The sequence below is a fragment of the Cupressus sempervirens genome, chromosome 6 (genome assembly GCF_028749045.1).
Source record: "Cupressus sempervirens isolate cs-2001-9-10 chromosome 6, ASM2874904v1, whole genome shotgun sequence".
In the NCBI taxonomy this organism is placed as follows: domain Eukaryota; kingdom Viridiplantae; phylum Streptophyta; class Pinopsida; order Cupressales; family Cupressaceae; genus Cupressus; species Cupressus sempervirens.
This window is the reverse complement of record NC_143123.1, coordinates 686,285,642-686,357,730: the sequence shown is the minus strand read 5'-3', so window position 1 is coordinate 686,357,730 and position 72,089 is coordinate 686,285,642. Positions and strand designations below refer to the sequence as shown.

General features: G+C 35.6%; 1 pseudogene; it reads right to left on the bottom strand.

Annotated features, from left to right (window-relative positions):
* Positions 1–58,980: 58,980 nt before the first annotated feature.
* LOC149554060 (WAT1-related protein At2g37460-like) lies at positions 58,981–71,389 on the bottom strand (annotated as a pseudogene).
* Positions 71,390–72,089: the final 700 nt, after the last annotated feature.

Genomic DNA, 72,089 nt, shown 5'->3' with positions numbered 1-72,089 from the left:
CATACAAAAGATAATGCAGTCGATTCCAAATATGAATTGTCCATATTGATATCATTATTGATAAAAGCATCTTAATTTTTTTGATCTTCCCCCAACTCCTTGTAATTCACTACATGTTTCAAAATTTGATATATTATCAAGACATGGTTCAAAATGTGAAGTTAGGTCTAATTATCCTAAAGGGTTCTTTCCTTGTTGCAATTCCTAGAAGAGTGATTTACCTTATGTTCCTTGAACAACTGTTGTTTGTATAAAGTGATGTGTGTTTAGAAAACATGTGATTCAAATAAAGATGACACATCACACTTTGATTTGCTACTCTTTATCTGATAATCTACCACAATCGTATGTCAATTTTAAAACATTTGAATAAATTAAGGTTCTAAGATTATTGAGTATAGGAAACTAGTCACTTAAAAGGAAAACAGTAATATCATTTGACTTGCAATATCATAATTTGACTTGATGTGGAATATATCTCCTACTTATCAATTGATGAGCTAAAAGGGGCTCTATAATGAATTATTTACAAGGCACAACACATAGCAAGCTAAGTAGGCTTAACCTTTAGGGAAACTCCACAATTAAATGCACTTGACCTAGAGTAATAATGGAATGAATATTCTTCTAGGAAGTTCCAATGCTTCACCTTTGCAACCACCACCTAGATAAAATGAGTGCTAAGTGTACCTTTCATTCTCATGAGAGATGGATTATTGTCAACCATTACTCATGAAACATGAATCAATGAGTTTAACTTGATTCAAACTATACTTCAATCATGATAGCAATATTTTTTTTTTTACTTTTGTTGAAAATATCTCCCACGAAGTATGAAAGAAATAAATTTTATAAGGTTTATCAAAATAAAGGTAAACTGCCTCAATGACTACATAGATCAAAATTCATGGTCAATAAAGAAATTTCATATTCATTTATAAAATGTTGTGATTTTATGTGAGCATCTTCACAAGATTTTTAATCTTGAGTCCAAACTTCATGTATGCATTTCTTGTTTAAGATCATACCATTTGATCCTCAAAAACTAAAGTAAAATCATTAGCTTGGACTTTACAAAGACTAAACATTTTGTGAGTGAAGAAACATAATTATAATACTAATAAGTATCACTGTAAGTCTCAATTCCCAAAGATCAAATGTAGTTTCTAGTCAAGCAAGTTGATCTTAGGCTAGTTGTAACTTACATTTAAGGAATCTCTAAAGGTACTCTAGTAGGACAATATAGTAGCAATACTTTTGAGTGAAATGAACTTCTAAGAAACTTTGACCTTTACTTATTTTTGCAATGGTCTAACCTATATACCAACTGATTGAAAAATAGAAATCATCCCAATGGGATCCTAGGCTAAAAAGATCTAAAGCATCAAAGAGGTTCTTTTTTCTGCATCAAGCTTAATTATGCTTGTTGCCTTGCAACATCAAGAACAAAGATGGATTCATTCTTATCAAGAAATTGTGCAATTTCTTGACTCCTAGGATGAATTTTTTGATTTTGATATTGGTGTACTACTTGCATCCTAAATTCTGTCATTTAAATTTTCCTTTCAAGTGTGGTGATTGTAATATTTGTTGAAAGGTCTAAACACAAAATGTCTCATAATATTGGTGTAGGTTTGGAATATACATACAGTTACGATCTATTTAAATTTACATGTCCAAATAAAATTGGCTATGAAACCAAAAATAATCACATGGTATCATTTTGCCAAAGAAATGCATTGAGCATCAGATAATGTTATCATACATGATGACATCAAGTTATGAGGGAAAATTTAGAATATTTTTTGCAAAAATGAATTTTGAGACAAATACTAAAATAGGAAATGCAATTTGTATAACCTTTGCTTACTACTTATAGCATAAAACTCACAGATTACCCAAAAGCACCTAGGTCAATAATGGGGCTTGTCACACTCACTACTGTCACATTTAATGTCATGTTGTGGTTATCTAAAAAATTACGGCATAATGAAGAGGCTAAAACTGCTAGAAGGGAAATGTCCATGAATTTTTTACTACATTGCTTGTGGTGTATGAAAAAATTTTGGGAACATGTAACATCCCCTTTTGGGATATAACCAATTTTGCTTTAAAGGATAACAAACCCAAAGGCACAACTTATTTGCAAGAATATTCTTTCACTCATTTATACATTAGTTATTAAATTTAGGAGAAGAGTCAATCATTGAACAAAATATAATGAATATTTCTATTTGTAAGCATGCATACTAGAGCTTCAACCATATTAGAAACTTGAGGGGAAAACACCATAGGATGTCGGGAGACTATCCTCGACAATTAAGCCCAATAGCATCAAACAAGAAACTAATTCAATCTAACCCCTTAGCCCACAAGCAACCAACTCAATGGGGACCCACACACAACCAAATCAATCAATGCTTACCTAATGGATAGGGCTCGTATTCCTGCATCCCTATTGTGTTTCCTTCTCCTTTTCTGATAAGACTATTGTATTACATCTAATGAGTCATTATGAGTTATAACTCCTTGGTGGATTGTCAAGTTAATCAAATAAATAAATCATTAATTCATATAAGAGATTAAGTAATGGCCTTAATTATTTCACACACCAATTATTCTTCTAAACACAAATTGCTACTTTATTATGAATGCAAGTTATATCTATAAATATGTGATTAAGTGCAAGTTCATAGGTGTCTCAATGAAAAATTACTATTTAATGCATATCCTAAGTAGGCTTAGGTAAAGTGTGATTAGTGAATATTTAATTACACCAAAAAGCTTGATAAAAATTTACAAGGAAGCTATCCAAAATCATTCCTTAGGAAATGTTATTAATTGATAAGATATCAATTTTATTTTAAGAAAAGAGATCCAAATTTGATTTCCAATCCACTTACATCACATTGCTAGAATTTTCTCTTAAGTACTCTTCAAATATTGTGTTCCCCATCTATGTTTTCTTGTTCCTACTAGAAACTACTTCTATTAGAATCTATTGTATCCTTAATAATGCTATTGTCCATGAAGGATGGAATTCTTTAGGACCTACAGATAATGAATCTTATATCTTATTGTAGTCTTTGAGTTCAAGTCTATAGTCATAAAAATGGCTATGATATTCACATCACGCTTGGATCTTAGGGTTTGCAAAATATTACTTCTTTTTCAAATTCTTTAGTTTGATTACTTTTCATGTTTGATAATTAATAATCACATATTTAATTTTTAAATCATTTTTATTAACTAAGCAAAGTTTCTCTCATACTCAACTTTAAGAAAATCATTTTCATCTCCTAACATATATATATGAATGAATTCTTATAATATAAATTTTCTCACATAAAAAATTTGAAAAAAAAAAAAAAAAAAACTACTCATTTATGACCACTAATTAATAAATGACTAAGTTTTGTAAGTCTAAAGATTTAGGTCTAAATTTCTTATATGAGATTTCTTAAAACAGTTTTTTCCAAGAATCTATTGAAGGGAAAAGAGTTTCTTTCAATTGAACTTTGAACTTTTGACCAAGATTTTTGACCTTTGAACTTGTATTGAACTTCTAACTTCCAAACAATTGCGTAAAATAAAAATTCAGTTCAATTGCTTCTTGAACTTTTATTTTATGTGTTAGGAACCTGTGTGTTCCTTCTGTTTATTTTGTTAGAGTAGTGTTGTTGGACGCATATGCTTTGTAAGTCGTCCCGTGAGTATATTTTATTATCCCACATGCATAGGTAGTATTACTTTTCTAGATTGTACTCAGTATATAAGAATAGGTTGAGGCCCTTGATGGGCACGGACGAATTTATTGTATTGAGCTTGCTCAAAGGAGGTTACCCCCTCAAAGTGGCCTGCGATCAGTAGATTCATTCTGAGTTCTGCTATCACTTTGTATTCTGTTATTTCGAGCATTCTCACGATATTGCTATAAGGAGGTTCATCACATCTGGTATCAGAGCACTCTCTTGGGCTCGCTGGGTGGAAATTACATCAAATTTTTTTTCTGTCGTGGCCTTCAGGTTCCTCTCACTTCTAATCTCTTGTTATTGCAATAACTCTTTTCAGTTGTTCTGTCGTAGCTTCCTTGTTTGCTTTCTGTTTCTGCTCATACTTCCACAGAACGTCTGCAATATCATTTCGCATACTTCCTTCCTTGGCGACCCAACCCCAAATTTTACATATCAAAGCCCTAAATCCCTCATTTATCTAATTTTAGGGTTTGCCCTATCTTTTTCACCTCTCATCCAATCGCCACCAAACTGAGCCACAAGATTCAATTCCTCATTTTGCTCCCTTATCCCTCTTGGACTGTTCGCCTCATTTCGCCTCCCTACCCTTGAAACCCTCATTTTTTTGTTTCCCTTGTCCCCAGATAGTCTCCCACCACCCGTCGAACACCCATTTCCTATCTGAGTTTTACCCAAATCCAAGTTTGCCGTAACTAAAAAAGTTTTTGTTTCTCATCTTCTACCCATTCCAAAAAAAAAAAAAAAAAAAAAAAAAAAAAAAAAAAAAAACCTTGCTTTATGGTTGTTACGCGTACAGGAGCAAAAATCATGGAAGAAGAAATGGCATCCCTCAAAACCAAACTTCAAGATCTGGATGACAAAATTCTGGGTCTTAACTTTCAGCAGTCAGCCATGAGCCGAAACCATTCAGGAGATACTGGGTCCTCTTCTGGCAATTTCTGCGGACCAAAGCTTGATTTTCCACGCTTCGATGGTTCTGATCCGACTGGATGGATCTATAGGGCAGAGCAGTATTTCAGCTTGCATAATACTTTGGATAACCACAAAGTCCCCCTTGCATCTTTTCATTTGGAACATGAAGCTCTTCAATGGTTCCGTTGGTACATCAAGGCTAATGTAGGCCCAACGTGGAGAGAATTGTGCACCCTCATTTTGGAACGCTTTGGCCCTAGTTCCTTTGATGATTTCACAGGAGCACTCACTAAACTGCGTCAAACAGGCACTGTAAGAGAATACCAGACAGAGTTTGAAAAATTAGCTAATCACACAGAGGGCTTGTCTGATGAATTCTTCCGTAGTTGTTTTGTCAGTGGTCTGAAGGATGCACTTCGCTCAGAAGTCAAAATGTTTCGACCTACTACAATGATGGAAGCCCTTGGGTTGGCTAAGTTAGCGGAAGACAAGATTAGTGCTCTACAACGCTCCAGATCTAATTTTGTTCCATTCAGAAATACAGGTTCTCACAACCCTCCAGTCATACCAGCTCCCAGAACTAATCCGATCAAGCACTTGTCTGAAACAGAGATGCGAGTCAGGCGAGACAAAGGGCTTTGTTATAATTGTGATGAGAAATGGTCTCGGGGCCATAGATGTGTTCAGCAAAAGCTCTATCTCTTGGATGTGGATTCTCCACCGGAACTGGAAGAATATGTAGATGCTCAGGAAACAGTGGATGATGAGGTTGAGCCTCACCAGCCTGAACCTCCTTCACCAGAAGCTCCACCAGAGATATCTGTCCATGCTTTGGCAGGAGTCACTACTCCACAAACCATGTGGGTCCAGGGTTTCTTCAAGAAGATCCCTCTTACTATACTCATTGATTCTGGTAGCACTCATAACTTCATTGATCCACGAATAGCCAAATAGGCTGATTGCTTTATCCATCCCTGCTCTAGCTTTGAAGTCATGATTGCCAATGGGGGCACTTTACCTTGTAAAGGGAAATGTCGCAATGTGCGTCTCTCTATTGGCGATTATAACATGCGCTCTGACATGTTTGCCTTACCCTTAGGTGGCTGTGATGTGGTTTTGGGTGCCCAATGGTTACGCACTCTTGGCCCCATTCTCTGGGATTTTGCTGAACTTTGGATGCAGTTTTCAGCCGAGGGGCACCAACACACTTTGAAAGGCTTACAACCAGGGTCTCTCAGCATCATCAGTTCACACCATATGGAAAAACTTCTTAAGAAGAATTTACATGGTGTCATCGCTCAGCTCCATTCCATTCAGATGCAGCCATCAGCAGTCTCTAGCACTCCTGCCGATCTCCAACACATTTTGGACAAGTATTCTGGTGTATTTGCTGAACCTGTGGGATTACCTCCTTCTCGTCCAGAGGACCACCGTATTCAGCTCCTTCCTGGTAGTGTTCCGCCCAACATCAGGCCCTACCGCTACCCATTTCATCAGAAGACCGAAATCGAGATACTTGTCCGTGACTTACTGAAGCAAGGTATTATTCGTCCTAGTACCAGTTCCTTTTCTTCTCCAGTTCTGCTTGTTCGCAAAAAAGATGGGTCATGGCGACTCTGCATTGATTTTCGAGCACTTAATCATCTCACTATAAAGGACAAGTTTCCCATTCCAGTTGTTGATGAACTTCTTGATGAACTTCATGGGGCTCATTTTTTCTCCAAGTTAGATCTTCATTCTGGGTATCATCAAATTCGGGTTAATGAGGAGGATATACCTAAAACTGCCTTCCGCACACATGATGGTCACTATGAATTTTTAGTCATGCCCTTTGGCCTCACGAATGCTCCTTCAACATTTCAGGCAGTGATGAATAACATATTTCGACCATATCTCCGGAAATTCATTCTGGTCTTCTTTGATGATATCCTCATATATAGCAAAACTTGGGCTGAGCATCTCCATCATCTGGAGCTTGTCTTGCAACTTCTCTCTGATCATCAACTCTGTGCAAAACTATCTAAATGTGTGTTTGGCCAGGAGGAAGTGGAGTATCTCGGGCATATTGTTGCACACCATGGAGTGCGAGTGGATCCTACAAAAATAGATGCCATGAAAACTTGGCCGCATCCTAAAACTCTCAAGAGCCTTCGGGGTTTTTTGGGGTTGACTGGCTACTACCGCAAGTTTGTCAAAGATTACGGGAAAATTGCAGCACCATTGACAGCTCTGTTAAAAAAGGATGCCTTCTCCTGGACCCCTGTTGCTGAGACTGCATTTGAACAACTGAAATAGGCTATGTGCAGTACACCTGTTCTCGCGATGCCAGATTTTTCCAAACCCTTCACTATTGAGAGTGATGCTTGCGGCAATGGATTGGGTGCTGTTCTCCTGCAAGATGACCATCCTATTGCGTTCACTAGCAAAGCCCTCTCTGGTAAGAATCTAGCCCTCTCTACTTATGAAAAAGAAATTATGGCTATTTTGCATGCTGTACAGAAGTGGCGGCCATACCTCTTAGGGAGTCATTTTTGCATCAGAACCGATCACCAAAGTCTGAAATACTTCCTGGAACAACGGATATCCTCTCCTACACAATAGAAATGGGTCAGCAAACTCATGGGGTATGATTATGAGATCACCTACAAGAAGGGTAAGGAGAATATTGTGGCAGATGCTCTTTCTCGCACATTTGATAATCAAGCTTCCCTTTCCGCTATTTCTATGCCCATTCCCAATTGGTTAGCGTCTGTTCAGCAGGGCTATGACAGTGACTCTTCTTTATCTCAAATCATTCACCAGCTAGCCAATAATCCTTCTGCTATACCACATTACTCTTGGGATGGTGCTTCTCTTCGATACAAGGGTCGGCTAGTGCTTCCTCAGAACCCAGCTCTACATCAGGCTATTTTTTATGAACTCCATGCTTCTCCTTCAGCAGGGCACTTAGGCTTCCTCAAAACTTATGAGCGAGCAAGGAGAAACTTCTTTTGGAAAGGGATGAAACAGACGATTCAATAGATGGTGGCTAAATGTGATACTTGCCAACGCCACAAGGGTGAAACGACCCTCCTTCCTGGCTTGCTCGAACCATTGCCCATCCCTACACGGATTTGGACTGATATTTCTATGGATTTCATTGAAGGGCTTCCTAAATCCGGTGGCAAGACAGTGATCTTGGTTGTGGTTGATCGTCTCTTGAAATATAGTCATTTTTGTGCCCTCAGCCACCCCTATACTGCCTCCTCTGTTGCACAAATCTTCATGGACCAGATATTTCGTCTTCATGGACTCCCTTCTTCCATTGTCTCTGATCGTGATGCAACTTTTACCAGTCATTTTTGGACTGAACTGTTTCAGAAAACTGGCACCAAACTGAAGATGAGTTCGGGCTATCACCCACAAACTGATGGTCAAACTGAAATTGTCAATAAATGCTTGGAAACTTATCTTCGTTGCTTCACTTCCGAACAGCAACATCAGTGGGCCAAGTGGCTCCCTTTAGCTGAATGGTGGTACAATACCTCTTACCACACTGCCTCTAAAATGACTCCATATGAAGCAGTCTATGGTCAGGCACCTCCAGTGCTCCTTCCCTACACTCCCAACAGCTCACCAGTCCAAGCAGTTGACATAGTTCTCCACAGCAGGGATCAGATTCTTCATACCTTACAGGATAATCTTCACATGGCCCATAATCGGATGAAACAGCAAGCAGATCAACACCGTTCTGAGCGCTCATTTCAAGTTGGGGATATGGTTTTTCTTCGTCTACAGCCATACAAACAATCCTCCCTCAAGCTGAAAGGGCGTCATAAGCTGGCCCCAAAATTTTATGGGCCTTATAAGGTTCTGCAGAAGATTGGTTCAGTTGCTTATAAACTGGAACTTCCTCCTTCTTCCCGCATTCATCCAGTCTTTCATGTTTCTTGTCTAAAGAAAGTTCTGGGTACCACTGTCAGAGCACAAACTACTCTCCCTAAAATGGATACGGAAGGATCCATTATCCTGGAGCCGGTGGCAATCATTGACCAGCGCACTCGCCAGCTTCGCTCTCGCTCCATCTCTGAGGTCTTGATTCAGTGGCATGGCATGCAACCAGAGGATGCTACTTGGGAACCCCTTCTTCAGATTCAACAACAATTTCCACACCTTAAGCTTTGAGGACAAAGCTTTTTTCTAAGGGAGACGGGATGTTAGGAACCTGTGTGTTCCTTCTGTTTATTTTGTTAGAGTAGTGTTGTTGGACGCATATGCTTTGTAAGTCGTCCCGTGAGTATATTTTATTATCCCACATGCATAGGTAGTATTACTTTTCTAGATCGTACTCAGTATATAAGAATAGGTTGAGGCCCTTGATGGGCACGGACGAATTTATTGTATTGAGCTTGCTCAAAGGAGGTTACCCCCTCGAAGTGGCCTGCGATCAGTAGATTCATTCTGAGTTCTGCTATCACTTTGTATTCTGTTATTTCGAGCATTCTCACGATATTGCTATAAGGAGGTTCATCACATTATGCAATTGATTTTAAAAAAAGGTTAGAAGTATTGTATTAAAGAAGGAGGTGGGTTATTAAATCTCTTAGAGATTTGCAATTTTAGTCATATTACTCTAACCGATGCAATCAAATGTATAAGTGGCATGTTGACCTTGAACATTTGATCTCTATCCTTTACCTTATCATAATTAATCTCTATGATATATATGATTAATAATCAATGAATTAATAATCAGCAATTGTATATATGTATTTAATAACAGTCATATTATTAAATACATATACATGAACAATTATATTGAAATAAATAATAATCATATTATTGCTCAAGTACATCAATAATAAATATCTATATATTATGGTGTATTGTAGCATATATAATCAATCATTATTGTGATAATGATATCATTGAGTAAGGGTAATCAAACAGTTGTTAATGGTAACAAATGATAAGTTCATAATGACATGTCTCACATAGAGACCTTTCTCTATGTGAGATGTGGCTTTGCATTACCTTATTTATTGAAGTCATCCCAATACTTAGAAAAGTACACAAATCATTTTAAGTGCAGAGCAAAACAAGTATACAACCATTCAACTAATTATATCTCAACAACATTAAATTCACAACAGATCAATATTGATAAACTTATCTTGGTGAGATTATTATTAATTGAAAACAATGGTGATTGAAGGTTATAGAGTTGTATAAGGTTCGATCATTGGTAATATATACATCTGCACATCTGGACATTTTGGATTAAGTGTTTGAGCTTGGATTACTCTTGGATTGACATATGAGCATTTTATTGCCTTAGGGGTTTCGATTTTCAATCTTATTCATTTCTTGACCATTAAAGATGCCAAATATGGTAGACAATAACATGCAGTAACAACATCCAACCAATTTAGCTCCAAATTCTAATCTTGAAAAATTTTGTTTGTGCTCTATGTTGACATGACCATGTACATGTTTTTCTATTGAATTGTTGCTTAAATAAAGCTCTAATTTTAATATGAATACATTGCTTCTTTATTTGAATATCTTGATCAAACAACTTATCTAGTCTTCAAATAAATCAATCTAGGAAAACATCAGATTTCATTTTGATTAGAAGGGAAAGGATATTATCAAGTACCTTGATAGTTTATAATATAGTAATATTGTTTTTGTTTTTATCATGTTTTGCACTAAAAAAAATTTGGACTTCACAAAAGCTCTATACAGAGCCCAGACATGGGCTTGACATCATAGGTAATCATCATCATTTACATTATTCATTTTTTTCTCTACTCGTTAATAAAAGACATTTATTATATATTCATCATACTTTTTCTTGGTGAAATATCCACAAGGAGATTGACCAAAATAAGCCCATTTACAATATAATGGCTGAGATATTGAAGGTTTGGAGGCAGTCACCATATTCAACAAGGAAACCCGCATTATCACAGGGTGCCTTTAGTAAAATATCATGGAATTCAGGTTATTTTAGCTTGAAGAGAAGATTATTTATTATATTTATTGTTATTAGGATGTCAATGTAACAAATTAAATAACCTATTAACTATTCATATTGAGGTTCACTTATCATCTAAATTATTTTATCTAACTATATTACAACTAATGAAAGAACATCCAACTATGCATACATTCAATAATGCATAACTTGAATATCTTTGAAGTCAGTGGATAGTGATATGATAGAGGCTTCATACATTACACTTAGTTGGATTTTGTAGGCATATTTCTAGAAATGGGAGGACAATAAACTAGAAAGATTATTGTGCAATTATTAACAAGACAACCAATTATTAATGGCATAACATCATTTTGATGAAACCCTTACCAAATACATGCTTTGAGCAAAAATTACTTATCGATTTGATGAAACTTTCCAAATACATTATGTGATAAGAAAAGTTGTAGATTTCTACCACTTAGCAATGGCAACTCGAAACCTTTCAATTGTCTATAATGGAAATTTGAAACCTAACAAACATCTGCAATGGAAACTAAAATTTGTCAAACATCTGCAATGGCAACTTGATCAACCTGCAAACCATACAAGAAATGCGAATGTAAACAACAAAGGCACCTAAGGCAGCTCAAAATATAATAAACAACAAAGGCATGAAAGGAAACTCGATGGAAAATGGTTGCTTCTTACCTAAAATGGCACCTATGCTTGATGCAATTATTCCTTATCACACATTAGTTCACTAATCGATCTCTCTCGACAATCAACTATTTATTGCATTAATAAGTAAACCATGTCATAAAAATTCTAGGGATCAATAGGACAAACTGTTTAATGAAAACACAAACTATGGAATGAGCTAGACAAGGGCCCAAAAATGAATCAAATCAATTAGCCCAAAGAAATTCATAACGATGCAAGGTGGCCCTATCACTATATTGTTGGCATGAACACCTAGATGACTAGAACACAAAGCTCACCAAAACAACAACTCCTCCCATGCATGAAAAAGAAATTTTATGAGTGGAGTTTTTTTTTAATGTTATTAAACCTAATTTGGTCAAAATTGTGACCAAATTGGGCAAAATAACCAAAAAAAAAAGATTTCATAGGCCAATTTGGCTTTTGGTCAAAAAACTAGGTCAAAAATTCAATTAAAATGCACTAGTGATTGCTCTAGCTCTTCATTTTCATCTTTTCATTCACAAACATCATCCCACAAATCATCAAAAATAAGAGTATTTTTACTTTTTGAAACCATTCATGGTAATTCTCTTTTCAAAAAGAACTATTCCAACAATTATAATTAAACAATGCATTGGAATCACCATTAAATCTAAATTCTTTATCTCCAACAATTTGGCTCGATACAGGCCCAAAGAATATGAAATGAAATGCATACACCGACAGATTTATTATAAAAAGAAGTGAATATATATAACCTAAAAACTATTTAGGCAGTTGAGTAAAACTATATAAACAGTTACATATTTAAACTGCTAGAAAACTACTTCCTAAATAATAAATAAATTAAAGATGATCCCGAAGGATTAGTTAGCATTCAAGATGGATATTCAAAATCATTCAAAATGTGTGGGAAACTATTGCTTGGTTTGGTTATTTAGGCTTTTCAACAACATCCTCTTTGAAAATTTATGTACTCATTTTCAACATATTCAAATTCTTGCACATTCTATGATCATTTCATTTGATGAGTTGAGCATATATTCTTAAACTTTGGAACGGATAGGAAAGGTATTGTCAAGGTTTGAAAACTTTGACTTTACAGCTGCCAACTACATTTATGTGAAAGCTTCATAAAAACATTTTGAGAAAATTCACTTGGTTGTCATCACGTTCAATGTAGCAGTATGTACCTAATTAGGGCCATCAAAACTCAAGTTTGTTGCCTTTTTTTTTTTTTTGATGGAGAGTTTAGACCTATGAGGCAACCCAATGAGACATGAAGCTTGCGAGCTACCAAATCACCTGAGGCACAATCCTAACCTCATCCCTTATGATGTCAGAGCCTTGCACTCAGCAAGGCTTGATCCCTAGTGGGCTCTTTGTGAGTCATTCAACTTCACCAATAGCATAAGGGCCCATTGACCGTTGCCTATATTTCAACACCAAATGTTCATGATGAAAAAATTTCTTTGGATGATATTGTTAGAGTGGACTCTATATATATATATATATATATATATATATATATATATATATATATATATATATATATATATATATATATATATATATATTAGTTTACTCATTCAAAAGATTAAAATACTTCTTGATCAAATGATCTAGGATTATATTAAATTATGATAAATAAGTTACAATTGCATTATTATATAGAGGTCTTAGACACATCTAATGACTTGTGAGTACTTTTCATGCAAAACTTATATTATTAGAAATAAAGCAAAGAAAACGTGAAATCCTATGTACAAGTTGGATGAACTACTACATATTCTAACAATCTTCATTTTAATTTCAACTTCTAATAGCTTAAACATAAAATAATAATATGTGATCAAGTTAAACCTTCTCTCGATAGAAACTACAACTAAATTGCATTTTTTTTGGATTAAACTATGTGTAAATTTTTAACATGATGTGTTGAATCATGCCTAATGATTATTCATAGAGAGGGAGAATATTGTACTATATGACAAGATTTATATCCTAATGAAAAATCAATAAGTTTGATTTGAAACTTCAAGTAAAAAATATACACATAGTATAAACCCAAAACACTTTAATTCAATTCTATGGACTATGAAAAATTGATTTGTTTTATAACTACAAGTGATTCATTTCTACTTCCGAATATTGTTAGTTCTTTAATGCCATGGTGAGAAAATATATTATTGTGTTTAGTTTTGTATATTACTCCTCAAGGGTCCATACTTTCTCTTCTTCTATAGAGAAATTTGATGCTAGAAATATTTAATATTGTGGCATTTTCTAAAGCTAGGACATAACTTCCCCACACAACTTCATGTTCATCAAGTTTTAATTGTGGATTTTCCAAGATCTATGATGTCTTTGATAAAAATGAACATACATACCACTTGGTAAGAAATCAACCAAGGAAGATGTCTTTTTCAAGGTTTCTACCACAGTATATTGAAGTTTGGCTTAGAGCCTCATGTATCTCTCAACCCCTAGACACGATGTTGTGTATGTTGTGAAACTCATATGTGACTAGGATCTAAAAGAGTCTTGCTAGAATGTATCTAAACAATCTTAAGGTACGTGGATGGTAAACCAAAAATTTACATAAATTTGAATTAGTTGGCTACACGGATTCTAATTAGATTGGTTTAGTAGATGATCTATAAAATCTAGATCTAGTGATGTAAATTTTAAAAAGGAAATGCATGGCTCTTTCTTAGAAAAAAAATCTAGATATATTGTTTCCACATGGTCAAGTTCTCAACCATTATGGATTAAATGGATATTAGTAGATCTAGATTTGGTTTAGGGACATCTAGCCATTGTTTATTGTGATAATAATACTATTTTCATTATAGAGAATTTTATATTTCTTGTAAAAAATGAAACACATAGATCCATACAATGTCATTAGATTCATGACTTGGTTAAAAATGGGCAAGTTTCAAAAATACAAAATATATCTTTCATCTAAACAAGTTATCAATATCTTGTCAAAGATCTTCCTACAACTTATTTTGTTTCCTTTGGGTATCAACGTAAAATTGCCTCTATTGATTATTCAAGTTGAGAATAAATGAATAATGCATTAGAGAAGACCATATTTTTAAGGTTTTTTATTTAATAAAATACCAATTTGTAAATTGTAATATTAAGATTTTTTTGATTTTTTAAATGTTAATTTTTTTATTTTGTCTTTTCTTGAGAGAACAATAGTCTATAAAATAATTATTTTTATTGTATTTATCATAGGCTAAAATACTATTTTAATCACTTAAATTTAACTAGTGATTAATCTTTTCAATTTCTATCAATTAGATACAAGTATTTTTTTTACATTTAAAATTTTAACATTTGCAATATTTATATGTTAAAATTTTAATTTCTAAAATCACTAAAATCATTTTTCTTTCACTTGATTGGTTTATATAATTTGAATCTTAGAGGAGTGGATTTTGAGGAAGTACTACCCAATATTTGAGGATGATAAGAAAATGAAATAGTAATAAAATGTCTAATAATTGTATTTGTCGTAGGCAATATACTATTGCAATCACTTCTATCTAACTAGTGATTAATTTTTTCTACTTCAACCAATGTACTTGGAAGTATTTATATTTTTAATTAAAAGTTTTAAGTTTTCTAATGTTTATATATTAGATTTTTAATTTCTAAAATCATGTAATTTATTTTACTTGAGTTTGAAATTGGCTCAATTGTTTTGGGTCTTATAGGAACAAATCTACCCTTATTGTATGGTAATATTTGAGGATGAAATATATATTAAAATATGAAACTCATAAAATATATTGAATAAAGTTATAATAGTAACATGTGATTAAAAAAATTATTATTAATTATAAATATTTTCATATTAGGAAATAATATTTTCATATTAGAAAATATTAATTTTCAAATATTTAAATATGTAAGTAGTTTGAATGTTAAATTTTAAAATTCTAAAAAATTAAAAATTTGTTTTTCTTTTATGCAAACTTTCCTTAGAATCAATCTATCTAATTACCAACTTTAGTAATCAACCTTATAAACATAATTATAAAATGACAATAATCACTAATTCTCTCCTAGTTTTAAGTGAAATATTAAAATACATTAATAATCTATAAATCTAAAATTATTAAACCTCAAGTAACTAGTTATTATCATTTTTTAAAGCATATAATTCTTTTGATAAAAGAATATTGATAAGATGAATTGAATTTTACCAATCATTTTCTAATAAAAATCTTCTATTGATATAATTCTTACCACTTCTACACATGATATTTTGAAAAACAATTCTACATAGGTTCTATCCCTTATAACTTCTGGTACAACAAAATCAACTTACCAAACAATCTTATCATTCAACAAAATTTATAACTAAAATATTCATCAACTTTTGATTAAAAATATATTAAATTTTTCTCTCGCTATTTTCTAGCTAGCTATGTGCAAGATCATGGTCAACCAAACTATGGCCTTAAGTGGCAATGAAAAACTAGCAAATCAAAGTTATTTTCACTTAACACATAATTTTAAAGTAGTTATGGGTTTTATATCAAAAAGTTGTAAGAAAAGAATATGTAAGAAATTGAATTTAGTTTCTAAACTACTAGGCCTTATATGGTAAAAAAAAAATTGATTTGTCAAAATTTTGAATTTTAATGTAGTACTACAAATATTTCAAGGCAAAAATAAAAATTGAGTGTATGTCTGACCACCTTAATCAAAATTAGATGATAATAATTTTTAATATAATTGTAGGTATAAAAAGTAAACTCATGCCTAGATGTGACGCATATTTTAGGCTATTTTTATTCCAAATAGATAATTAAATATGATTTTTTTACTATAACTTTTTCAAAATAAAAAAAACTCTTGTGCCTGACCACCTTAACCAATTGAAAACTTTACAAGATAAATTTTTTCCTTTTTTTTCTTATACTATGGCAAAGAATAGAATATGACACAACTTTTGGATTTCAAAAATGTTATACCGTTTAAAAGTTATAGCTATTTTTCAATCAGTATGTCAATTGATAGTTTATAGACACCTTTATTAAAAATTAACTAATAAATACTTATCGAAATCAGAATTTGATAGCAAATATATCAATTGAATCTTGAGAGTGTTATCAACAAAAACCTTTTTATTTCATTGAATTTCGATGAAACAAATATCGTCAAATGGCTACTTGAAGTTTGAATGCCACTGAAATATTTCTTAAACACATTTTTTGAGTTGACCAAAGAGGTTTGGTAAATACCAAGCCTAATTAAGTAACCAATCCTAGATCAGGTACTCAAAATTTGGTAGCAAAAAGAAAATTAAAAAATTGATCACACAAATTTTGGAGGGAAATCAATTTGGAAAGTATGGGAAATCAACAACTATTGTATATTTTTATATATTAATATATATTAGTATATTATTATTAAATATAATATAGTAAATTATTATTAAATATACTATAGTAAATTATTATTATTAAATATAATATAGTGATATATTAGGGTATGTGCAGGATCATGCTGTACCAAAAAGTGGCGATGTGAAAAAAATAGAGTTTGAAAACTTCTAAAAGCATTTCAAAATCTGCTCTAACTTTTTTCCACCCATCATGATACCAAAGCTAAAAAGTAGGCCCAAGCCTTATTGGGTATTATTGGATACCCGATACCTGTACTGTGATTTTTTTTTAAAAGAAAAACCTGAGGAATGTTTGTTCACACTATGTTTTATGTTTTGAGCTCTAATATCCAATCTGCAAATGGATACATGATATAGGTTAGTGATTTTTTTTTTAAAATGTTTTTAATCAATTTTATTATAAATTTGTTAGTTTTAGTTGAATTTGTTAAAATTTAGGTTTTTTTGATAGAAATTGTTGAAATTTAGATTTTTTTTAATAGAAATTATGTTTTACAAATTAATAGGTATGGCTGACCTTGAAATGATGATATTGAGGCAAGAAATACTGTTCCTCGTAACCCCACACCAAAAGATCCAGTGCCCCCTCAAAACCATCCACCAAATGATCCCCTACCCCCTCAAAACCATCCTCAAATCAATAATTTGATATTTGAAAATCTCACCAAATTGAGGGCTTTGTGAACAACATATAATACTATACCTGCATTGGCTCCTATTTTATCCATGTTAAACACCATAGTGGATAACATTGAAACACTTACCAATGAACAAAATGTTGGTCTTCGTTGGCATGACAAAATGCAGGTATAGTATTATATAAGTAAAGATAATTGATGATGGGTTGGACTATGATGAGGTTGTGGCCCTCAATATAAGTAAAGATGATTTGGTTGCCCTTTTTGTGAACACAAAAACTGGTTTGCCAATCGACTGCAAAAAGCCCAAACTATCAAATAAATGGTGCACAAATGATGCCATATGTGCAAACTTTTGGGATCATTGGTCAATGGTTTTTTACATCCCTCCACATAGAAATTTAGAGGTTTCATTTTATTTCCTTAGAAAATTCTATGCAAAATTTGTGTTGGGCCTCAAGGTGAACTATTGGAGCATGAAGCCCAACATGGGTGTAAGAAAAGGAGCTCCTCAGGATAGACCCTCTTCCTAGTGGAAGAAAGTTGGCACTTTTTCCCCCCTACTAATGTCTCCCCCCCCCCCCCCCCCACCTTGAGTGTAGCATCCTGATATCATTGTAGAGGCTAGCTCTCAGACTATTAGAACCATCCATAGATTGAGTAGCCTATTGATATCCTAGGCTAGGTCAGTGCTACCTCCCTGTGTTGATGATGTTGGTGCAAGTTCATCACATGTTTGTGTGCCCCATACTTGCATAATGTGCAAGAATATTTGTATGGATCCCATAGGTGATCTTTCTAAGTATCAATTTGTATTTGATGAGGATACACCAAACACAGGTGTAGAGGTTACAGACCCTGATGCGAGAGAGGAGAGGCATGCAAAGGCATGGGCTCCTTCTATGTCAGTATGTGTATACTTTTTTTTATTATGACATATGTGATTTAAAGTTAATCTTTATAATAGAGTAATTTTAATTTTTAAACCATACCGACCTATAGATTTATGTGATCTTCATTCATGTTTAGTTGATGATCAAGGAGGAGCTAAGGTAGGTTGATGATGCCACACTCTTGGATATTTTATTTGGTCTTGAGACATCTACAATACATTATCTTGTGCTCTCATTGTTTTTTCCATTTGATATTTTAGCATATATGGTTTCTAATCTTTCTTTTTTCTTGTAGGTATCACTTGTCCCTGGGGGAAAAAGTGCAAGGGATGAGCCAGGACCCATTGAAAAGGAAAAGGTAATTAGGTGCTTTCTATTTGATTAAATATCGATGCATTTTTGTAAAAAAAAAATTGGTATTGAAATTTAATTACATTCTTTATTGTATAGGGTGTGGCTACTAGTGATGAGCCCATGCAGATTCTGTGTTGTAGATGCTCTGGCATTTGCATTCACACTGAGAGCCCCATTGTATGTATAAGTATCATTTTATTTTATTTTACTTATTTTCATAAATAAATTCAAAACTAATTTCCATGATATTAAAAACTAGTATTTTGTATCTCATAGGAAACTCCTAGTGCACACGAGATTGGACAGCAGAGTTTTGTATCTTTGATGATGCAGCCACTATATCCTGAGGAGGAGCTGACATAGGTAAGTTGTAGTTTAAATTATTGATTATATGTTATAAATTTAGCATGCTATAAATTATAATTTCATAGTTTAAGTTGTAGATTCATTTGACAAACATATTTGAACATACACTAGCCACAATCAGTGAGGTACAAGCATTGCCAAGGACATATGAGAGGACTCCTGACTAGCACAAGAGGTCAATGAGAGAGGTATTTATGATGAATTTTTAATAGTATAAATCTTCACTAAAAAAAGATAGTTTGAGTAATTCAATGTTAGATACAAAGAATCATATAAATTTAGTAGTCTAACTTTGGGTTTTCCTTTTTTGTTTATGTAGAAGGCATTTGATCCACCTACTACAACAAAGAGGCTACATTTTGATCATCCACCAGTAGCCTAGGATAGTTGTGAGGCCTCACCCTGACCCATCATAGCATAGTGATACATCACTCTTATTTTTTTATTCACGACTCGAGATGTCGAGACATTATCTGATGCTTAGAACATACTTTATTATTTCATGTTGTGTGATGTTACTTTAGATATATTTGATGATTGTCATTTAATGTTCATGTATATGTATGTTGATGAAATCAGTAAATGTAGGATTGAGACTTTGATTTAAGATATTTTAAATGGTTAAGAATTATGTAGGATGAAGAAACCTTTATTGATGTATGTTTTAATTTAAGTAAATTTCTGATATGTATACATTTATGTACATGTGATTTTACGGGACTACTGATGTGTGCAATGAGTGTATAGATATTTAGCCGAGAAACCCCACGGAGGAACAGAACTGATCTCTATGTGCTAATTTTGGAAACCTTGTTGTTCGTAATTCACGTATTTGTATTGTGAGATGTATGTATGCATCTTCTTTGTTCAGTGAATGTTAATGTTCGTAATTATGTTCTTTCAGTGTCGCTTGACACTCGTAAAATGGTTATGTGCTTCAATGGTTGTTTAGGGTGAATTGTTTAACCTTTGGACCAAGTTGGTTTAAGTTAGTGTCAGTTTTCTATTAGGTCCTTAATCAAGGTTAGTCATCCCTTAAACCAGATTGTGATTAATCTGCAAAGTTAGAGTTGTTAGTGGGTCCTAATTATTTTCTAGCCTTTGTGTGGCTCTAAACCTATTCCTAAGGCTTTTAAACATGTTATTATTCTAACCAAAGGGTATGGGTATGGGTTAGGGGTCTTTTCCAATCCCTAAGCCCCTTTTATTGACTTTTGAGGTCACTCAAAAAGTCCCTTTTTGCCTTTGTGCGAAAATTGACCATGGTTATCTTGAGTTACCTCACCTCATCTCGACTTAAGGTTCAACAATAGTGTAGGTTGAGTTAGGAGTTTCTAAAATTGCTAGTGGGTGGAAATAGTTATTGCTCCTTTTGGGTGGTTGAGTTAGAGGCTTATTTAGAGGCCCTTCTTGGACTTGTGGAGGTTGTTACCCAATCTCTACATTTAGAGAAGATTTCTTGAAGATTAAAGGAAGGAAGTGGAAACTCTACTCAAATTTGTTCATTGCCATTACCTCTTTGTGAAGGCAAGAAATTCTCATCTCCCTTATTCAGTTTTTATGTTTTATTTCATGTTCATGCTACCTTGTTGGTGTTTCACTGTTTGTATGGTTGTGGGTATGTTGGGAAGATTTGGAAGCTATGTTATTTTGGTTGTTTTCTTTTCATGGTTATGTTTGCAATTTTTTTGAGTTTTCCTTGCATGGGTGTTTTGGTATTACTCACCCTTGGAGAGGGCAGAAGTGACCGATTTTGGGAAAGGTCTATTTAGTTGGACTCCAACCAGTGTAGAGTCTCTTCTTAGGATGAGAAGAGGGATAAAGGGTAGGGTTTTATGGGCCCCTACCCATCAGCACAAACCTGGTATGAATATGGCATGTTTAAATGGAAGAACGAAAGTTCTTGGTTATTGGCCCCGATTGGGCATCTGAATTGGTGTTGTGCTTGACGTCTCCTGTTGGAAGAATCCACCTTTCCCTAGTCTTGATTCATTGTGAATCCTATTGTGTAAAGCATGTATGATTATGCATGTTTGATTTTCTTTTGGTTCTACTTGGTTGTCACCCAATCAGATATTGGTTTCCTCCATGGTTCTTGAAATGAGATTCAAAAAACATTACAAATTCCTTGATTTTATCATGAGGAGAAATTTGATTTAATTGTTGAAATTTGGGATTGAGATCCTATTGTAAATTGTATTTTAAACCTTTTTGTAAATGGAAACGAAGCCGAGTTTTCTTCCTGATTCTTTCCCGGCTGAGCCTTTGAATCAGGTTTGCCAATAAAATTGGTGTTGAGCATATTTGGTTATCATGTGATTTAATTGTGTATTAAATTTAATATGGTTGCACATAAAAAAAAAATAAGAATAAAGGATAATGTCATGAATTGTGATATTTCAAGTTTTTAAATTGTTAAGGAAGAACAATTTGATAGAATGAAATTTCCAAGTTGATGTATAAGTATTAGATGAATTAGGATTCCTACCTTGAGAACTCAAATTATCTCTTCTTTGTTAAATTTCCTTATGAACGAATCAATTGGACTAAGAGATTTTTTATCTCCTTAAATTTTTTAAGCATAAATTAGTTAGTTATCTTTAACCTTTCCATGGATTGCTTATCAGCTGCATTAAGTTTTATGTTGATTGTTATATGAATTATCATCCTAAACTATACTTAGTCCAATGAGTAACTCACACTATCATTGTAATATCTTATCATGAGTAACTTAGACTATTGGAGTAGGAAACCAAATAGGAAGGAATTGATGATTTTAAATTTGAGAAAATTCCAAGCTTCCATATATGTTGAAAACAAAAACTATGATCATGCATGCAGATTCACTTTTTATGATTGTTAGATCCAAATGATAAAGTATTGCATTATTGAATGAAATGAATAATTCAAACTCTTGATAGGTTATGGTTGTATCAAGTCATTATAGATTTGCCTAAAAAGGAAATTAATGACCAATTTAGTCCTTGAATCAATTTATTTTAGATGTGATAGAAATTGTATTGAATCCTACCTTAATCATCTAATAGATTTAAGAGATGCTCTATTAGTTTTGTAAGCCATAAGAAATTTTAAGAATTAACTTGGGATAATATTAGCAATATGTTAGCTCTTCAAATTTTGATCCAACTTAAAGAAGATTAAATTAACTTTTCATACCATCCCTAAGAGAAAATTTCCAAAACACCCACCTACAGGATGCTGGAAATTGTATGGAGAAATAATTTATTCTCTTATTAAGACAGAGAATATTCCTTTTGTTTTCTATATAAAATATAATTATATATATATTTCTAATGTGAATAATATCTAATTTAGTTATAAACCATTTAATGCTTATCCTAGAAGACTATCTTCATATCTTATACTCTTACCTATAAACTTTATGAATTTATTGCTTACTCCTTGGGCTTGGACATTAGTTTAAACTTGATTTAAAATGGTATTTTGTCTTGTCTTAAGTCAGAGTAGTTTGATGGGAGGGTGACATCATCTTGCCACCCTGTCCCATCCCCATCCTCCTCCATTTCTAGCGGCCAGTTTGGGAAGGTGACATTTATGTTGGAAGATGAATTTGTGGTGGTCATCTCCTGTTTAAACTCCCTTTTCTTGTCTTTTCTCACGTGCCCACCTCTTGGGTTGCATTTCATCTACCTTGGGCTGTGTGGGAAGATGTGTGGAGAGGGCCATGTCATGAAATGACATAAATTTAGATGTTGGCTTAAGCTTTTGGGTTTTGTAATAAAGTTGCAAGTAGAAGTATGTTCAAAAAAAACAAAAAAAACTTTACCTCCTCCATGACTTCAACGTACCTTTGATGTAAGAGCCTAGAATTGCATGGGGTCTAGGGAGAGGTGTAGGGCGGGGGCGGGGGGGGGGGGGGGTCAAATCAACTTAGCTAGTGGCCTAGTAGGATGGTTAGGGTTAGGGTAGAGTAGAGTGTAGGATAGTAATAAGTTAGATTAGACTACGATGTTAGTGAGTTTATTTATTAGTTTTATTATTATTAAGTTATATTTTAGTAAGTGGTGTTAGTATTTAGTTTTTAATTAGTTTAAATTTTAATTTGTTAAAGTTATGTTGTTTAAATTTTATATATATTGCTTTAGTAATGCTAGCTTAATTTCATGTTTTAATTGATAGTTTTTAAATTTTATTTAATTTGTAAAGTTAAGTTCTATTTAAAATATTAGACACTCATTTATGAATGATTAGATCAACTATAGATTTAGTTAGTTAGTTTAAGATAAATTATTTTAATATGAAATTATTATTAAATTTAGTTTAGATTTAATTTATATTCGATTAAATTTTTGTTAAAAATTAAGCTAAGTTGGAGATTTAAGAAATGTTGGTATTAATCGTATCTTTGATAATTTGTTTAATTAGTGTCCTAATAGCTTAAGTTATTTGAATAATCTAAACCCAATCTTCTTTAGATTGTTATTAAAATAATTTTCTCATGATTGTTTAAGCAATGTAATAACGAATCAGTAAACATTGATATCAATCTAATAAATTTGTGCTTCAGAATCCTGACGATGTATTCCTCCACAAAAGTTTTAAACCAAGGATGTTGTAGAGAAACTTTTCTTAAACTGTAATCAATCATTTCAAACTTAGAGCATTAAATTATTATTTTTTTTTTTTAAAAAAAAAATTGTGTTTTTTTGCCCTCGTAGTTTGGGCATGACAATAGTATAGTTGTCATAGGATGCATCATGAGAGATTTTGAGATGGCATATGCCACATTTTTTACAGAAACATTGATATTATACACATTCTGATGGCATGATCAGCCACATTTTGTTTATGGATCTATGTATTTTTATATATATTTGTGTAATTTTTCTATGGATACATGAACTTTGATATATATTTGTGTAATTTGTCTATGGATACATGTATTTTGATATATATTTTTGTCATTTATGTGCACAATGATATACATATTAATTTAGTATCTAGTATTGTTCAATTTATCATGGGTCATGTGTATTGTTCATGTTTATGGAATATCATTAATTTTGATCATGTTTGTTATATTCAATTCAAATGCAATAATTTTTGAATAAAATTTTAACAACCTTTATTATCAAATTTGGATGCAATGTTTAATTTGAAATGCTATCATGAGTTATATCTTTTTTCTATCAAAAATTCTATAGTTAATATATGAGAGTTCACTTTCTACCATGTGATTCAGAGTAAGAAAAATAGGGAAACCTTATTTATAGAGAGAAACCATAGAAATGAGTGACAAACAGAAAACCATTGTTTTCCTTTTGGTTTTAGTTTTAGTTTGGATTTATTCCTTATCTTGGCAGAATGATGCAGAGCCCTTCGGTACACCTTTAATAAATAGTAATTTAAGTAAGGGGATTCACAAAAGGATGGTAGTATATCAAGGAATTGGGATGAACTCAAAGGCTTCAACAAAGATCCATGGCATTTTAGACAATAGCATCAACACACTTTTTAACCTCCTACACAAGGTTCACAAAACCCCAAATCTGATCTTAAACTCCAACTTTAACCTTGAAACTAACTCTTGGCTTCAAATCTAATCTCAACACACTTAAGGACTCCACTCCTCAACCATGGATTCTATTTCCAACCATGAACTCATTCCTAGACTCATAATCTTTGATAACTAGACCTTCACTTTGTTACTATCCTCATACTACAACTTTTCAGTTTCAACATAACATCAAAATATCCCAAATTAAGAGACTTGATTGGATCAAACCTTTTTAACTTGGTTCCCAAATACCATATACATATGAATAACATCTATACATTTTTCACATTGATCAGATTACCCATACTAATCCACTTAACAAAATTTAGGAACCAAATCATCCAACACATACCTTCTTATTGTCCTTTGTATAGACCCAAACACAATCATTAATAACTTTTGAACCATATGTCATTTCCTCAATCCAACCACCAAGTAATTAGATCACTTGACCCTCCATAACATATCCAAAAATTGGGCCAATCCAATTGTGTAAAATTGAGATATGGCCCCACAAAAGCACTAAAAATTCTGTGACAAAACAATCTTCCTTTAACAATCTCATTAAAAACATGTTACCAACAAAGTGTAACAATGGAAAATGATACAAATTGCAGAAAGAAACTTTGTTTTATTACTTCTTATTAATCATACACCATACATTATTTCCCATTATTGATCTAATCAACATCTAAAGGGCCTAATAAGATATTCTCCACCCTATATAGTACTACAAACCCTATAATCTATTACATTCCCATGATTAGCCTTCTGGGCCATATTTTTCATATAATGCAAATTTTATGTAAACTGGCTTCATTAATGCATTCTATCATTTCACACCCTATATAGGTGTTTCCAACCTTGTATGGTCATGCTCAAACCCCTAACTAACTCTTTGCACTCATTTTCACTTTATAAGAAAAAGTTGAAAGTTGCAAAATTACAATTTTGCAACATTTGCAATTTTGAGCAATTTTTGCTATAACTTTAAATTCTTAAATAGATGAGTTCAAAAAACTTGGTAAGGGGTTATCAATAGCCCTCATGAGCTCCAAGTTACAACCCTCAAAAGATTGACCTTGATATGCACTTAGAGCACCTTGGAGACTCTTTGATACGAGGTGGTTGCGGATGATGGAGGCTCTCTACAGCCAAAACAAAGGTGTCACTAGGGTTCACCTACCCATCTAGAGCTAATGCAACTAACAATTCGATGCCAAGATTAGCGTCTTCAAAGTTACACTACGATGCACCTATGAACTAAGGCATACTGCAAGTTTTGGCATCGAGCGTGATTGTTGTGCCAAATCCAAATAGAATCTGATCTCTTGAAAATGAGACAGGTTATTTTATGCCTTTTCATGACTATCTTATAGAATTTGACATTTCATTGATAGCCCTCATGAGCTCTGAGTTACGACCCTCGAAATATTGACCTTGATACGCATTTAGAGCACTTTAGAGACTCTTTAGTATGGGGTGGCCAAGGATAATGGAGCCTCTTGACAACTAGAACAATGATGTCACTAGGCTTCACCTACCCATCTGGAGCTAATGGCACTAACGATCAATGCCAAGATCAACAGTTTTAACATTACGTTGTGGTACACCTATGAACTGAGGCACACTATGAGTTTTAGCATCGAGCGAGATCACTATGCCAAATCCAAAAAAAATGTGATCTCTCAAAAATTAGATAGGTTATTTTAGGCCTTCGCATGACCATCTTGTAGCATTCAACATTTCATTGATAGCCCTCACAAGCTTCGAGTTATGACCCTAATAAAATTGACCTTGATATGCACTTAGAGCTCCTTGGAGACTCTTTGGTACCGGGTGGCCGTGGACGATGGAGGCTCTCTATGGCCAAAAAAAGGGTGTCACTAGGGTTCACCAACCCATCCAAAGCTAATGGCATTGATGATTCAATGCTGAGATCAGTGGTTTCAAAGTTAAGTTGTGCACCTATGAACTGAGGTACACTACAAGTTTTGGCATCGAGCGAGATCATTGTGCCAAATCCAAATAGAATGTGATCTCTCAAAAATGAGATAGATTATTTTAGGCCTTGGCATGACCATCCTACAGCATTCGACATTTCATCGATATCCCTCAAGAGCTTTGAGTTACAACCCTCAAATGATCAACCTCGATACACACTTAAAGCACCTTGGAGACTCTTCAGTATGGGGTGGCCACAAATGATGGAGGCTCTCTGCAGATGGAACAAGAGTTTCACTAGGGTTCACCCACCCATTCAAAGCTAATGGTGTTGATGATTCGATGCCAAGATTAGCAGTTTCAAAGTTACGTTGTGGTGCACCTATGAACTGAGGCACACTACGAGTTTTTGCATCGAGCAAGATCACCGTGCCAAATCCAAACAAAATGTGATCTGTCAAAAATGAGATAGGTTATTTTAAGCCTCGACATGACTATTCTATAGCATTCAATGTTTCATCAATAGCCCTCATGAGCTCTAAGTTATGACCCTCAGAAGATCGACCTCAATACGCACTTAGAGCACCTTGGAGACTCTTTGCTATGAGGTGGCCATAGATGATGGAGGCTCTCCATGGCTAGAACAACTAGGGTTCACTCAACCATTTGGAGCTAATGGTGTTGACAATTCGATGCCAAGATCAATGGTTTCAAAGTTAAGTTGTGGTGCACCTGTGAACTGAGGTACACTGTGAGTTTTGGCATCCAACGAGATTGTTGTGCTGAATCCAAAATGAATGTGATCTCTCAAAAATGAGATAGTTTATTTTAGGCCTTGAAATTACTATCCTGTAGCATTTAAAATTTCATTGATATCCCTTACAAGCTATGAGTTACGACCCTCTGAAGATCGACCTCGATACACACTTAGAGCACCTTGGAGACTATTTGATACGGGGTGGTTGCAGATGATGGAGGCTCTTTGTAGCCAAAAAAAGGGTGCCACTAGGGTTCACCTACCCATCTAGAGCTAATGGCACTAATGATTCGATGCCAAGATCAATGGTTTCAAAGTTATGTTGTGGTGTACCTATTAACTAAGGCATACTACCTATTTCAGCATCGAGTGAGATCGTGTGCCAAATACAAACGGAATGTGATCTCTCAAAAATGATATAGGTTTTGTTGCATTCAACATTTCATTGATAGCCCTCACGAGATCTAAGTTATGACCCTCAGAAGATCGACCTCAATACGCACTTAGAGCACCTCGGAGACTCTTCTGTACAGGGTGGCTATAGATGATGGAGGCTCTCCATAGCCATAACAAGGGTGTCACTAGGGTTCACTCATCCATCCAAAGCTAATGGCACTGATGATTTGATGACAAGATCAATGGTTTCAAATTTATGTTGTGGTGCACCTATGAACTAAAGCACATTGTGATTTTTTGCATTGAGTGAGATCCTTGTGCCAAATTTGAATGGAATGTGATCCCTTGAAAATGAGATAGGTTATTTTAGGCCTCGGCATGACTTCCTATAGCATTCAATGTTTCATTGATAGCCCCCACAAGCTCCAAGTCACGACCCTTGAAAGATCAACCTCAAGATGCACTTAGAGCACCTTGGAGACTTCTCAGTACAGGGTGGCTACAGGCGATGGAGGCTCTTCATGGTTGGAACAAGGGTGTTACTAGGGTTAGTATTAAAAGAAAAAACATTAGTTTTTACCTCTGTCAAGTTTTTAGCATTGGGCATAATGCAAGTTTGGTGTTAGTATGTATTAAAATCATCATTTTTTAGGTCCCTCCACATAAATTTCATTAAGTAAAATCATCTTTGTTTATTATATTAAATCAACAAGTTTAAATTTAAAATATATCAAATGTTTCATCATTATTACATAAATACACAACTACCAAAAATCATAGTGTCAAAAATAGTAGTTTCAAAAATCGTAGTGTCAATAAAAGTATTGTCAAAAATCATAGTGTCAAAAATAGAATAGATTTTTCTTCATTCTACTCCTTGTAGATGCCTAAATCTGATTACATCAAAAAGTAATCATATTTAGTCATCTCCTCAAACATTATTGATTAAATATTTACTATTTAATTAATTAATCATCATCCCCTAGTTAATTAATTAATTTAATTAACTATAGTCCAATTGATAAAATCAAATGATCACCCAAAATCAATTTATCAATTAAATCCCTCTTCCCCTATTAAATTGAATAAATCATCAAATCTATACAATTTGATTCCATACTCCCATTTTATTGAATAAATCATTTAATAAAATATCTAAAATCCTAAAAGCCTCCCTAAACCCTATCCTAACCCCTAATCTAACCCATTCACCCATACTAAACTCATTTAGCCTCCTAACTAACCCATCCCATCAAAGCTAAATCACTTACCCCCTAACCCCCCTTCTAAGCTAATCCTAATCCTCTTATAATTATGTGCACAATCATAAACATTGGTTAAGACTTGCTAGCCCAAGCTAAAGTCAACAAATATCTTCTCCCCTCACCCATCCTCATAAATGACTCTTACACATCTCTTACACCTCTCCCATCCTCTCTTACATCCCTCTTACATACTCAACCGCCCTCATCAAGCCTTTGACGAACCCTTATCCTATCCTCTCACACTCATCCTCCTTGTGACAAGTGTCACCTCCCTATTGGTGCTAAACAAGCACAATCCTTGTGCTCCTTTTTGAGTGCATCATGACCCTCCCTCACCATCTCATCATCTTGACATCTTGACCATCCATTTCTTCAACCCTTGGCCTATAAATTGAACCTCCTCTCATCACAAAAGAATCCACCTTCCATGCAAAGTTATAATGCTATTTTGAGGGCTCATAAACTACCAAAATACCATTATAACGTTGAAATCACTCTATGAATCCATTGTTAAAACCCTCATCCATGCATACACTTGGTAAAAACCCCCATCTGTTGGAAGCTTGAGAAGAACGTGAGCATATATCCCCTCTCATCAAGATCAAATCCATTGCATCATATGTTATACCATTAGAAGCCTACCATTCTTGGTTTGCTTCCTTTTGTGGTGATAACAATCAGTCCTATCATAAGTGTTTTCCATGTTTAGTATGGTTAAAGCTTCCATTTAATAGTTAGTTTTCAATTTACTCTACTAGAATAGGTGATACACTCCTTATTTAGTTTTTTATCTTCATGCATGGATACTTTTCATGATGTACCTACATTGTAACATCATAAAAAATATTAGTAACTTATTGTATTAAACAAGATACTCATCGGTTCACTGAATCATTATGAACAGAATAACATAAGAAGTAAATATACCTAGTCAACTATTTCAGTAGGGTCCTCTATCTATTTTAGGGTTTCCAATAGGGCTTCATGATTAGCATTAGTAATAGTAAAAACAAATTTTACATTTGGTCTTCCTTGATGCTTAAATAGCTTTACATTTGTTGCTATAATAAGATGCGGATATATGAGAATTATTTTTTGCTTCTGATAGTCTTCAAATGTAAGAATTATGTTCCTTCTAAGCATGTATGTTTGCAACCATGTTCCAGTGACAGCCACTAAACCAGTAGGATATGTGAATCCATCATCATCTACAATTGGTTGTGTAATCTTTTGTGTACCTCTTACACAATGTGTTAACCAATAATCTAATTTCTCATCATTCCCCTATGGTGCAACTAATGCAAAGACATGTCCTAGCTAAAGAAGATCTGATAGATGGTTATGCTCAAGTGAACTTTTGATATCATCATTTCTAATAGATGGTATGATAGACATGTGGAGCCTATGTGTCCACCCACTCACTCAACTCACAGTAATACCAATCACACTGAAAACAACTAGGACAAAAGAAAGCTAGCTATCATGTCCAAATAGTCCATGTACTAGAATAAGAACTCTGGAATGAATGCATTTTTGATGAGTCTCTTACTGTAGCACAATCTAATTTATCACCTATGGACCCTTCCTCAACCAACCAAAAGAACATTGTACTACTAAATCAAGAGTCCCCCCCATGATAATGTTGAACTACACCAATCAACAATACTAAAAGCATCAAGAAGCTCTGCTCCCAAAATCTTCAATTGCTCTTTAAATAGAGCTCTCTTCACGCATGCCCCTACTCCATCATGTTCCCCTTTCCCATGGCTAGACTCAAAAAAACTCCAAATATGAAGCACCCCCTTCTCTATGTGCATCCTACATAATCAATAAAACATGCGAGCATTCTTGAATTGACCTGTATAGTTATCTGACCAAATGATATGTCTATCCATACCAATTGCATGCTGCTGTAAGAAATCAAAATAATTCTCGAAACAATATTGCACAAAATCATAAGAGTGAGATCTATCATCACTCATATAAAAATGATGCTCTGTACTAATCTTTTGATTATCTTCCTCACTATCAAGGGCATGTCTATATGTTATATGGATGAAAATAGCAATCTAAATAGAGTTGTAATACTGATATTGTGTCTCATTTTGAGGCTGCAATGTGTAGTTCTTAGAAAAGTCAACAACTGATATAATAGTGCCAATGCAAAAAGTCTCTTTACACATTCTAAATTGTTGGTCCAACCACTAAGACCTGTGACTATGTCTTGCATACTTGTAGAAAATATTTGTCTTGAAATCTAAAATAAAACTAGCCACACTAATTACTTTTGCAACCAATTCACATCTAGAGCCCTCACCCCCACTCTTTAATGTGCATTTCACCATTTCATATACCTTTTTTTCTACTATTGTCTTCCCAAGATCTTGTTCACAACCCTCATGGAAACATGTGTCAAACTTGGATAAGCCACCACATTCTGAACACTTCTCATTTAAGCAAGCATTTCTATAAGAGAAACAACCATCAACTCTATGACATAAAAATTGGTCTAGCAAGTCGCTTGATGATTTTGGAAGACTACTAGCACCACAATTCTCCAACATCTTTACTATGCAATGTAGAACGGATGGAGCATAATAGTTCATGGTGCATAGAAAACTCGACATGATATTTGCAATAGCATGTATTTCAAATTTTGAGTGGTACACAATAAAATGGATTCAAAGATTCAAAAGCCCTTTGTGATATATGAAGACTTGGATGACTCTCTCTAAATTTTTTGAACAACATAGTTTGACTTACCTCCAAATAATGTTTAGGATGTGGCATGCAGTCTCTAATGCCAATTTGCAACTTTGACACGTCTTTAGCATTGGGTGATAAAAATTGTGTAATTTATTCCTTCATATCATTGGATAGCTTCTTATAAAAATATGGAAGTCTCCCACCAAAAGCCCATGTTTCATTTTGAAGAGGATCATTGATTCTCTCTCATCTACTAAGTGCTCTTCTCAAAGTAGTATGATTTAGGTTCAAGTCAATACAAGTTTGTCTCATATATCTACCATTTCTCAAATGATGACTTTCCAAAGAGGTTGTAATAACCCTTCGAGCAACTCTCTTATTCTTCTCCCTGCTATTTTTCCCAATGCTATTGAGAGCACTAAAAAGATTCTTCAAAATGATGCCATTTCTTTCCAATTTTTTATTGACACGAATCTTCAATTTGGAAAGCATAGGTCTCATATTTTGCATCTTTAATAAGTGCATAAAAAGCTAACATTGCTCCACCACTGTCTTGTTGCCAAAAAATATCTAATATAGTCTTGAAGCCCATAACCGAATGGTTCTTTCTGATTTTTTCCCTTCCAAATTGGTAATAATCTTTTCATCAATTTCAATTATCCATTTTGGTGTTGTAGAACCTTTGTTGATTATAATTAGGAGATATGTAAGGTTTATGTGCATTGTCATGTTCAGCATGGTCAATCATGCAATTTACATTATGACCTGGTAGCATTTCATTCTCCAAATTTTCATTCTCTAAACTTTCAATATTGGCATTATCATTATCAATAAGTACATTTTCATTCTCCAATTGCACATATTCATTATCTGACCCTATGATTTAACCTTTGATCAATACATCATCAACTTGACTCATATTTAACATACCTTGTCTTTTCCTTCAATGATTTACCTTATCCCTTTCCCTATATGTCGCAATGTCTTCATTCGATATCTTCCTTTTGTGTTTAGCCTTTCGATGAGTATTGCTCCCCATTTAGATGACAATATTAGACACCTTCGAACCTTTTTCGATTATTTGGGCCCCAAAAAGTTAGTTTTCCCAAAACCCATGAAAATAGCCCACATAAAGCGATGTTGTCAAGTTTGTAGTGATGGGGAACATGTTGGAAAAATCATGGCAGTTTAATCAGGTATCTAATCTCAGATCAGATACCTAATATTAGATCAAATATCTGATATCAGATCAGATATCTGATATTGACTCCAAAGTTGTGGAGGAAATTATGGGCAATGTAAACAAATTTCAATAACATATGTATGCTATATATATATATATATATATGATTGTTATTATATATGATTTATTTATGATTATTATATTATATTATTATTAAATATAATAATATATGTTATTATTATTATAACCTATAAAAAATTTATATATATATATATATATATTAATATATAATTATTATATTATATTATTATAATTTTTACTATTAGTATTAAATATATTAATTTATATATGATTATTATATTACATTATTATGATTTTTACTATAACTATTAAATATAGTATAGAGAACATATATTATTATTGTTATTATTATTATGACCTATGATCCATTTGGTTGGTTCTAATACATCAAGAGGGTTCATAGGTTAACCTATGACCCCTCTCGATACATTTCATTACAACATATGTCCCTAGGGGCCCTACGGCCCCTAGGGACGCATTTGGTTGGTACCAATGTCTCGAAAGGGGTCATAGGTTAACCTATGACCCCTCTCAATGCATTTCATGACAACATATGTCCCTAGGGGCACCAGGACCCCTAGGGACCATTTCGTTAGTTCTAATGCATTGAGAGGGGTTGTAGGTTAATGTATGACCCCTATCGATGCATTTTTAGTTCCAATGTGTCAAAAGCGTTCATAAGTTAACCTATGATCCCTCTCGATGCATTTCATTATAATATATGTCCCTAGGGGTCGTATGGGCCCTAGGGACACATTTGGTTGGTTCTAATGTGTCGAGAGAGGTCATAGGTTATCTTATGACCCCACTCGATGCATTTCATGACAACATATATCACTAGGGGCCCTAAGGACGCTAGCGATGCATTTGGTTGCTTCCAATGCATCGAGAGGGCTCATAGCTTAACCTATGACCCCTCTCAATGTATTTCATGCCCTAGGACCTCTATGGACCCATTTGGTTGGTTCTAATGTGTAGAGAGGGGTCACAAGTTAACCTATGACCCCTATTGATGCATCTCATGACAACATATGTCCCTAGGGGCCTAAGGACCCCTAGGGACACATTTGATCAGTTCTAATGCATCAAGAGACTATCAACACATTTGTTGACCACATATGTCCCTAGGGGCCCTAGGACCCCTAGGGACCCATTTGGTTGGCTCCAATGCGTCAATAGGGGCCGACACATTTCATGACAACATATGTTCCTAGGGATCCTAGAGCACCTAAGGATGCATTTGGTTGGTTCCAATGCATCGAGAGGGGTCATAGGTTTATTAGTGCATTTAATGACAACATATGTTCCTAAGGGCCCTAGGATCCCTAGGGACCAATTTGGTTGGTTCCAATGTGTCGAGAGGGGCCACAAGTTCCCTCTCGACCCATTTAATGACAACATATGTCCCTAGGTGCCCTAGGGACCCTTGTGACACATTTGGTTGGTTCTAATGCATCAAAAGGGGTCATAGGTTAACCTATGACCCCTCTCAATGCATTTCATCACAATGAATGTCCCTAGGGGCCCTAGGGGCCCTAGGGATGCATTTGGTTGGTTCTAATGCATGAAAAATGTAATTCATGACAATCTATGTCCCTAGGAGCCCTAGGACCCCTAACAATGCATTTGGTTGGTTCAAATGTGTCAAGAGGGGTCATAGGTTAACCTATGACCCCTCTTGATGCATTTCATGACAACATATGTCATTAGGGGCCCTAGAACACCTAGGGAACCATTTGGTTTGTCCCAATATATTGAGAGGCCTCTCAATGCATTTCATGACAACATATGTCTGTAGGGGCCCTAAGACCCCTAGGGACCCATTTAGTTGGTTCAAATGCGTTGAGACTTATTGATGAATTTCATGACAACATATGTCCTAGGGGTCCTAAGGTCCTTAGAGATGCATTTGGTTGGTACGAATGCATCGAGAGGGGTCATAAGTTAACCTATGACTCCTCTCGACACATTTCATGACAACATAAGTCCCTAGGGACCCTATGACCCCTAAAGACCCATGTAGTTGGTTCCAATGCATCTTAACCTATGACCCCTCTTGACGCATTTGATTACAACATATGTCCCTAGGGGCCCTAGGAACCCTAGGGACCCATTTGGTTGGTTATAATGCATTGAGAGGGGTCACAGCTTAACCTATGAGCCCTATTGACACATTTCATGACAACATATGTCCCTAGGGTCCCTACGTCCCCTAGTGAAACATTTGGTTGGTTTAAATGCATCAATAGGGGTCATAGGCTAACCTATGACCCCTCTCGGTGCATTTCATGACAACATATATCCCTAGGGGCCCTAGGGCCCCTAGGGACCCATTTGATTCGTTCCAATGTATCTCAATCCATTTTATGACAACACTTAGGGACCCATTTGGTTGGTTCTAATGCATCGAGAGGAGTCATAGGTTAGCCTATGACCCCTATCAAAAAATTTCATGACAACATATGACTCTAGGGGCCCTAGGGCCCATAGGGATGCATTTGGTTGGCTCAAATGTATCAAGAGGGTCAGAGGTTAATATATGACCCCTGTCCATAGATTTTATGACAACATATGTCCCTAAGGGCCCTAGGACACCTAGGGACCCATTTCGTTCATTCCAATTCATTGAGATGCATTTCTTGACAATGTATGTCCCTTTGGGCCCTAAAGCCCCTAGGAGTGCATTTGGTTGGTTCCAATGCATTGAGAGGGATCATAGGTTAACCTATGACCCCTCTCGATGCATTTCATGACAACATAAGTCCCTACGGGCCCTACGACCCCTAGGGACCAATTTGGTTAGTTATAATGTGTTGAGTGGGGTCATAGGTTAACCTATGATCCCTATCTATGAATTTCATGACAACATATGCCCCTAGGGGCCCTAGGACACCTAAGGACCCATTTGGTTGGTTCTAATGCAACGATAAGGGTCATAGGTTAACCTATGACCCCTATCAATGTATTTCATGACAACATATGTCCCTAGGGTCCCTAGGGCCCTTAGGGACGCATTTGGTTGGTTCCAATGAGATGAGAGGGGTCATATGCTAACCTATTTCTCCTCTCGATGCATTTGATAACAACATATGTCCCTAGGGGCCCTAAGCCCCTTAGTGATGCATTTGGTTGGCTCCAATGCATCGAGGGGTCATAGGTTAACCTATGAACCCTATCAATGCATTTCATAACAACATATGTCCCTAGGGGCCCTAGGACCCCTAGGGACCCATTTGGTTGGTTCTAATGCATCGAGAGGGATCATAGGTTAACCTATGACCCCTATTAATGCATTTCATGACAACATATGTCCTTAGGGGCCCTAGGACCCCTAAGAACACATTTGGTTGGTTCTAATGTGTCGAGGGGCCTTAAGATACCTAGTGACTCATTTGATTGGTTCTAATGCATCAAGAGGGGTTATAGCTTAAACTATGACACCTATCAACATATTTCATGACAACATATGTCCCTAGGGGCCCTAGGACCCCTACAGATGAATTTGGTTGATTTCAATGCATCGAGAGGGGTCATAAGTTAACCTATGACCCCTATCAATGCATTTCATGAAAATATATATCCCTAAGGGCCCTAGGACCCCTAGGGACCCATTTGGTTGGTTCCAATGCATCAAGAGGGTTCATAGGTTCCCTTTTGACTCATATTATCACAACATATGTCCATAGGTTCCCTAGGACCACTAAGGAAGCATTTGGTTGGTTCTAACATGTTGATAGGGGTCATAGGTTAACCTATGACCCCTCTCGATGTATTTCATGACAATGAATGTTCCTAGGCCCCTAGGGATGCATTTGGTTGGTTCTAACACATTGAGAGAAGTCATAGGTTAATCTATGACCCCTCTTAACACATTTTATGACAACGTATATCCCTAGGGGTCTTAGGGCCCCTAGGGATGCATTTGGTTGTTTTGAATGCATCAAGAGAGGTCAGAGGTTAACCTATGACCTCTCTCGATGTATTTCATGATAATGTATGTCCCTAGGGGCCTTAGGAACCCTAGGGACCCATTTGGTTGGTTCCAATGTGTCGAGACTGTTCATAGGTTAACCTATGACCCCTCTCGACACATTTCATGACAACATATGTCCCTAGGGGCCTTAGGACCCCTAGGGACCCATTTGGTTAGTTCTAATGCATCAAGAGGGGTCATAGGTTAACCTATGACCCCTATCAATGCATTTCATGACAACATGTCACTAGAGGCACTAGGGCCCCTAGAGATGTATTTGGTTGGTTCAAATGCATTGAGAGGGGTCATAGGTTAACCTATGACCCCTTTCAATGCATTTCATAACAACATATGTCCCTAAGGGCCCTAAGTGTTAGGAATAAACCACAGACAAAATTAACAATTATATGCAAATATAACCAATATCAGGAAATAATAGATCACACAAAAAAGAATACAAGACACCAAAACTTAATGTGGTTCACCCAATTCCTGGAGTACATCCACTAAATAGCAAGTCTAATATTATTATGATCCAATGATTACAACTTGATTACAATCTGTAATCCCTTATAGCTCAATATTGCTGCAAGAACCAATTTTTGCATCACCTTATGAAACAATCCCTAACCCTAAGCCCTTTTATACAAGTATTTCTAATACTTTAGGATTATAATTAATAATTACATGTTGGCCCAAAATCATGATAAAATAAGGCCCCCCAAAAAAAAGACCGAAAGAATTTATGAAGTATTTATAGTACTTTCTTGATCAGTGACCACAAACTAACACTAGGACCCCTAGGGACCCATTTGGTATAGTACTTTCCTAATCAGCCACCACAAACTAACAATCTCCCACTGGGGGACTAATCAAGCTCCACACTAAACAACAATCTCCCACTTGGAGACTAGTCCTGTAGCTATGCCGCTACTCCATGAGGCTCCCACTGGATCAAGACACCCTGGACTTTGCTATTTTTTTATTCATGTTCAATCTAGAAGACTGACTTAAGCTAAAGAGGAATTTAGCTTCTCCCTTGTCAATACCCTTGTAAACATATCCATTGGAATTTCATTTGTACGTATCTAGTCCAACTTTAACTATCCATCCTCCAAAACTAACTGAATGAAATGGTACCACAATTGTATGTGTTTGGTCTTGGAATGCAAAGCTAAATTCTTTGCAAGATGAATGGAACTCTAACTATTTGTAAACAAATAATTATCCTTTTGGGGATGTCCTAATTCTTCCAAGAAGAATTAAAGCCATATCATCTCCTTGGCTATCTCTATAGTAGCAACATAGTCTGCTTCTATAGTGGATAATGCATTAACCTTCTATAACTTAGAAACCCAAATCATGCCTGCCCCACCAACAGTCAAGACATAACCTATAGTACTCTGGTTGGTATCAATATCCATTACCAAATCTGAGTCAACATAGCCTTGTAAATTAGTAGTAGAGCCCCCAACATGTAAACACTTATTGGATGTTCCTCTCAAATATCTGAGAATCCATTTGACTACATTCCAATGCTCAATTCTTGGATGACTCATATACCTACTAAAAATTCTCATTGCATGTGCAATATCTGGCTTGGTACATACCATAGCATACATAAAACTTCCTACAACTGAAGCATAGGGTACCTTGGACATCTTATCCTCTTCTTCTTGTGTCTTGGGACACATATCCTTAGTCAACTTCAAATGACCAAGTAAAGCTATGCTGGCAGATTTAGCATTCTCCATAGAGAAACGTTGAAACACCTTGCCAACATAATCAACCTAAGATAGCATCAATATTTTTATCTTCCTATCTCTATAAATCTTCATACCAAGGATTTTTTTTGATGCCCCCAAATCCTTCATAGCAAATGCATGTGCTAATTGGCATTTCAGCCCCTTAATATGATCCATGTTAGACCCAACTACAAGCATATCATCAACATATAAACATAAAATAATGTAGCTATCATCATCCAACCTCTTAAAGTAGACATAATGATCTAAATTACACCTACTATAACCATGCTCATGCATAAAACTGTCAAATTTAAAATATAATTTCCGAGGTGCTTGCTTCAAGCCATATAAACTTCTCTTCAATTTTCACACTAAGTTCTCCTTACCTTCGACCTCAAAACCTTGTGGCTGAGCCATATATATCTCTTCATCCAAATCTCCATGAAGAGAGGTTGTTTTAACATCAAGCTACTCTAAATGCAAATCTTCAGTAGCCACAATACTTAAAATAGTACAAATAGAAATCATCTTAACAACGAGAGAAAATATCTCATAAAAACCAATGCCCTTTTTCTGTGCAAATCCTTTTACAACTAACCTAGCTTTAAATCTTTTCTTACCTCCACCCTTTCCTTTTGACCTATAAACCCATTTATTTTGTAAAGATCTTTTACCTACAGGTAACTTGCACAAATCCCATGTCTTATTCTTTAGCAAAGAGTCCATTTCATCTTTTATTGTAGACTCCTATTGAATCTTAGTATCCACATATACAACTTCATCATAAGATTCAAGACCACCAGCATTAGTAAGTAAAATAGAATACAAAGAGGGAGAAAATATTTTTAGAGGTCTAATTTTCCTTGTTGACCATCTAACATTTACTAATGTGTGTGGTATTTTTTATTGTTGTTGTTGTACATCATGGAGAATGGCTGGAACATCATCTTTTGGAGTATCATCCAGCTCTAGATAATCATCTTCTTTCTTCTCTTGTTGTTGCAACAGATCTTTGTACAACACTTTCTCATTGAATATGACATCCTTGTTTTAGATAGTAGAGGGACCTCTATTAATCAAATATACAGTAGTATTGACATCCTCTGACTACATCTGTAAGTGCAACTCAACATGCAACCTCATGCTCCTTGCGTGCTCCATTATAGTCCTATTCATACACTTAGCCACTCCATTTTTCTATGGAGTCCTTGGAATAGTTTTATATATATGAATACTATTAATGGAGAAATAATCTTCAAATTCATAATTACAATACTCACCACCATTATCAGATCTGAGACATTTTAATTTCTTACCAGTCTCATTTTCAACCAAGCATTTCCATTTCTTAAAAGTTTGAAATACATCAGATTTCTTTCTAAGGAAATAAACCCATACTTTTCTAGTTGCATCATTAATAAATGTAACATAATAATGAGAGCCTCCAAGGAAAGATACCTGAGCTGGTCCCCATACATCAGTATGCACAAGCTCTAATTTCTCCTTTTTGTTTTCCTTCCCAATCTTCACAAAACTCACTCTCTTTTGTTTTCCATACACACAACTTTCAAAGAAGTCCATATTAATTGATTTTAGATGTGGTAAAACATTCTTTGAATGAAGTACTTTCATACCTTTCTCACTCATGTGTCCAATTCTGTTATGCTACAGTGTTGTATCAAAATTTACAGCAGCTATTTGTTCTCCCTACTCAATTGCAGCAACTATTCCTGAACATTCATTTTTTTCTAAAACAATTAAAGTAGAAGGAGCAATATGACCTGTACAAAGATATAAGGTGCCTACTTTCACACTATTTGCTACTGCAAGGGAAACTTTTGTAACCTTCCATTTTTATTATTAAAAGTAACTACACAACCCTCATCACCGAGTTGCCCTACTGAAATTAAATTCCTACTTAGCCTTGGAACATATCTTACCTCATGTAGTAGCCAATGATTCCCATTCTGCAACTTAATCTTAATTTTTTCCTTTCCAATAATCTAGCATGGTTCATTATCCCTCAAATAAACAAGTCAAAAATCTCCTTGGATATAATCAATGAAATAACCTCTATAAGGTATAGTATGAAATGAAGCACCAAAATCTAAAACCTATGAATCATCAACACTTTCTAAAGATAGAAGCAAAGCATCCTCTTTAGATTTTTTACTTAACACATTTGCCTCATTGTCTCCATCTAGTTTATCTCCTTCATTTTTCTTTCGATTCCAACAATCTTTCTTTTTGTGCCCTAGTTTCCCACAGTACCAGCAGTCATTCAGTCCTCTCAATTGAGACCTCCCCCCTTTGACTTTCCTCTTGATTTCCCATAATTTCTAGAATTACTTCCTCTCTTAGTCATTCTAACTCTACTTTGTGCATTCAAAGCACTTCTTGATGTAGATCCACCTGAGGTTTTCCTACGAGTTTTCTCACTCAAAAAAACACCAATAAATCATCATATTTAAGGGTACTAGATCCAAAATCAAAATTACTCACGGCCATTACCAAGCCATTTCAGCTTTCAGGCAAAGAACATAAATCAAGAGAGGCCTAATTTCTTCATCAAAATTGATACCCATAGAAAATAACTAAATAGTAATAGTATTAAACTCATTTAAATGATCTACAACAAATCCACCTTCTATCATTTCCATATTAAATAAATGCTTCATGAGAAATACCTTGTTTAAAGTGGAGGGCTTTTCATACAGTTTTGCTAGGGTTTGCATCAATTCTTCTATCGTCTTTGCTTTTGTAATATTAAATGCCATTGATGGTGCCAAGCATAATCAAATGCTTCCAAGTGTCTTTCTGTCAAAAATATCACATTCATCATTTGACATAGATCCTTGATTCTTGGCTTTGCCTTCCAACGGCTTCCATAAATCCTTTTAATAAAGATAGTCTTCCATTTGCATCTTCCATAACTGGAAGTTCTGCCCATTAAACCTATCAACCCTCAGCTTACCCTCGTTTTCATTGCTCCCACTCAACTGTAAGACTTTCCTACAGAGGATAACTAGAAAACAACCTCGCTTTGATACAACTTGTTAGGAATAAGCCACGAACAAAAATAACATTTACATGCAAATATAACAAATATCAAAAAATAATAGATCTCATAGAAAAGAACATAAGACACCAAGATTTAACGTGGTTCACCCAATCCCTAGGCTATGTCCACAAAATAGCAAGTGTGATATTATTATGATCCAGTCATAACAACATGATTACAATACATAGTTCCTTATAGCTCAATACCACTGCAAGAACCAATTTTCTCATTAGCTTATGAAACAATCCCTAACCTTAAGCCCTTTTATACAAGTATTTTTACCACTTTAGGGCCCAAAAAAACATTTTCAGGGTGATGCCTTGACACCCAAAGAATTTATGAAGTATGTATAGTACTTTCCTGATTAGTCACCACAAACTAACACTAGGACCCCTAGGGACCCATTTGATTGGTACCTATGACCCCTATCGATGCATTTCATGAAAACATATGTCCCTAGGAGTCCTAGGAGCCCTAGGGACCCATTTGGTTGGTTCTAATGCATAGAGAGGGGTCATAGGTTAACCTATGACCCCTATCTATGCATTTCATGACAACATATGTCCCTAAGGGCCCTAAGGCCCCTAGGGACATATTTGGTTGGTTTGAATGTGTCGAGAGGGGTCATAAGTTAACCTATGACCCCTCTCAATGCATTTCATGAAAACATATATCCCTAGGGGATCTAGGACCCCCAGGGACCCATTTGGTTGGTTCAAACACATCGAGAGGGGTCATAGGTTAACCTATGACCCCTATCGACATATTTTATGACAACATATGTCCATTTGATTATTTCTAATGCATTTAACCTATGACCCCTATCGATGTATTTCATAACAACATATGTCCCTAGGGACCCAGTTGGTTGGTTCCAATGCATCGAGAAGAGTCATAGGTTGACCGATGACCCCTATCAAAATATTTCATGATAACATACATCCCTCGGAGCCCTTGGGCCCCTAGGGATGCATTTGGTTAGTTCTAATGATTTGAGAGGGGACATATGTTAACCTATGACCCTTATCAATGCATTTCATGACAACATATGTCCCTAGGGGCCCTAGGACCCATTTGGTTGGTTTCAATACATCGAGATGGATCATTGATGCATTTCATGACAACATATGTCCCTAGGGGCCCTAGGGACCCTAAGGATGCATTTGGTTTGTTCCAATGCATTGAGAGGGGTCATAGATTAACCTATGACCCTCTCGACACATATCATGACAACAGATGTCCCTAGGGACCCTAGGGCCCCTAGCGATGCATTTGGTTGCTTCTAATGCATCGAGAGGGATCATAGGTTATCTTATGACCCATCTTGATGCATTTCATGACAAAATATGTCCCTAGGGGCCCTAGGACCCCTAGGGATGCATTTGGTTGTTTCCAATGCATCGATAACCTATGACCCCTGTCGACACATTTCATGAAAACATATGTCCCTAGGGACCCATTTTGTTAATTCCAATGCGTAAAGAGGGGTCATAGGTTAACCTATGACCACTCTAAATGTATTTCATGACAACACATGTTTGGTTGGTTTGAATGCATTGAGAGGGGTCATAGGTTAACCAATGACCCCTCTCGACACATTTCATGACAACATATGTCCCTAGGGGCCCTAGGATTCCCTAGGAACCCATTTCATTGGTTCCAATGCATTGAGAGAAGTCATAGGTTAACCTATTACCCCTATTGGCACATTTCATGATAACATATTTCCCTAGGGGCCCTAGGACCCATAGGGACCCATTTGGTTGGTTCTAATGCATCAAGAGGGATCATAGGTTAACCTATGACCCCCATCAACACATTTCATGACAATATATGTCCCTAGGGGCCCTAGGGACTCTCAAGATGCATTTGGTTGGTTTGAATGCATCAAGAGGGATTATAGGTTAACCTATGACCCCTCTCGATGCATTTCATGAAAACATATGTCCCTAGGGGCCCTAGGACCCCTAGGGACCAATTTGGTTGGTTCCAATGCATCAAAAGGGGTCATAGGTTAACCTATGACCCCTCTCAATGCATTTCATGACAACATATGTCCCTAGGACCCATAGGACCCCTAAGGACTCATTTGGTTGGTTCTCATGCATCGAGAGGGGTCATAGGTTAACCTATGACTCCTATCGATGTATTTCATGACAACATATGTCCCTAAGGGCCCTGGGGCTTGTAGCAACACATTTCGTTGGTTTGAATGCATCAAGAGGGGTCATAGGTTAATCTATGACCCCTCTTAATGCATTTCATCACAACATATGTCCCTAGCACCCCTAGGACCCCTAGGGACCCATTTGGTTGGTTCTCATGCGTCGAGAGGGGTCATAGGTCAACTCATTTCATGACAACATATGTCCCTAGGGGCCCTAGGGCCCATAGCGACACATTTTGTTGGTTTGAATGCATCGAGAGGGGTCATAGATTAACCTATGACCCCTCTAAATGCATTTCATGACAACATATGTCATTAGGGGCCCTAGGACCCCTAGGGACCCATTTGGTTGGTTTGAATGCGTCAAGAGAGTTCATAGGTTAACCTATGACCCTTATTGATACATTTCATGACAACATATGTCCCTAAGAACCCTAAGAACCCTAGTGACCCGTTTGGTTCATTCCAATGCGTTGAGAGGGGTCATAGGTTAACCTATGACTGCTATCGACACATTTCATGACAACATATGTCCCTAGGGGCCCTAGGACCCCTAGGGACCCAATTGGTTGGTTCCAATGCTTCAAAAAGGGTCATAGGTTAACCTATGACCCCTATCAAAACATTTCATGACACTATATGTCCCTAGGTGCCCTAGGGATGCATTTGGTTAGTTTGAATGCATTGAGAGGGGTCATAAGTTAACCTTTCACCCCTATATATGCATTTCATGACAACATATATCCCTAGGGGCCCTAGGACCCCTAAGGACCCATTTGGTTGGTTCCAATGCATTAAGAGGGGTTATAAGTTAACCTATGACCCCTATCGATGCATTTCATGACAATATATGTGCTTAGGGGCCATAGGGCCCCTAGGGACGCATTTGGTTGGTTCCAATGCTTTGAGAGGGGTCATAGGTTAACCTGTGACCCCTCTCAACACATTTCATGACAATGAATGTCCCTAGGGGGCCTAGGTCTCCTAGGAATGCATTTGGTTGCTTCTAGTGTGTCGAGAGGGGTCATAGCTTGACCTATGACCCCTCTCAATACATTTCATGACAACGTATTTTCCTAGGGCCCCTAGGAACACATTTGGTGTGATTGAATGTGTCAAGTGGGGTCATAGGTTATTCTATGACCCCTCTCAATGCATTTCATGACAACATATGTCCCTAGGGGCCTTAGGACCCCTAGGGACCCATTTGGTTGGTTCTAATGCATCGAAAGGGAACATAGGTTAACCCATGGCCCCTCTCGATGCATTTTATGACAACATATGTCCCTAGGGGCCCTAAGACCCTTAGGGACCCATCTCATTGGTTCTAATGTGTCGAGAGGGGCCATAGGTTAACCTATGACCCCTATCAACATATTTCATGACAACACATGTCCCTAGGGGCACTAGGGCCCCTAGAGAGGCATTTGATTTCTTTGAAAGCATCAAGAGGGGTCATAGGTTAACCTATGACCCCTCTCAATGCATTTCATGACAACATATGTCCCTAGGAGCCCTAGGACCCCTAGGGACCCATTTGGTTGGTTCTAATGTGTCAAGAGGGGTCATATGTTAACCTATGACCCCTATCAACACATTTCATGACAATATATGTCCCTAGGGTCCCTAGGCACCCTAGAGATGCATTTGGTTGGTTCAAATGCATCGAGAGGTGTCGTAGGTTATTGTATGACCCCTCTCAATGCATTTTATAACAACATATGTCCCTAGGGGCCCTAGGACTCCTAGGGACCCATTTGGTTGGTTCTAATGCATTGAAAGGGGTCATAGGTTAACCTATGACCCCTCTTGAAACATTTCATGACAACATATGTCCCTAGGGGCCCTAAGGCCCTAGGGATGCATTTTGTTACTTCTAATGTGTCGAGAGGGGTCATAGGTTAGCCTATGAGCCCTCTCGATGCATTTCATCACAACAAATGTCCCTAGGAGCCCTAGGGACACATTTGGTTGGTTCTAATGCATTGAAAGAGGTCATAGGTTAACCTATGGCTCCTCTCAATGCATTTCATAGCATATGTCCCTAGAGGCCCTAGTGCCCCTTGGGACATATTTGGTTGGTTTGAATGCATCGAGAGGGGTCATAGGTCAACCTATGACCCCTCTCAGTGCATTTCATGACAACATATGTTCCTGGGGATGCATTTGATTAGTTACAATGCATCAAGAGGGGTCATAGGTTAACCTTGGACCCCCCTTGATGCATTTCATGACAACATATGCCCCTAGGGGACTTAGAACCCCTAGGGATGCATTTGGTTGGTTCTAATTTGTTGAGAGGGGTCATAGGTTAATCTATGACCCCTATCGATGCATTTAATGACAACATATGTCCCTAGGGGCCCTAACGCCCCTAGGGAAACATTTGGTTTGTTTGAATGCATCGAGAGGGGTCATAGGTTAACCTATGACCCCTCTCGATGCATTTCATGACAACATATGTCCCTAGGGGCCCTAAGACCCCTAGGGACCCATTTGGTTGGTTCTAATTCGTTGAGAGGGGTCATAGGTTAATTTATGACCCCTCTCAACACATTTCATTACAACATATGTCCCTAGGGGCCCTATGACCCCTAGGGACCCATTGGGAATGCATTGAAAGGGGTCACTAGGGGCCTTAGGGACATTTGTTTTCATGAAATGCGTCAAGAGGGATCATAAGTTAACCTATGACCCCTCTCGTGGCATTTCATGACAATATTATATCTACTAATAATAATATAATATAGTATATTTTATTAAAATAATAATATATTATTAGATTATATAACAATAATAATCATATATATTACTAGATTATATATTTAATAATAATAATAACCATATATATTATTATATATAATAATAATCATATAATACTACTATATATTTAATAATAATAATATTTATCATATATATTACTTTATTATATTTAGTTATAATAATAATTATATTTATAGCTATATTATATTTAATAATAATCATAATAATCATACATATTACTATATATAATAATAATAATCATATATAATAATAGTTAATAATAATAACCATAATCGTGTGTAATAATAATAATGCCCACACTTCCCAAAAAAAAAATTCCCTCTAAAGTTTCCCTCTAAAAGTTTCCCTCCAAAATTTCCAATGTGGGTGGTTTCCCTCCCAATTGGAAAATTTAGAGTAATGAGATACCCAATTTCATATCGAGTATCCGATCTGAAATCATATACCCAATTTGAATTCGGGTATCTAATTAGACTTTGTATTTACCAAACCTATTTGGTCAACCCAAAAAATGTGTTTGAGAAAGGTTTCACTGACACTTAGACTTCAAGTAGCCATTTGACAATTTTATTTTCATCAAAATTTAATGAAATGAAAAGGGTTTTTTTATAACACTCTCAAGATTTCTTTTATATAATATCTTTCAAATTCTAAGTTTGATAAGTATTTATTAGTTAATTTTCAATGAAGATGGTTGTAAAGTGCTGATATACACACTGATTGAAAAATAGCTATAACTTTCAAATGGTATAACATTTTTTAAATCCAAAAGTTGCATCACATTCCATGCTTCACCTAGTATAAGAAAAAATAATTAATTTGGTAAAGTTTTCAATTAGTTAAGGTGATCAAACATGGGAGTTTTTTTATTCCAGAAGAGTTTTAGTAGAAAATTTATATTTAATATTTTTTTGGGGGAAAAAAAACCCCAAAAATATGCGTCACATCCAGGCATGAGTCTACTTTTTATATCTATAATTATATTTAAAAATATAATCATTTGATTTTGATTAAGGTGGACAGACATACAACTACTTTTTATTTTCGTTATAGAATTTTCATAGTACTACATTAAAATCCAAACTTTTGACCAATCAAATTTTTTTTCTCCAAATAAGGCCTAGTAGTTTAGAAACTACATTCAATTTTCTACAAATTATTTTCTTACAACTTTTTGATATAAAGTACATAATCACTTTAAAATTATGTGTCAAGTTGACATAACCCTAATTTGTTAGTTTTTTACTACCAATTAAGGCCATAGTTTGGTTGACCATGATCCTACACATACCCATTATTATTATATAATCTAGTAATATTTTATTATTATATTTAATATATAGTCATATATTATTAGTATGATATAACATATTAATGTATTATTATTATTATATAGTAATGGGGTCGTAGGCTAGGGTAATCGATGCAATAGCCCCATGACCCCATTCAACCCATTGAATCACATGTGTCCCTAGGGGTCTAGCCCATGACCCCATTTGACCTATTTTATCATGACATGTATCCCTAGGGGTCCTAAGACCCCTAAGGACCTATTTCATTTGTTTGAATGGGTAAAAAAGGGTCATAGGATAACCTATGACCCCTTTCGATGCACTCCATGACAACATATGTGCCTAAGGACCCATTTCATTTGTTTAATTGGGTCAAAAGGTGTCATAGGATAACCTATGACCCTTTTTGACACATTTCATGACATCATATGTCCCTAAGGGTCCAATTTCATTTGTTCAAATGGGTCAAAAGGGGTCATAGGATAACCTATGACCCCTTTCAACATAGTTTGATGCAGTGCAACTTAGGAGAATCCCCAAAGGAGATGTCTTAGCCCTCAAAAAATAACCATGCAGCTTAAACACAATAAGAAGAAGCAATAATACAAGATCTGATACCCAATCACAATAATATATTCATAAAATATAACTGATTACATGCAATGTGTCGAGTTGTAAGGCCTTCCCAGTTACGGCCAAATACAAAGAAAGTAATAGTTCTGCAAGATTCCTAAAGATCCAATCCAAACACTAGCAAGTTTAGATCAACACTTTGGTAGAAACCCCCAAGGAAGATCTCAACTTATGCTTGTAAGCCCACCAAGCAATCTCCTTGTTTTCCAAGCCGCAACTACTAGCTCTTCTCCAAATTTGCCCCTCTACTACCTCCTCTTCTCCACAATGGATGAATAGTCCCTGAGGACTTCCCCACAACCCATACTTATACCAATCTAAGCAACAAGTTGGCCTATAACACAAAATAAATACATCTACATAAATTAAATGTTAAAAGTTGGCTTGTAATAGCAATTAAATGTCTAGAAATTGATATTCGAGTAAAATAGTGATATCTCCTAGATCCAATTGAAGTAGAACTCATAATTTGAATCATAGGTAGAAATCTAGGTCCTATACAATCCCTTAAATGAAAAAAAGGTTGATTCCCCAAGGAAAAGTGCACATCCATTATAAAAGTCATGTACAATAGATTGTCGTGCAAAACTGCCAGAAATTGATACTCTGGGACAATTATAATATCTCCCAAACTATAATGAATTAAAACTTGTTCTCTTGATACAAGGAATTAATCTAGGCATTATTCAATCCTATTAGTGTGTAGCCTCTCATTCATTAAGGATAATTAGATACACACCCTACAACAAGCACCCAAAAATTAAAAACACAGTTCCAATAGCAAGGTACAAATAGCTCAAACTTCAACTCTATCCATCCAATATCTATGCAATCATGAGGAAAGGTTCCCCAATGTGTCTCCAACACATCTATAATCATAAAAAGCATAGCTCCACAAAAATCTAAGCTTGATGCTCCTACATCAGACTCCCCAAGTAAATAGAAAAGTATGTCCCATACTTTAATGCCCAAAGAAAGATTTGCAACCAACTTCATCTTTACCAAAGGCTTCCACTTCATCAAAGTCAATAGAACAAATCTAAAAATTCACCATCTATGCTTCATCCACTGAATCATTAGAATCAAATACATATTAGCAACCCAATCAGCATGCTCACACCCAAGAACAAACTAAACATAAGGCTTCATCAACAAACCCTCATCCATATCAGTAGCTAGTGAATCCACACCAATAGCAACAAACTTCATATCAGTAGCAATATGAAGATCTCCACCAATACATGCCAAGCACACAACACCAGCGACCTCATTGATCATAACAAGATTCTCTTCAACACACAACTCTTCACTAACAACAATCGGATCATCCTTGATGAAGTGCTCTACAATTTCCATGTCAAATCCAACTGACTGATCATGAAAACCAATGTCCATCCCAGCGTCAACAAGGTTAGGAATATCTTTAGCAACAACCTCTAGTTGCTTTGTAAATTATGTATCAAACTCCACAATCTGATCAAAAAAACCAACTTCTTCTACCTTGACCTTGTCATGCCATCTTCTCTCACGAACAAGTCTCTTAACCAGCCAAACAACTCTCTTTCAGATTGGCAGACTCTAGCTCCACAAACATCCATAGAATTCCTTCCTCACCCCATCCTTAACTCGATCAGCCAAGCTAGCTTCAAACTGAGCAGACATCTCAGAAAACCTTCTCTCCACCACATCATGGAGATTCATAATTATCTTAGGGTCCAATCCTCTTGGAGCCATCTCCCAAATAAACCCCAAATTGTTTGCAATTCAAATCACAACCTGCCACCTCACATGAACAATCAAGAACCACATCACAAGTCCAAGACCACAAATTTGCAATCTACAAGCTCTCTACCATCATGCCTCAATAAGATCAGTCTTCCATCTTTGCATCCTGATATCCATCTATAACCCCTCTACAATTGCAAGTCAAAACATTGATCTACCACCTCAGAACCAAGAGATCTAGGACTCCAAAAAAAAAATTCACCACTAGATCAAGATCAAACTAGATCTACTTCTCCACCCAAGTCATGATGCAAATTGCCTCAACTTTGGTGATCTGTCTACACGCTCAGGAACAACCTTCGCTCTGATACCACCTAATGCAATGCAAAGCGGGAGAATCCCCAAAGGAGATGTCCTAGTGCCTAGAAAATAACCACATAGTGGAGACACACCAAAAAGAAGCAATAATGCAAGATCTGATACCAAATTACAATAATATATTCATAAAATATAACTTATTACATGCATTGTGCCAAGCTATAAGGCCTTCCTAATTATGGCCAAATACAAAACAAGTAATAATTCTACAAGATCCATCAAGATCCAATCCAAACACTAGCTAGTCAAGATCCACACTCTAGTAGAAACCCCCAAGGAAGATCTCAACTTGTGCTTGCAAGCCCACCAAGAAATCTTCTTGTTTTCCAAGCTACAGCTACTAGCTATTCTCCAAATTTTCTACTGTGCCACCTCCTCTTCTCCATGATGGATGAATAATCACTAAATACTTCCCCAAAATTCCTACTTATACCAATCTAAACCACAATTCAGCCTAGAACACAAATTAAATACAAATATATAAATTAAATGCCACAAGTCAGCCTGCAACAATAATTAAATGTCTAGAAATTGATATCTTAGTAGAATCATGAAATCTCCTAGCTCTGACTGAATTAGAACTCATTCTTTGAATTTTATGTAGAAATAAAGGTCCTTTACAACCCCTTAAATTCAAAAAAGCTTATTCTCCAAGGAAAAGTTTTCATCCATCCTGAAAGTCACGTATAGTAGACTATCGTGCAAAACTACCAAAAATTTATACTCTAGGAGAAGTGCCATATCTCCAAAACTATAGTGAATTAGAACTTGTGGTCTTAACACAAGGAATTAATTTAGGCCCTCTTCAATCCCTAAAGTTTAAAGTATCTCATTCATTAAGGATAATTAGTTACACACCCTACAATAGGCACCCAGAAATCAGAAAACACGATTCCAGCAACACAGTACAAACAGCCCAAACTTCAACTCAATCCATCCAATCTCTATGCAATCATGAGGAAAGGTTCCCTAATGTGTCTCAAGCACATCCATAAAAATGAAAAGCATATATCCACAAAAATTAAATCTCGATGCTCATGCATCACATTTTATGACAACATATGTCCCTAGGGGTCCTAGGGACCTATTTCATTTGTTTTGAATGGGTTGAAAGGGGTCATATGATAAAAAATGACCCCTTTGAACTTGTTTCATGACAACATATGTCCTTAGGGGTCCTAAAACACCTAGGGACATATTTCATTTGTTTAAATGGATTTTTATGCATTTCATGACAACATATGCCCTTAGGTGTCCTGGACCCCTAAGGGACCTATTTCATTTGTTCAAATGGGTCAAAAGGGTCACAGGATAAACTATGACCCTCTTCAATGCATTTCTTGAAAACATATGTTTGTAAGGATCTTAGGACCCCTGGGGACCTATTTCATTTGTTGAAATAGGTTGAAAAGGGTCATAGGGTAAACTATAACCCTTTTCAATGCATTTCATGACCCTTTTCGATGCATTTCATGACAACATATGTCCTTAGGGATCCAAGGACCCCTAAGGGACCTATTTCATTTGTTTGAATAGCACGAAAGGGGTCATAGGATAAACTATGACCCCTTTTGATGTATTTTATGAAAACACATATCTGTAGGGGTCCTAGGACCCCTAGGGAGCTATTTCATTTGTTTGAATGGGTCAAAAGGGGTCATAAGATAAACTATGACCTGTTTCAATGCATTTCATGACAACATATGTCATTTATCTCATTTTAGAGATATCACATTCTGTTTGAATTCACCATAGCGATCTCGTAGTGTGCCTCAGTTCATTGGTGCACCACTGTGCAACTTTGAAACTACTAATTTTGGGATTGAATCATCAATTCCATTAGCTTCAGATGGGTGGGTGAACCCTAGTAACACCCTTGTTCTAGCCGCAAAGAGCCTTCAACGTTCATGGCCACCCCATACCAAAGAGTCTCCAAGGTGCTCTAAGAGAATTTGGAGGTCAATCTTATGAGAGTCATAATTTGGAGCTCATGGGGGATATTGGTGAATAGTTGAATACTACAAGATGGTCATGTCAAGGCCTATAATAACCTATCTAATTTGGAGCAATCATATTCTGTTTGGATTTGGCACAACAATCTCACTCAATGCCAAAACTTGTAGTGTGTCTCAATTCATTGGTGCATCACTGTGCAACTTTGAAACCAAATAATATATTGGCATCAAATCATCAGTTCCATTAGCTCCAAATGGGTGGGTGAACCATAGTGACACCCTTGTTATGATCGCGAAAAGCCTTTCCAGATTCTCAGTCTTTTCACCAGTATTTGGTACTAGGTATTTTTTATTTGTATTTTTCATGTCCAACCTATACCAAATAGGTGCTCTAAGTGCATTTGGAGGTCAATCTTCCAAGGGTCATAACTTGGAGCTCATGGGAGCTATCAGTGAAAAGTTGAATGCTATAGGATGGTCATGTTGAGGTCTACAATAACCTAGTGAGACCCCTATTTTGGCCTTAGAGCCCCAATAACATTTGTGACTAGAACATACTGAAATGTCTCATAACACCAAAGATGGGCTCCTAAAACCAAATTTACCATGGATTTGGCTAACTATAGGCATCATAAGGGATTGCAAAGATCATTTCAAATTAAACATATATAATATAATTTCAAATTTAAAATTGCATAAAAAATTGATAATAAAGGTTGTTAAAATGTTCTTCACAAATTATTGCATTTGAATTGAATATAATAAATATGATCAAAATGAATGATATTCCATAAACATGAACAATACACATGATCCATGATAAATTGAACAATACTATACTAAATTAATATGTATATCATTATGCACATAAATGACAAAAATATAAATATCAATACATGTATCCATAGAAAAATTACACAAATATATATATCAAAGTTCATGTATCCATAGAAAAATTACGCAAATATATATCAAAATACATAGATCCATATACTTAATGTGGTTGATCATGCCATCAAAATGTTTATAATATATAAATTTTTTTGTATACAATGTTGCATATTCCATCTCAAAATGTCTCATGACGCATCCTATGACAACTATACTATCCTATGCTAGTGGTGGATGATCAAAATGTAGCCTCTTCACTGAACTAGGTGGATCAAATGCCTCCTACATAAATAAAAAGGGAAAACCCAAAGTTAGACTACTAAATTTATATGATTCTATGCATCTAACATTGAATTACTCAAATGCATAATGATCCTTTTTTTGATGAATATTTATAGCATTAAACTTTCATCATAAATACCTCTCTCGTCAACCTCCTGCAACAGTCAGTAGTCCTCTCATATGTCCTCGGAAATGCTTGAACCTCATTGATTATGGCGTGTATATGTTCAAGTATGGTTGTCATATGGATCTACAAATTAAACTATAACATTATTATTCATAGCATACTAAATGTATAACATATAATCTATAATTCAAACTAAAACTTACCTTTGTCAATTCCTTCTATGGATATAATGGTTGTGTGAGAAAAGATAGAAAATTTTGACGTCCAGCCTCTTACACACTAGGTGTTTCCTATTAGATGAAAAAGCCTAGTTGTTAATATCATAGAAATAAGTTTTGAAATTTTTAATGAAAAATAAGGAAAATAACAAATAAATGATACTTATACATACGATGGGGCTCTCACTATGAATGCAAATGCCAGAGGGTCTGTGATGCCAAATCTTCCTGGACTCATCACTAGTAGCCACGCCCTGTACAATAAAAAAATATAATTAAATTTTATTAGCACAAATATTTTACAAGAATGCATTGATATTTAATCACTTTAAAAGTACTTAATTACCTTTCCCTTGTCAATGGGCTCTGCCTCACCCCTCCCCCTACACTCTGCCTCACATTGATAGGTGATACCTGCAAGAGAAAAGAAAGATTAGAAACAATATATGCTCCAATATCAAATAATTTAATGAGAACACAACATAATGTACCTTAGATGTCTCAAGGCCAAATGAAATAGCCAAGAGTGTGATATTATCAACCTATCTAAGCTTCTTCTTAGTCATCAATTAAACATGAATGAAGATCACATACATATATAAGTTAGTATGGGTTAAAATTACTCCATTATAAATACTAACTATCAATAACATATGTCATAAAAAAAAAATGTATACATGTACTGACACAAAAGGATTCCATGCCTCTGCATGCCCCTCCTCTCTCATGTCAGGGTGTGTAGCCTATGTACGTGCATCTATTGTATCATCCTCCTCAAATACAAACTAATACTTAGAAAGATCACCTATGGGACCCAAAAAAATATTTTTGCATGTTATGCAAGTATGGTGCACATAAACATCTGATGAGCTCATCGATGATGAACTTGCACCAGCATTATCAACACAAGGAGGTAACACTGACCTAGCCTAGGATATTAATAGGCTATTCAATCTATGGACGAATCTAGTAGTTTGAGAGCTAGCCTATGTAATGATATCAAGATGGTGCACTAGAGGAGGGGGGAGACATCAGTAGGGGGGACAAAAGTGATAGCTTTCTTCTATTCGAAAAAGGGTCTATCCTGAGGAGCTCCTCCTCCTACAGCCATGTTGGGCCTCATGCTCTAGTAGTTCACCTTGAGGTGCAACAGAAATTTGGCATACATTTTTTTAATGAAATAGAATGGCACCTCTAAATTGTTGTTTGGAGGTTTGTCAAAAACCATCCACTAATGATCCCAAAAGTTTTCACGCATAGCCTCATTTGTGCACCATCTAATTGATACTTTAGGCTTTGTGTGTTCTATTGTTTTATCATTTTTTGGGTCTGCAAAAAGGTTAACTATATCATCTTTAGTCATGTTTAGGGTCGCAACCTCATCATAGTCCAACCCATCATCAAACATGGCATGCATTTTCTCACGCCAATGAAGAGTAACATTTTGTTCATTAGTAAGTGTTTGAATATTATCCACTGTGGTGTTTAACATGGATAACATGGGATCCAATGTAGGTATATTGTTATATGCGGTTTGCAAAACCCTTAGTTCAATGATATTTTCATATATCAAATAGTTAATTTGAGGATGGTTTTGAGGGGGTGGAGGATCATTTGGTGGATGGTTTTGAGGGGGTACTACATTGTTTGGTGGAGGGTTATGAGGAGCATTATTTTCTAGCTCAATGTCATCATTTGTGTCTGCCATACCTATTAGATTGCAAAGCATAATTTATATTATTAAAAAATCTAATTTTCAACAATTTCTATTTTTAAAAAACTAATTTATATTAAAATTCATTTAAAATCATTAAAAAATACAACAAAAATGATACCTATATTTGATACTCATTCCTATATCTAATACCTAAAATGGAGCAACACAAACCAAGCTCAAAACACAAATGCCAAAAATGCCCTTGGGTTTTTTTTAATTCCATGTCACAAGTTTCGGGTATCTGGTCTAATATCGGATACCAAATAATGGATTAAATACCCGATAAGGTTTGGCCCAACATTTTTACCTTTATATCAGGATGGGTGGGAAAAAGTCAAAGTGGCTCTTGAAATGCTTTTAGACATTTTAAAACTCCACTTTTTTTACATTGCTACTTTTTAGCACACCATGATGGACTGTGCATACCCAACTAATAAATTTTCTTGGGATAAATACAAGCCACTACCTATCAGTTGTTGTAATATAATTCATTCAAGTTTTTTTATAGTAAATTAGCTCCATATACCTCAATTTTACTATATAGACATACTTTAATTTTAGTTATTCACTCAATTTTAAATAGATTCATTTTTTATTGTCTTTCCTAGAATGTTGGCATGTTTAAAAATTTATAATCTTTCAAATCCTACATTGTATTGTTCAAACTAATTCTTGATGCCTAAGAAACAAAAATGTTTTTAAATAATTCTCACTCAACCGTTGAAAGTGAGGAAAGAGTAGATTCGATATTCTATTATTATTCATCACATAAACTAGATTACTCTCACCACAACTTAATGCTTTGGCTAAACAAAATAATGATCATTCATGTAATTTCCTAACATTGATGGATGATTTCCTCACAAAAATTATTTCCTTGGTCCTATCCATTATGGTAAATTATAAAAAAATATACCTTTATATTAGTATATTTATGTACATGATTATGGTAAATTATTTCAACTATCTACAAAGGCTATCATCAAATGAAGATGTTTATCTTTCAACATTATGATTTGATGATAATTGTTCAATCAACTTTATCTAAATCTTATTATTAGTACATGATAAGGGTTTCAAATTTTATTCATTATAGCCTCTTATTAAGTCTTTTTTATTGAAAATAAACCATTTTCCCTTTCAATTTCTAACAACACACCGAACTTAGAATTTCTAAAGGTTTCCATTAAAAGAAACATCAAAATGTAAATATACCACTCTAAAAGTTACAAAAATATTGCCCCCAAATCCATTGAGCATCTCCTCACAATTCATCAATAAGAAATCATATAAGATTTTAAATTTAATAAAAAGTTATCATATTTTTAAAAAAATTAAAGATAAAAAATATAAACATTTATTTTGGGTCAGTGCAAGAAGTTGGGTCTCACTTTTGGCCAAAAAGTGGAAGTGTTTTTCCTATTTTTGAAATATTTTGTCAATTGATGCCAAAATTTGAGCCATTTAGAGATTAAATATAAAAAAACTTCAGAAATAAAAATTGTAGTACCTAGAATCTTCTTTTTGAATATGTAATTTATTTGTATACCCATGTGATAGATTTTTTTTTGGTATGGATCTTTAAAAACCACTTTTTCAAAATGCCTGTTTCAGGACCATACCATGCTCGTGTACGGACACCATAATTTGACACAAATGAATGATTTTTTGTGAATCCTTTTAAATGGAATTACCTTACACACTAAAGATTGATGAGAATATTTTTTTTTAATTTTTTAATGAATTTTTTTTTTTATTAATTTTTAATTGGCTATAAAAGAAAATTTTTAAACCTCTCGTGTACGGACACCATAATTTGATCAAAATTTCACTTTTTTCAATTTTTTTTTTTTTTTTAACTTCAAAAGAATTTAATGTAGACTGATCACATATAAATTAATTTAAGAAAAAATATAAAATAAAAAAGTTATTAAAGTTTTAGTGAACATTGCTATTTTACATTTAGGTACCACCTTTGATTAAAATTTTTTTAAAAAAATAGTAAATAAAAACATAACTCTATAAAATCTCTATTTTTGAAATCAGGATAGTGAGAACTCTAATGGGTTTTTGTTTCGTAAAAAAATTTGATCGGGAAGACCCTCTAAAAATTATGGCAAGGCATGAATTTGTCAGTTCAATGCCTTAGCCAAATCTTAAGTGGCCAAGGCATAGGCTTGGTCTTACCAAGCCTATCCCAAACCAAAATCCGAGGCAGGAAAAAAAATCCTGCCTCATGTTGTAAGAAATGGGCACCCATTATTTGAATTTCAAAAAACGGGTACCCATTTTGAAAAGCTAAAAGCGGCACGTAAAATCTGCCGAAAACTTAAAAAATTGAATTTTTAAGAAACGGGTACCCGTTTATTACTTTTAAAAAATGGGTACCCGATTTTTATTTTTAAAAAATAGGTGCTTGTTTCTTAAAAATTTAAATTTTTATTTTTTTTGAGAAACGGGTACCTGATTTTAAAAAATAACGGGTGCCCATTTTTTAAATTTAGGGTCGGGCACCCAAACCAAAAACGGGTGCTCGTTTTTTAAAATCAGGTACTCGTTTCTAAGAAGTTTCATTTTACGGATTTGACTTCCACGAAATTGCGACCCAACTTTGTGCATTCACCCTTTTATTAAATCATCTTGAATAAATTCTTATAAAAAACTATACCATGAAACAACATCATACTCTTTTTTCATACATAAAGAAAAAAAAATTATTATTGTTTATTTTATCACTAAAAATGTTATCATACAGTTGGATTTAAAATATCAAAATTAAAAGATAGACTTAAAAATATAATCTATTTTACTAAATCAATCTACATTAATTGTTGAAATATCATGCAAAATGCAACATGTCATGTTTTTCTATGAAATTTACAATTTGAAATGTACTCTAAGTAGATATATTAAATATTTTGCTTTGAAAATTATTTGAACAATATTATCAACAATAGAAATTCAATATCTTTATAATATTAAAGATATGGTTATAATTTTATTTTCAATGATTTCATTCATTCATTTATTAGTTCTTCAAATATATATAATGTTTTGTATTTAAGGCCCACCATATAATTGGCTCACATGGTACTACATATTAATTGTAGTTTGATGGCTAAAAATCATTGTATCTCCTTGACATTTATATCTTTAATAGAGGTTGATTAGTTTCAACTATATCATTTTCAATTCTATTTGTGAATACATTTTCCACCCCAAATTCTAATGGCCTTGTTTCTTCTTTGTCTTTTGCTTTTCCCCATAGAGCAATGTAAAGCCCTGCAATTGTCAAAACTCCTCCTACCACACTGCAAAAAAAAAATTCATGGATTACATGATTTTGTGGGTAGAAAATATTATGTTGGAGGTGTGCAAAGGATTATCTAACCTTCCAACGTGAAGGTTTACATGGAAGATGGAAAGCTCCAAGACTACAACTATAATTGTAGATAATGGATTAAAGAGTGATGGAAAGATAGGTCCTTTTTTCTTGATGCTATAGGTTTGCACAAAGAATTGAAATGTTGAACCAAATAATTCCTGCATCAAAGCACTTTTAAATGTTAAAAATATTTGGTAACTTTTGGCATATTGAGCTTTTCCTTTTAATACTAACCGAGAATACAATGCTAAAAAGGTCGATGTTCCAATTTAGTTTCCAAGAAGAGATGTGAGGATCAAGTACTAAGGCCATTATTGTGCTTTGGATTGTCCCTACTAAGAATACCAATGTTAGGAATGAGTTTTGAGCAGGATACTTGTTCAAAACTGGCACCTGTTCATATCAACCATTGATCAATTAATATTTCTCTTGTCTATAAATCTATAATTTTTGTTATTTGTACTTTTCTTGGATTTGATCTTGTTTCTCTTTGTAGATTAGATGTAAAGAAAAGGCAATTAAATCTAGAAGTAACATATAGCATTATCATAGATTGTAGAAAATATATATATCTTATACCATTATTGTTTTATTTTTTAAATGCAAAAACAAATTGAAGGAGACAATAAGGACTTGAAAAGTAAGGTATGCTGACAAAAAAAGTGAAGAAGCAAACAAGGATGCTACACTCAACAACCATGTACTAATTTTTAGAAGAAGAAGTGTCTGAGTAAGATGAATTGTAGAACCTTTGTATAATGTCATAATCATAGCCCCTCCAACACAAATAAAAGTTCCTATAATTTTTGCTTGTCCACGTTTAGTTTGGATCTTTACTTTCTCATATTTGAAAAGTCACAATGCATAAACTAATTAAAATTTTGGCAACTTCAACAAAAAATTTATTATAGTGTTCTCATATTTTCATATTGCCATGTCTTTATACACAATTTCATATAGCATCGTTTTTAGTCATAATATAAGTATTTGAACATATTGTCTTAACACAAATATGTAGTTATATTGTTCTAAAAAGCTACTTGTTCATATAAGAGAAATCCATTTTTAGTTCAAAAATAATTTATTTCCAATTTAGAAGCTTCTATTGTTGCCCCACTTTAATACCATATTAAAAGTTTCATGAAATATTGCTCTAATACAAAAATGTGAACATGCCACTCTAATACAAATTCAAATATCCTAATATCAATTGTATTACTAGATATTATATTATATATTATAATTATCAATGAAACCTGCCTTGGAAAAAGAAAAAGAAATGACTCCCAAGATTTTCTATGAGCCATATGATCCAATGCAAATGCAAATTCCATAGATTAATGATATTTCTCTTAGACAGCATATGCACAAACAACTTATATTTAGTAAGATTGCCACCAACTATCATTGATTTACTCACCATTACATTCAGCGCCTCGCACAAGCTCTATAACTATAAATAATATCAAAACTTATTAGGTTTAAATCAATACTGAAATGCAATGGCCATCACAGATGTGACAATAGGAAGTAGGTTTGTGATTGCAGATGCAAAGGTGGCCAAAGTGCATTCCAAGCCAATGAAAAATAGATTCTGGCTCACACTATGTAAGAAATATAAAATCAAAATTAAATTCAAACTCACAATCTAACCCTAAAAATATGCTTAGGAATAACTATTACTGAGTGATAAATTTTGCTCGGTAACCAAAGAAAATCGGTGGCAGGAGAGTTTACCAAGTTAGCTCGATAAATGAAGAGCAACTCGATAGATGAAGAAACAACTCGATAAACACTAGATACTGAGTGAGCTTAGTAACAACTCGATATCCAAAGGATACTGAGTGAGCTTGGTAACCACTATAGGGAGGAGCTCGGTAGAAGAGGATACCGAGTGAACTCGGTAATGACTATAAAATTAAAACTCAAACTAAAGAGCAAACTAAGTCGTAGACTTCCAACGTGAATGATTTCACCATTAAAACCAAAAACTCAAAGCTTGAAATACTCAACAATAAACTTCAAAAATGCAATGAACAAGCACAATGGAATGGAGAGGATTCAGAGGGACTTTCTTTGGACTGGAACTGATGACCACAAGAGATACCACCTAGTTGCCTGGGACCAGGTTTGCTTGCCCAAAAGCCAAGGAGGTCTTGGAATCAAGAAAATTTCTCACTTCAATCAATCCCTCTTAGCTAAACTCGTGTATCTCATCTTCCAAAGCACAGGGGTTTGGAGGGACATCTTGGCTGAGAAGTACCTGGGAGGCCTATCTCTCTCCTCCATTTTCCAAGGGGCCAAGCTGCCGTTGGGTTCTAACATTTGGAATGGTATCTTGAAGGCCCTTCCCCTTGCTAAATCTAGGGCCAAATGGAAAGGTAGAATGGGAGACAAAATCCTTTTTTGGCAGGACAGCTGGCTTTTTTAGGAACCTCTCACTAACCATCCTTCATACGGCAGGTGGGTTGATTAGGCAATAGGCAGATATGGTATGTTGGTTAGGAACTACAGAAATGGGAATGAATGGCACAATCTAGCGGAGCTTTCGTAGGATCTCGAGCCTTTGATGGCCTCTTTGCACGCTATCAACATCAACCAGAAAGGCAATGCCTTAGTCTGGGGAGACTCTTCTGGAGGCCATTATACTATTGCCTCAAGCTATCTTTCCCTTGTGGGCACAGGGGAGAAACCTATTTGGGCCAAGGCCTAGACCCCTAGATTAACACCCAAAATCAACATTTTCTTTTGGCTCCTCTTGCAAGACAAAATCCTTACCTTAGATAATTTAGCCAAGAAAGGCCAAATTATTCCCAGCAGATGCTGCCTCTGTAAGCATGACCTGGAAACAGTTAATCACATTTTCATTCACTACCCCTTTTCCTCTAGAGTGTGGAGTCTTCTGACTTCCAATATGAACTTCTATTGGTACCTGCCAGCCAGTATCAGGGATTTCTTCATTCAGTGGAGTAGCAACCACAAAGGCCTGGAATCCCAAATTTTGAGTTCTTGGATTATCCCAGACTTTTGCTAGGGAATTTGGAAGGAGTGCAACAACAGGATATTTAGAGACAGAGAAGCTCCTAAGAGTACTATAGCAGAGAAAATTGATGGCCTCATGAAAGAGAATTATTCCACAACTAGAGATGGAAACATAAAGGACGAAGGGAAAATTAAGACCAGGAAAGAAGCCAGGATCAAAAGAAGACAACAAGCTACTTGGTCCTTCCCCCCCGAAAATTGGCATAAAGCCAATTTTGATGGAGCAGCTAAGGGGAACCCTGGTCCCACCGGATGTGGTGGAATCATAAGAAATAGCTTGGGAGGGGGAATTACTGCTATCTCCTCCCCTATTGGTCTCCAAACCAACCATTTGGCTGAAGCCAGTGCGACTAGACTCACTATTAAGTTGGCCCTGGACTTAGGGATTGATCAACTATGGCTTGAAGGAGACTCCCTAAATATAATAAATTGTATTTTAGGAGTAACCAAACCATCATGGACCATTGAAAGCATAATTGAGGACCTAAAAATGGACTTGAGAAAATTTAAAAATTACCACGTCAGCCATGTTTACCGTGAAGCTAACGTGGTTGTTGATTGGTTCGCTAATGCAGTGGTCACATTCAATTCGATGATGACGTGGGGAAACAATAATCATTTTTTGGCGGCGGCTATGGAGCTCATCCGAAAGGAGAAAATTCAAGGTACCAACTCAAAATCTTTTTATGATGATGACACATGCTAATTCATGTTTTAAAAAGGGAATCATTTGGAGTTATGTGAAACCCCCACCATTTCATAATAATGTCTACGGATCACACGAGCAGAAGAAAGCTAGAGTTAAACCCAATAACACGTGCATTAAAGCTCTCATCCTTAGCAATTTTTTCATCTTTGAGCTCTACAATTCTGTTAAGGGTTTAGGGTTAGAGAGGCATAATATCACAATGGTGGGAGAAAGGATTAGAAGGGAGCCATGGGGAGAAACGGAGAGCTGGAAAGAAAAAGGGAAGGTTTGGAAAAAACTCCAGAAGGGCGGCATAACTAGCTTCATGGAGAGGCTCCATGGATTTGACGTGGGGATAACCAAGATTATGGTTGATACCTGGCACAATGAAAAGGTCACAATTGATGGTGTCTCCCACCAAATCACAGAGGGTCTCATCGAGGAGGTGACAGGCTTCTCCCAGGAAGGCATGAGCTTCTTCAGGGATAAGAAGATATCCGCCAATGTTGTCAACGGTTTCATCAAGAATGACAAGGAGAAAAGAAAATTGGTAAAGATTGATACCTACTATGACATTGAGTCCATCAAGAAGTTCTAGGGGCTTGTTCTGAGGATCATCATAGAGTTTGTCACTTTGGAGCCCAAGTTTGATAGAATCAGGACCCATCATTTTGTTCTGCTTAATCATTTTAGACATAAAGTGAAAATCTCCTTTCCTTTCTATATTTTTACTTCTATGACTAAGAATATAGAGAGTTACAAGAAATGTCCTGTCAAGAACCCTGCCCTTCACGAAGGTCTTTTGCTCCTCATTTTTGAGTTTCTGAAAACCTAGACAAGAGTCAAGTCCATTGGGGTTTCGGGTGGCTCCTCGGAGGACACAACCAGCTCAAACTCAGGGGAAGTGCACATTGTGAAATCTATCATCTGAAACCCCAAAAGCCAAACCCTCTCCCCACTTCCCTAGCAAGAAGAGCCCCAAGTACCCTCCCCCTAACCCCTCTACCCCTCATCCTAAGGAGTCTAGTAATGAGTCAGATACGGAGTTGGAGGAGGCAGATTCAGTGGAAGAGAAGGAAAGTGAGTTGGAAGACGACAAGGAGAAAGATAATGACAAGAAGGAAGTGACCCCCTTGGTAACCCAGGATAACCCCAAGAAAAGAAAATTGGACCAGAGCCCAACCCATGATCATATCAGTGACTTCACTGATTTTCCCCCCAACCCTACTGCGCCCACCTCCCCCCTGGAGGTCCCCATTTTGCCCCCAAAAGAGATGATAGAAATCATGGTTGAAAAGGGGGGGGAGGCCATCAGGAAAAATAAGAGAAGAGCCTGGAAAAATTTCAATATGAATAGTGTCAATATGAGCATTGTTAGAGAACCTGCTAAAATCCAAGTGTTGGGGGATCTCGACAGTAGCACCCACTATGACGAGCTCCTTGACTCGACTCTTCTGGTTCTCTCTGATAATGTTTGTGAAATGGGTTTCAACTTTCTCAATAATGCAAAGAACAGCCTGATTGACAATTCTCGCTCCATTAAGTGGCTTTTTCAGGAAATTGAGGCTCTGAAGGACAAGTCCAACCAGACCAACAATAGGGGGGATGTCAAGGATCATGAGGCCAGAGGTAGTAAAGACCAGGTGGGAAGCCAGGAAAAAGATAGAAGCCAGGACCCCAGAGACATTCAGGAGGACAGAATCACCCAGCTTGAGTAGAAGGTCCAAAGGCTAGATTCAGTCCACCAGGTTGTGACTAAATAGATTGTGGATACCCTCCATACCTTGAATGAAAACATTGTTAATGTGGGGGACTATCTGACCAAGGCCAGCCTTGTGGGGAATGTGGAGCAGAGTACAGAGCATGAAACCAGGTAGGAAGATCCTCAGAAAGAGACTGGAATCCAAGAAAGTCAGGGGGACCAGATGCATTTCCTCCCCATGATCCAAGAGGAAGAGGCCAACCAGAAGGAAAGTGATGTTGCAGAAACCTTGCAGGCAATGGAAAAGAAAGGACACTAGTCTGCCCACCAATCTTTGTTCCTGGCCTTTTTTTCTCAAGCTTCGAGCCTTTTCATTTCTAGCCTTTTGAGGCAGCTTTTGTTTTTTCTGTCATTTTTGCTTTAAGTTGTTTTATGCTGTAAAACTTTGGGTTTCAGGATCCCTTTAAAACCTGTTTTCCTAATCAAAAATAGGAAGCAATGAAATCACATATGCCTACTTGCTTACTATTCAAATTAGATTCAAACTATTACAAAATTTGGGAGCATTTGGCTTCAACCAAAAAACCCTAAACTGGTAAAACTTGAATAACTTCAAAACTTAGAAACTTCAAACTTGCAGCTCTAATGGCTGCATACAATAATGCCTGGAGCAATCACTGCTTCAACAGGATGAAAGAAATAATAAAATATTCAACTTATAGAATGATCAGAGAAGAAATACGTGCAACTACAGGCACGAAATGAACTTCCTCTATCCCTACAACAAACTGGATCTGCTGATCACTTTCTCTGCTCTCTGCAACTTTTGATCTGCTCTTCTTCTCACTGGTTGAATGAATCTGATCATTCCTTTTGTCTTATTTTTCCCCCTCTTTTTTAGATTTCAAAATTTTCACCTACCATGCAATAAATTCATTTGATCATTCTACAAGCTGTCAAGGAGGTAGGTGGGCATTTGGCTCCAGGGAGAAATGACCAACCACAATTAATATTCCAACACTCCCCCTTTATCCCGAGCCAAACAAACAAGGATCACTACTGATCCAAATCAACTACACCAAGATACTCTCTTAGGTGTACAAAAGTCCCAATGCCTAATAGCTTGGTAAAAATATCTGCTAGCTGCTACTCAAACTTGCAATATTCAATTTTGATATCTCCGTTCTCCACCAACTCTCTGATGAAGTGATATCTGATCTCTATATGCTTGCTTCTCCCATGGAAGACTAGATTCTTGGACAATGCAATTGATGAGATGTTGTCATAATAAATTTTTGTTCCATCCTCTTGCCTTTCATTCAAATCTGTCAATATTCTCCTTAGCCAAATTGCTTGACATGTTGTTGCATTTGCTGCTATGTATTCAGCCTCTGTTGTAGATTGAGCAACAATAGTTTGCTTCTTGGATGCCAATGAAATTACACCCGATCCCATATGAAACATATATCCAAAAGTGCTCTTCCTATCATCTAAACTTCCAACCTAATCACTATCAGTATAACCCACCAACTTGAAATCATTTGATGCAGTATACAAAGTTCCAAATCCATTGGTACCTTTCACATACCTTAGGATCCTCTTTCCTGCTTGCCAATGGGAATTCTTTGGTGTTTCCATAAATCTGGAAATTAGACTTATTGCATACATTAGGTCTAGCTGAGTTGTAGTCAAATAAATTAAACTTCCAACCATACTCTTGTATAGTGTTGGATCCACTCTCTTGCTAGAGTCTTCCTTGCTCAACTTCGGACCTATTGTTGTTGGTGTGGGGGCTGCCTTACTGTTCTGCATTTTAAATCTCTCCAAAATCAGCCTTGCATACTTTTCTTGAGAGATAAAGATGCCATCATGCATTTGTTTTACTTCTATGCCTAGAAAGTACTTCAAGAGACCTAGATCTATCATTTCAAATTCTTTTTTCATGGTCTCTTTGAACTCATCAATTGAATCCTTGTCATTTCTAGTAAAAATGAAATCATCTACATACAAGAAAACAATCAATACATTACAATCTGTTGCCTTGATGTAGAGAGTAGGCTCACCATTGCTTTTGCTAAAGCCATTGCTCATCAAATATGAGTCAATCCTACTATACCATGCCCGTGGAGCTTGCTTGAGCCCATAAAGAGCTCTCTTCAATCTATATACTTTATTCTCTTCACCTACAACTTCATAACCAAGTGGCTGCTCCACATACACTTCTTATTTCAATACACCATTTAGGAAGGCGGACTTCACATCCATTTGAAATACCTTCCACTTATGTTGAGCTGCAATTGCTATGACAGTACACATGGTTTCCATTCTTGCAACTAGGGCATAGGTCTCATCATAGTCTCTTCCATACTGTTGTTTGTAGCCCTTGACTACCAACCTTGCCTTATGCCTATCAATCTTGCCTTTAGCATTGCATTTGGTCTTATAGACCCATTTCACTCCAATCACTTGTTTCTTGGGAGGAAATTTAGTTAACTCCCATGTCTCATTTTTTTCTATAGCATCTATCTCCTCATCCATGGCCTTACACCATTTCTTCTCCTTAATAGCTTCTTCAAAATAAATTGGATCACTATGAGAAAATAATGCAAAATTAACACTCTCATCATAATCTTCATACTTTTCATCTTGGTATATCTCCCTAAGACTCTTGGTCTTTCTTGGTAATAGGGAGGAGAGTGTGGGATCAGAATCTTCACTGCTGATGCTTGGCATTGACACTTGGTCATGCCTAGAGGAGCTCGGTAATGACTGAGGCTGCTTGCCTTTTCTTCTATCTGCTCCTTCTTCTTGATGTTCATCAGCATCTTCTTCATTCATAATTGGCACTTTACTTGATGTGCTCTATGACTCATCAATTTGACCATACCAAGACTAATTTTCAAAAAATTCCACATCTCTTGATAGCATCATCTTGTTGTTCAATGGATCATACAATCTATATGCCTTTGATTCTGGGCTGTACCCTGTGAAAATGCATTTCACACCTTTGTCATCAAATTTTTGCCTTTTCTCTTTAGGCACATGTGCATATGCTACACATCCAAACACCCTTTAGTGTTCAACTATCTATCTTCTTCGTGATCATGCTTCCACTGGAATTCTATCATGGACTGCCTTTGTAGGACACCTATTAATTAGGTAAACTATTTTTGCCATAGCCTCTCCCCAAATTTTAGTTGGGTGACCTTTCTCTTTCATCATGCTCCTTGCCATTTCAATAATGGTCCTATTCTTTCTTTTAGCCACTCCATTTTGTTGTGGTGTTTAGCTGGCTGTGAGCTCTTTCTTTATGCCATGTTTCCTGCAAAAATTTACAAAAGAATTGGAGGTATACTCCCCTCCTCTATCTAATCTAATGACTTTGATATAGTGTCCACATTCTCTTTCAGCCTGGGCTTTAAATTCTACAAATTTTTCAAATGCTTTATATTTATTCTTTAAGAAATACAACCATGTCCTACGACTGAAATCATCAATAAATGTCATGAAATAAGTACTCCCCCCAATGGAAGTAACTTGCATAGGACCAACTAGGTCAGTATGCACTAACTCTAATGGATATCTAGCCCTCCTAGAATTTCCAGAATTAAAGGGAAGCCTATGTTACTTACCCAAAATGCAAGCCTTACACTTGTCACATGAATTTGCTATTCATGGAAAACCTTCTACCATTCTTTTATTTGACAATAAATTTTAACCAGCATAGCCAAGATGACCATACCTGTGGTGCCATAGCCATGATGGGTCTTCAATCACACTCCTTAGAGCTGATTGTGTGGGATGTTCAGCACTAACTTGAGATGAGAAACATGTCTCAATCCTCAAGGAAAACATTCTGTTCTTGGTCATTTGAACTGCTGCAAGTAAATTCTTGCTCCCATCCTTTTCTTGAATGATACACCTGTCATTCTCCATCAGCACTTTGTATCCATTTTGAATGAGCTAACCAATGCTCATCAAATTATGCTTCATACCAGGGGTGAAATACACATTTTGTATTTCCCTTTTCTCACCTTTCTTGGTGCGGACCATAATAGATCCTTTGCCTACAACTGGTAGGGTTCCATTGTTACCCGTCTTAATTTCTAATTTGAAACTCTTGTCAATGAATGAAAAAAAAGTTTCATTACCACTCATGTGGTTGCTACATCCACTATCGAGGTACCAAACCTCAGGGCTCCCTTCTTCACCAACATTACACATGATGAAGGTAGTAGGATTGGGTCCACTTCCCATATTCACATCAGCCACATTTGCTTGTCCTGACTAATCATTCTGCTTTTTCCAGAATTCACTTGCATAATGCCCATATTTATGACAGTAGTAGCATTCTACATTACTCTTATTTGAGTTGTAGTTTTTCTTACCTCCTCTTGAATTATTTTGTGAGCTACTTGCTCCATCTACTCTTCCTGAGATTTCTACTACAGCATTCCTTTGTCCTCCATTACCTCGACCTCTACCTCTGGAGTTTTTTCCTGAGCCATTTCTTCCTCTCCCCCTTCCTCTTGGATTTGACTGAGCCTTGAATGCTTGCTCTTGGGAAGTAGAAGATGTAGATATATTGATCCTATGCTCATGGGTTTGAAGTGTACCCATCAACTCATCCATTGTCAAAATAGTGAGGTCTTTTACCTCTTCTATAGTCATGACCAAATTGTCATATTTATGAGGTAAACTCGTCAATATCTTTTCCACTATCCTCTGCTCTTGATAGTCTTCTCCATTTGACTTCAGTTGTTTAATCACATTGGAGGTCCTTGAACTGAAGTCTCCAACTGATTCATTTTCCTTCATCTGAAGGTTCTCAAACTCCCTCCTTATATTCTATAGCTTTACAGTACAGACTTTATCAGTCCCCTTGAAGTTTGTCTCAAGGATATCCCAAGCTTCATTTGCACAATTTGCTGCTGCAATCTTTGGGAATACAATCTCTATCATTGTTGCTTCAATCAAACTCAAATCCTTAGCATCCTTCCTCCTTGACTCTTTCAAATGAGTCTTATGTGCATTTGTGAGGGTAGCATATTGAACTGGGTCTGTCACATCATTGAACCCATTAACTACAAAATCTCACAAATCATTAGCAACTATAATGGTTTTCATTTTCTTTGCCCATGTATCATAATTTTGTCCATTGAATGATGGTGGCTACTGCCATATCTTTCCTGCATCTCCTTCCATGATAAATATCCCAGAAAACAAATGTCCTAACTCACTGTGTATGTGGGGCATCAAAGCTTTGATACCATGTGAGAAATATAAAATCAAAATTAAATTCAAACTCACAACCTAACCCTAAAAATCTACTTGGGAACAACTATTACCGAGTGATAAATTTTGCTTGGTACCCAAAGAAAATCGATGGTAGGAGAGTTTACCAAGTTAGCTCGATAACTGAAGAGCAACTTGGTAGATGAAGAAACAACTCGATAAACACTAGATATCGAGTGAGCTCGATAACAACTCGGTATCCAAAGGATATCGAGTTAGCTCAATAACAACTCGGTATCCAAAGGATACCGAGTGAGTTCAGTAACCACTGTAGGGAGGAGCTTGGTAGAAGAGGATACTGAGTGAACTTGGTAATGACTATAAAATAAAAACTCAAACTAAAGAGAAAATTGAGTGGCAGACTTCCAACGTGAATGATTTCACCATTAAAACCAAAAACTCAAAGCTTGAAATACTCAATAATAAACTCCACAAATGCAATGAACAGGAAGCAATGGAATCACGTATTCCTGCTTGCTTACTATTCAACTTAGATTCAAACTATTACAAAATCTGGGAGCATTCGGCTTCAACCAGAAAATCCCAAACTGGTAAAACTTGAATAACTTCAAAACTTAGAAACTTCAAACTTGCAGCTCTAATGACTGCATACAATAACACCTAGAGCAATCACTGCTTCAACAAGATGAAAGAAACAATAAAAAATTCAACTTATAGAATGATCAGAGAAGAAATACGTGCAACTATAGGCACGAAATGAACTTCCTCTGTCCCTGCAACAAACTAGATCTACTAATCACTTTCTCTGCTCTCTGCAACTTCTGATCTGCTCTTCTTCTCACTTGTCGAATGAATCTGGTCATTCCTTTTGTCTTATTTTTCTCCCTCTTTTTTAGATTTCAAAATTTTCACCTACCATGCAATAAATTCATTTGATCGTTCTACAAGCTATCAAGGAGGTAGGTGGGCATTTGGCTCCAAGGAGAAATGACCAACCACAATTAATATTCCAACACACTAATCCTGTAATATTATTACACCACTTAGCCTCCCTATATCAAATTAAGTAGAATGTGAAGCTGATTATTATATGCAGAGTACAATATTTTTTCTACTTACCTCAAAAAAGCAAGAAGAAATATCTACCAGAAAATAGTACAAGTAAGATGGGGACGGTCTTTTCTGCACAGTTCATCAACAACACAGGATTATTTCAAGCAATCATACAAATCTTTTATATGCATTGCTACAACTACAAAGACTGAAAATGTTTTACCATGATTGGGCTAAATATAATGAATATACGTTTCTAGAAAATAAGCAAAAGGGGCCATTATAAGTGTAGCAACAGCATGTCTATAAGCAACGTATACAAAACGGTTCATTCCATTGTCAAAAGCAAATCTGACTATGATAAAAATTCCTGCAAGGCTTACCTGAACTAAAATTTGACCTACATAGAGTTTCCATTCTTCCATCATTTTTGCTGTGAACAAGCAAAGAAAAATTGAAGAGTTCAAAGCATCCAAAAAAACCTTGAATGTAGATTGATTTATTCAAACAACTACTAAAACCAGATTGTCAAATGAGATGATATTATTTTTCTTGATTGGAGGACCCATCTACTAGTTTAAAAATTTGGGTCAAAAGTGGAAAGGTTTTATGTACTTATATTTTATATTTGCAATAAAGAAAAAGATTGGATTCTTCTACCATTATTTCTGATAAAAACCTGCCATCTCTCAACAGCTTTGAAAAAGAAGCTCTTTATGTGGAGAGGTATCTAAAGTCATACAAACTAGTGGACGTGGTATTCACACCAATGTACAAAGTGTCTTACTATAATGTTTGCATATTTATATTTTTTATACGGATTTATTTTAATGTGCTATAAATATTATTAAAATGGTTATATAATATCTTGTCTCTAAAACATTTATGGGGTTGATGTCTAAACCATGAAACATAGACAAATGCAATAGTAGAGAAGTGGAGAGGTCATATTTATCTAATTGATTTCATATATTACTGGAGTTGGGGATATTTACATCAATTTTATAATATTCATCATAATTTTATTTATCATTATATTTTCCTTATTCATTGATAAAGGTCGACAAAATTATAAGAGATGTTAAAGAAATTTGTTAGAATCATGTTAATTAGAATCTCTACTAGTAA